General features: G+C 53.7%; 15 protein-coding genes across 15 annotated transcripts; 7 read left to right on the top strand and 8 right to left on the bottom strand.

The window, feature by feature from the left end:
- Positions 1-1,666: 1,666 nt before the first annotated feature.
- Positions 1,667-3,266, bottom strand: COL26b_011549 (uncharacterized protein; the record flags this gene model as incomplete). Its single annotated transcript, XM_053184215.1, has 4 exons — positions 1,667-1,678; positions 1,735-1,876; positions 1,934-2,341; positions 2,404-3,266. 4 exons carry the CDS (start codon positions 3,264-3,266, stop codon positions 1,667-1,669), a joined length of 1,425 nt encoding a protein of 474 aa, XP_053031836.1.
- A 4,628-nt stretch (positions 3,267-7,894) lies between these two features.
- COL26b_011548 (uncharacterized protein) lies at positions 7,895-8,594 on the top strand (the record flags this gene model as incomplete). Its single annotated transcript, XM_053184214.1, has 2 exons — positions 7,895-8,373; positions 8,423-8,594. 2 exons carry the CDS (start codon positions 7,895-7,897, stop codon positions 8,592-8,594), a joined length of 651 nt encoding a protein of 216 aa, XP_053031835.1.
- Positions 8,595-12,108: 3,514 nt separating this feature from the next.
- COL26b_011547 (uncharacterized protein) lies at positions 12,109-13,115 on the top strand (the record flags this gene model as incomplete). The annotated part of the gene is made up of 2 exons (XM_053184213.1): positions 12,109-12,304; positions 12,403-13,115. The coding sequence occupies 2 exons, from the start codon at positions 12,109-12,111 to the stop codon at positions 13,113-13,115; spliced, it is 909 nt and encodes a 302-aa protein (XP_053031834.1).
- A 7,143-nt stretch (positions 13,116-20,258) lies between these two features.
- COL26b_011546 (uncharacterized protein) lies at positions 20,259-20,954 on the bottom strand (the record flags this gene model as incomplete). Its single annotated transcript, XM_053184212.1, has 1 exon — positions 20,259-20,954. One exon carries the CDS (start codon positions 20,952-20,954, stop codon positions 20,259-20,261), a length of 696 nt encoding a protein of 231 aa, XP_053031833.1.
- A 6,934-nt stretch (positions 20,955-27,888) lies between these two features.
- On the top strand, positions 27,889-29,810 carry COL26b_011545 (uncharacterized protein; the record flags this gene model as incomplete). The annotated part of the gene is made up of 4 exons (XM_053184211.1): positions 27,889-28,103; positions 28,157-28,444; positions 28,498-29,345; positions 29,395-29,810. The coding sequence occupies 4 exons, from the start codon at positions 27,889-27,891 to the stop codon at positions 29,808-29,810; spliced, it is 1,767 nt and encodes a 588-aa protein (XP_053031832.1).
- A 913-nt stretch (positions 29,811-30,723) lies between these two features.
- On the top strand, positions 30,724-33,147 carry COL26b_011544 (uncharacterized protein; the record flags this gene model as incomplete). Its single annotated transcript, XM_053184210.1, has 3 exons — positions 30,724-31,776; positions 32,706-33,067; positions 33,120-33,147. The coding sequence occupies 3 exons, from the start codon at positions 30,724-30,726 to the stop codon at positions 33,145-33,147; spliced, it is 1,443 nt and encodes a 480-aa protein (XP_053031831.1).
- Positions 33,148-33,383: 236 nt separating this feature from the next.
- On the bottom strand, positions 33,384-33,872 carry COL26b_011543 (uncharacterized protein; the record flags this gene model as incomplete). Its single annotated transcript, XM_053184209.1, has 1 exon — positions 33,384-33,872. The coding sequence occupies one exon, from the start codon at positions 33,870-33,872 to the stop codon at positions 33,384-33,386; it is 489 nt and encodes a 162-aa protein (XP_053031830.1).
- A 2,701-nt stretch (positions 33,873-36,573) lies between these two features.
- COL26b_011542 (uncharacterized protein) lies at positions 36,574-37,840 on the bottom strand (the record flags this gene model as incomplete). The annotated part of the gene is made up of 2 exons (XM_053184208.1): positions 36,574-36,997; positions 37,056-37,840. The coding sequence occupies 2 exons, from the start codon at positions 37,838-37,840 to the stop codon at positions 36,574-36,576; spliced, it is 1,209 nt and encodes a 402-aa protein (XP_053031829.1).
- A 2,115-nt stretch (positions 37,841-39,955) lies between these two features.
- Positions 39,956-41,193, bottom strand: COL26b_011541 (uncharacterized protein; the record flags this gene model as incomplete). The annotated part of the gene is made up of 2 exons (XM_053184207.1): positions 39,956-40,869; positions 41,082-41,193. 2 exons carry the CDS (start codon positions 41,191-41,193, stop codon positions 39,956-39,958), a joined length of 1,026 nt encoding a protein of 341 aa, XP_053031828.1.
- Positions 41,194-42,324: 1,131 nt separating this feature from the next.
- GH51 (Endoglucanase gh5-1) lies at positions 42,325-43,585 on the bottom strand (the record flags this gene model as incomplete). The annotated part of the gene is made up of 3 exons (XM_053184206.1): positions 42,325-42,440; positions 42,491-43,178; positions 43,235-43,585. The coding sequence occupies 3 exons, from the start codon at positions 43,583-43,585 to the stop codon at positions 42,325-42,327; spliced, it is 1,155 nt and encodes a 384-aa protein (XP_053031827.1).
- A 1,447-nt stretch (positions 43,586-45,032) lies between these two features.
- On the bottom strand, positions 45,033-46,871 carry COL26b_011539 (uncharacterized protein; the record flags this gene model as incomplete). The annotated part of the gene is made up of 2 exons (XM_053184205.1): positions 45,033-45,582; positions 45,637-46,871. The coding sequence occupies 2 exons, from the start codon at positions 46,869-46,871 to the stop codon at positions 45,033-45,035; spliced, it is 1,785 nt and encodes a 594-aa protein (XP_053031826.1).
- Positions 46,872-47,626: 755 nt separating this feature from the next.
- On the top strand, positions 47,627-49,638 carry COL26b_011538 (uncharacterized protein; the record flags this gene model as incomplete). Its single annotated transcript, XM_053184204.1, has 3 exons — positions 47,627-49,084; positions 49,531-49,563; positions 49,621-49,638. 3 exons carry the CDS (start codon positions 47,627-47,629, stop codon positions 49,636-49,638), a joined length of 1,509 nt encoding a protein of 502 aa, XP_053031825.1.
- A 2,356-nt stretch (positions 49,639-51,994) lies between these two features.
- COL26b_011537 (uncharacterized protein) lies at positions 51,995-53,760 on the top strand (the record flags this gene model as incomplete). The annotated part of the gene is made up of 2 exons (XM_053184203.1): positions 51,995-52,921; positions 53,044-53,760. 2 exons carry the CDS (start codon positions 51,995-51,997, stop codon positions 53,758-53,760), a joined length of 1,644 nt encoding a protein of 547 aa, XP_053031824.1.
- An 8,633-nt stretch (positions 53,761-62,393) lies between these two features.
- COL26b_011536 (uncharacterized protein) lies at positions 62,394-64,007 on the bottom strand (the record flags this gene model as incomplete). Its single annotated transcript, XM_053184202.1, has 1 exon — positions 62,394-64,007. The coding sequence occupies one exon, from the start codon at positions 64,005-64,007 to the stop codon at positions 62,394-62,396; it is 1,614 nt and encodes a 537-aa protein (XP_053031823.1).
- A 2,377-nt stretch (positions 64,008-66,384) lies between these two features.
- Positions 66,385-67,993, top strand: COL26b_011535 (uncharacterized protein; the record flags this gene model as incomplete). Its single annotated transcript, XM_053184201.1, has 3 exons — positions 66,385-66,635; positions 66,689-66,896; positions 66,992-67,993. The coding sequence occupies 3 exons, from the start codon at positions 66,385-66,387 to the stop codon at positions 67,991-67,993; spliced, it is 1,461 nt and encodes a 486-aa protein (XP_053031822.1).
- Between the last annotated feature and the right edge of the window lie 791 nt (positions 67,994-68,784).

The raw sequence follows: 68,784 nt of genomic DNA, 5'->3' as shown, positions 1-68,784 counted from the left end.
TCGATGTTTATAGGCGCTGCGCGACCGTATCTGGGCCTGAAAAGGGTCGAGGATGTAAGCTTACTCTTGGCAGGGAACAATCATGTCTATCCGTACTTCTATGACAATCAGTTGACCAAGAGTCCCTGGGTCGTGCCCGCGTCTCACATACACGCCATGAAGCCTTATCGGCGCCATGGCCTGGTCGCGATGGCTATCGAGCACCGCATGTCACAATTATCTCCGACCAGAAATGATCCTTATGCGGCCGAAGTGAGAGCCAGAGCCTACCATCACCGACATACGGCTATTCAAGCCTTAAACGAGGAGATAGCGAATGAGACTACCCGGTTATCCGACGCCACTTTGGCCGGCGTTGTCACGTTCATCTTTGGCGATGTATTTAGCCCCCCAGTATCGTCAAAAAAACTTCGAAGAGCTTCATACTAATTCCTTTCAGCTGATGGGTGGTGCCACAGCACCTAATTGGCGTATTCATCTAAGAGGCTTTGCAGCATTGGTAGCTTTGCGTGGTGGATGGGAAGAGTTCTGCCTCAAGTCGCCGCATCTAAAGACTCTGGTTCTGTTCTGCAAAATGTCAGTGTTCACAAATTCGATCCATTCTTTCGTCTCTTCTGTGTATTTCAAGAGCCGATATTTAGCAACTTACTAACTCACTCGCGGATAGTATCGAAAATCTTGCCAACACTACGAGCCCAGCTGACGACCAAGTATCTCCACTGGATAATTACCGAATACGAGACGTGATAAGAGATGTGTTCTCGATCGGCTACTATCCGCAATTACCATGCCCAATCGATTTGCTCATTCACATCGTCCACATCAATCGTCTCCGCTTCTTGGCCACACTCGAGAACACGGGAAGCTCTGTCGGTCCGACACAAAATGAAGCAGAAGACGTATTGGATAGAATTCAGGAATTCTCTCCAGAGTCGTGGTCCAATGGGATGGAGTCGCCGTCTGATGGCTTCCTGCTCATGGGTCAGATCTATCAGTCGGCCGCACTACTCTTCGGAATCTCATCCTTGCAGAGTGCTGGTGCAATACCTTCGTCACGAGAGTGGGTATCTCTCAAGAAAACCCACCGCGACAGACTGTTCGCTCTTCTCGACGAGACCACTACCTCTAGAGCACTCAAAATATGCACGACATGGCCAATGATTGTGGCTGGATTCGAGGCGAAAGGTGGGAGTCCTTGGATGCGAAGTTTCATTCTGGACCGTCTTGGAGAGGACAGCCGACAACTGGGAATTTATCTCCCAGTTGCAGCAAAAGAGGTACTGGAGAAGTTTTATGCGTCCGCTGGAAAGCATTGGGATGAGTGTTTTGATAGTCCTCGCGCACTTTTCACGTAGAGTCATGGCTACGTCAAACCAAGTGCGGTAACCTCTTCAGATAAGCGGACACAAAATCATACGCATGCCCAGCCGTATAAAAGTGCAAACTGGCTTTCTATTGCTACGGGTAAAACGCCCCTTCAATGGACAGATTAGACGCCTTTGGCCCTAGTCGAGCACAAGTTGCTGCAGCGCCTGAGCGCTGTCGAATCGGCGTGACACACCTTCTCACAGCCTTAGATGCTCACAACCTGAGGAGCCTAGCCTCCAGTCCCCGTGACATCTGAGCCCGTGACTTTCTAGACTAAGAAGACAGCTCTGTGGCCTTCTCAAATGAGGTACTGTGGTTTTCGTCAGTTATGATCGGCAACGCACTAGATTTGCTCTTGTCACTTACGGGGATGAACAGGTACGGGACCTCCTCTTCATAACGCTTCCACGCCTCTCCATACTTCCTGCGACATCTTCCAACATCGCGCTTGGTGCGATGGGTGATCATAACCATGAAAAAGACGAAGTAAAACCAGGGAAAGAAACTCCTGGTAATATGGTCAGTGACGCGATACCATAGCAGACGAGGCTAGGGGTGTACGTACTTGAATCCAGTGATGAGTCCCCAAGAGAACGAGAAAAACATGTCAGGAACGTAGTTAGGCTTTCTGATGATAGCGAACCAGCCATCAACCATGATACGGTCGCCCACATCGGTCTCGATGACTTTGGGGTTCTCGACAGCTTGCCATGGAACTTGAGGGAAGGTTTTTCGCTTCACAAGCTGGCCTCTTTCTGTATGGCGGAAGGCGTTCTTCTGGCCATTCGCACTATCCCACATCCAATAAAAGAAGAGGTAGGCGATGCTAAGAGCTGCCAGGGCGTAGGGGTTCCACTTGTAATCAGACGGATCATGGTTGGCCAGGTAGATGGCGCAGTGGCAATACGAGAAAGGAACGCCGGCCATATTCCAGAATGTAAGAAGAAAGCCCAATTTCTCGAAGTACATGTCCCTGTATCAAACGTCAGCTGGACTAGAAGCCCTATACTAAGAAGAACAGGCTCGGCCACTTACCAACTGCAAATGATCATCTGCTCCGCCTTCGCGCAAGCATTGGCATAGAGATAGTGAGCAGCAGTGAGGAAAACGACTTCTTTCGAGACATAGCCATAGGTCTCATACTGGCGGGCTGCAACTGAGCTAGTTGTGAGAAACAGAATGAACCACGGAATTCTGACTTCATAAAACATCTTGAAGTCTAAGATACCGATTCGCGGGTTCAGCTCAGCTCCCATGAAGAAGTCGTAAATAGGGAACCCCGTCAATCTGTGAGTCCTTCCTCGAATGATGGCCTGAACATAAACGACGAAACTGTTGATGAAGCCGGACAAGATGGCAACAGTCATGATAGAGCCGAAGTCATCAATGATCGTATATAAGGGGAAGACCTTAGTGATATGAAGTGTACCGGCAATGACGATGGTTGCGTAGAAGCTGGTGTAAGCAGAGCAGTAATACGGAAGTCTCTTGCCTCCCTCATGGCGCAGCGGCCTGCCGTAACTGAGCACGCCAGGCATGTAGCAGTACATCAGAGCCTCGCCAATGAAGAAGACCCAGTAAGCTATCCAGGCCTTTGTGGTTGGATAAGCTCCTTCATAAACAAGGTGGGCTAGGTGATGAATAAAATCGGACCAGGACTGGTTGTTTTCTGGGAGGGGAATCTGGCCATCGTAGTATGTGGCGCCGATCCACATGTACCACATCAACAGCGGAAAGCCGATCATAAGCCCCAAAGTCCCAAAGGAACCACCAAAGTCGAACTCGTCAGATGAGCCATCGCGATAAGTGGTGGCAGAAACCGTTGGCTGTTGCTTTTCTTTTGTCGTTGTATTGATAGCAGGAGCGGAGGAGCCGCCGTTTCGCTGTGTGACAGCCATGAGTTTGGTGGTAGGCGTCTGATGAAAAAGGGGGAAAAGGCTTATGGTGAAACTGAAATTTTGAACTTGGTATCGCTGCATTCCACGAATCTCGTGAAGCTTTATATACAACACGATCAGAAGCTCGTATGCAGGTCTAGTGTAGCTCAATAAACAGCCCGATACATCGGGGAGGTATCTCCACGTGGTGGGCTGAAGCTGGGCCAATACCCACGCTTGGCTTCCATACGAACTATGCATATCGGTAAGTCAGATAGGATCGTATGGAAACTTTGGGTTCAGGGGAAATGCTTGGATCTTCTGATGCAGGACTCGTCTAGCAGATTGAATCCTCGCCCAAGCTTCAACGTGTAAGCCAGTGGAGCCGATCTGGGGCAGAGTTGGGGCGCTAATGCACGTCTCGTGTAGCACTCGTCTGTGCTTCTTGTCCAAAGCCTGGGGGAGACTTTGTCCCGCGATGCACTAAATGCAAGCGAAATTACGGATGAGTGGCCCCAAATCATTGGCTAAGTCAACGGAACCCTCAGCTTAATTCCCCAATACCTATTCCTGGGCGAAGCGGTTCTTCAAGCTTGGTCAGAGGAACGGAATCACCTGTGGGGCGGACGTTTCACTGGCTTTGTGTCCAACGAGGGTTACTTCAGGGAACTAAGCATCGTGAGTTGATGACCTCAATACATCCTTAAAACACCTTCCGGGATATCCTCAACATCTCCCATTCCCTGTGTGATGGAGAAAAACTCTTCCGAAGAGATACCAACACTGTCGAGAAGATCGAGAAAATCAGCATTCCCTGAGTCTGAAGGTGGCACGAGCGGGAAAAGGTCCACTGCTCCGGTGATCATCGCCGCGGCGTTCGCGTCTGCTACCATATTTGACGCGTTTTGTCTGTCTTCCTCAATATTCGGGCCCAGATCCATGGCACTCGGAAGCCTGAGACTGTAATGACCGCGGCTTTTCAGTTGCTCTTCAAGCTTTTTGAATAGCAGTTCCACATGCAGCAGCTCAGTCCTTCTCACACCTGCCACGCGGTTCCCTCTCGTGACCATGTCTGATAGAATCTCATGTGCAGCTTGATTACTTGTGTGATCTTCAGAGACGTCCGGAAATATTGCGCCTGCCATGGCAAGATGAAGTGCTGCGCCGTATGTAAACTCTAGATCATAAGGAAGAAATACTTCTGTACGCATGTTAGCCCTCTTGGCCACTCGGTGTTATTCTGGTGAGTTACCGAGAAGGCTGTACTCGCTTGATAGTACCTGCAGCGTTTTTGAAGCTGACTTGATCCCCGAAGATATGATGCCGGCTGTATGGTTCAGAATGCTTTCCCAGTCTATATCGGCGACTTTATCGACCATATCCAGTCGTTCCTTCAATATAGAGAGGAGTAGGGGTCTGGTGGCAACAATGACGCACTGATGGTACAACAGGGTGATGTGGCGCATGCCTCTGGGAACCGTATCGACCGAAGTTTGAAATTTGATGCTCATGATGTTTTCCAGCTCTTGCGCGTACTGGGCCAAAGTGTGCAACGTTGACTTGGTCTGTTCGACATAAGTTGCCAGGGATGTTTTTGTTGGTTTGTAGACGGCTGATCATCAATGTTAGTGGACTCCCTGAAATCCCTGTCCCCTGAGACCTACTTCTAAGTATCATTGACATTAAATGAGAAAGTTTGACTTGAAGACTTCGTAGGCTGTCTGCGTGAGAACCGTGGTCTGGTGGGTTAATGGGTGTTGTTATTTCGCTGTCATGAACTGACATTGGTAATCCAACCGAGGCAGAGAAATGGCGGTCCATAATGTAAAGTGTCCACCACAGGTCGCGACACCATGTGACAGTTTCGGCTCCTATCTCGTCTTCTGGTAGTTGGGTGTGCAGCCCTTCCATCTCTGCTATGTGGATCGCTTGACCAAGCTGACAAGTCAGGCTAACGTCTTCGTAGCGTTTTTCAGGCGGACAAAACTCACATAGACGTGTGCCGACTCTCTCTCATCAATAGAAAAAAGATATAGCCCCATCATCGCCAAGACCTCGGTTGCCATCAGGCTATCTCTCCAGAGGGACATATTGTCTGGAAGTATAGACATTGCCTGCACAAAGAACTTTCCGCCCGGTGGATCTCTTGATTCGGCTGACCCCGGCCGTGAATGGAAAGCAGTCCCAAATGCTAGAACTAATAAGAACTTTGTGAACCAGAGTCTGGATTCAGAGGCCTTTTGAGCAACATGGCCTGAATAGAACTCGCGTATCTGGGCCTCAAGTTCGGCATCGTCGAAAAAGCGATACGTCTGTCCAAGATGAAACTTGACTGTATTAAAGAGGTAAAGCGCATGATCTAAGGAAGGCAGATACCTAGTGTCAGGAAACTGAGTTGATGTAGATTTCGAAGGCAGATCGTAAATATCACCCTCGAGCATTTGCTTTGGAAGAGCAGGCGCGGAAGACTTCAAACTCTCTCCTAGTATGAGCATCAGCCGCAGAGTATTAAACGACCAAGTTGACCACGGGGCAAGCCAGACTGATGCAACTTATTAGTTATGAAATTGTGGCTTGGTCTTCTCTTTCAACTTACTCCATTTGCGACGATTGTTTCTGGTGTTCTTGATAGTTTGAGAAGCCATCTTGAACGCGCTAGGCCAGATGCTCAATGGACCTTCAGGCTGTTGTCCAGGTAAGAAGGCCGGTTGATCCGCAATATCCCTGTCAGCAGGCATTGTACTATTTGGTGAACCATCAAGAGTCAACAATGAGTTATTGGTGGCTGGCCCAGTGATGTCTTCGTCCATGGTGACATTGAAACCGAAGTCATGGTCATCCGCTTGTTCAACTGTCATTGGTGACACATTGACGACTGACCGCCTTCTGGAAGGTGTACCAATGTCGTAGGTGTTTGGCGTTGGCAGGGTTTGAACTTCAATTACCGATGGGCGCCTGTCATCATGATGTGATTCGTCCTCAAAGGGCAGAGGTGACGGCTCCGCGTTTATGTTTTGCTGTGATGCTCCATTTTGAGGCGACTTTGGACGCTTCTCTGCTTTCTTCCGTAGCTCCTCGAGGTATCTGACATTTAGATATTAATTACGGACATGCTTTTGGCTGAGATAGCACTTTGCATACGTTTCTGATACCAGAATCTTTTGATCATTGTCGTTGAAGCGGCACCTAACCAAGCGTCTCTCGCAACTTGCGCATGGGTCTTCTCCGTTGCACTTGATCTTACTTCGCCGGCATGGAAGGCACCTGGAATGATCTTTAGTGTTGCTCTTGCGCCAGTGATGGGAGCGAATGTCTTACGCATTTGAAGTTCTTTTCCCTCTCCGACGCCGTGGTTGAGAAGACTCTACCATGGCTGCGCGTGAGTAGTAGTACAGTCGTGATGCCCTCAAACCTCAGTGCCGGTTGCGACAGACAGAGCAGAATGCTCTTCACTGGGAGGGAATCGTGAGCATCTCAGCATAGTTCAGTGGTCCGCCCTCTGTAGTGCGGGGAAATGTCTGTTATCTGATGTGGCAGGGAAGGTCCAGATTAGCGGCTATCTACCCCGCGTTTTCAGATGTGGTGTCTCTCAACCCTCGCTGCACGATTTGGTAATTTCTACGTAAAGCATCAGAGCTTCAGTGGATCTCATGTTTGATACTAGACCGTGAACAGGTCCTTAGAGGGCGAGGTGACACATGCCGTATCTTGTTCGGGCTTCGGCGACTTATCATGCTTTGGCATTTGTGCCGCCGTCAATTCACACTAGGTGCTCTTCAATTTCGATGCCCAGAAGCGGTAATTGCCATGAGAGCCTTTGCTTATCTGGCGAACCCCAGCATGCGCTAGCAGGGATCGGAAACAGAACCGCGAGGAAGGACTAGGTTCGGATTGAGAAGCCGACACCAGCCGACGGAATATACGGAGGATGGCTGGGCAGCACTCTGTATCAAAGAAAGAAGGATGGCACCCGCTGCGCGATCCCCCAACAACATGGACTCCACATAGATAACCAGCAGGCTAGTGATCTCCGTCGGTAGTGTGCTTAAGATGTGTTGATGATCCGGCCCCCAATCAACCCCTGCAAGGCGCGATAACGCTTCAAGTCCGACGGCCGTAATGCGCGCAGGATTATCAGAGTTCCTGTGTAGATAGGGGGATTTTCGATCGGAGTAATACTTCACTATGATGACAGCGTAGCCGTACTTTGTGTTGAGAAAATATCGAGTCAAGCATGGAAGATTGTGACAGATTGATGCATAGGTATCAAGGAAAAGAGCAAACCCTCCAGGTTCGGTAACCAAGATCATCACCGACCAACATCGGTTTCTAATCCGAAGTGAACCATTGCATATAGCACAGGACCTATCATCCTTATTTTGATATCCACGTAGATAAGGAACTGTCTGGGGTAATCCGGGGTAGTTCTTTCGGAAACCTGATTTGACATGGCTGGAGTTAGTGCCACATTGCCCCTGAGCAACTTGGATGATTGTAAAGCGAATGCGAGAGCTTCTTAGATAAATAGCCATTATCAAAGCTCATGTTTCTAGAAAATCTTCAGACTGGCCTGTTAGTTCATTCATCACATCCTCGGCATAATCTTTCGCCTTTTCACAGCTACAGCCATGGCAGAGACTCACCTAGCAATGTCTCAACCAATGTCGAAGGTCCCAGAAAAGCTCGACGAGCAACAGACGGACATTGCCAATGGTGACTTCGGCTCCGAGAACGAAGCTTTGAAGAGACATCTCAGTCCTCGCCAGGTGCAGTTCTTTGCCATCGGCGGGTCCATCGGCACTGCTCTCTTCATCAGCATTGGCTTTGGATTGCTTCATGGAGGAGCCGGAAGTCTTCTGCTTGCCTTCATCATCCAAGGAATTATGATGACGTTTGTCACTAATGCCATCGCCGAGATGACGATCTTTATGCCGGTTAGCGCCGCCTTCATTCAGCACGGTGGTGCTTGGGTTGACCAAGCCTGGGGCTTCATGCTCGGCTGGAACTTCTTCGTGTTCGAAGCCTTTCTGCCTGCGTTTGAGATCACTGCGGTGGATCTTGTCTTGACCTTCTGGCGAGACGACATTCCTTCAGCAGCTGTCATCACAGTCTGCATTGCTACTTATGGGTTCGTCTGAAGTTTGGAAAACCCTCTGCCCAACTGACCCAGTATTTAGACTTACCAATGCCTTTGGCGTCAAGTACTTCGGCGAGGCCGAGTTTTGGCTGTCTGGAGGAAAGTTGATATTGATCTTGCTGTTGTACTGCTTCACATTTGTGACAATGTGCGGAGGAAACCCACAAAAGGATGCCTATGGTTTCCGAAATTGGACTAAGCCTGTGCGGTGAGCCTGTTCTTGATCTACATTCAACCTCTGACATGAAGAAATCAGGAGCCATTCCTGGAGTATCTCTCCACTGGAACTTCCGGGCGATTTCAGGGGTTCCTGGCCGCACTTTGGCAAGCCAATTTCATTATGGTTGGGCCAGAGTACCTAGCCACCTGCGCAGGTGAAGTTCAACGCCCGCGAACGTCACTCAAAACCGCATTTCGAAGCGTGTATGTTCGCTTTGTCTTATTCTTCATTCTCGGTGCTATTTGCGTTGGTATTGTGCTGTCGGCCAGAGACCCCACTCTCGTCAAGGTCCTCGGTTCCGGAGAGACTGGCACAAGTGCATCATCGGTCTACGTAATCGCCATGAGGAATATGGGCGTCGATGCCCTGCCTCAAGCTGTCAACGCACTTCTCTTGACAAGCATTTACTCAGCTGGCGACTGCTACATGTTCACCGCTATACGGAGCCTGTACGCACTTGCTCAAGGTGGTCATGCGCCGAAGATCCTCTTAAAGACGACGAAGAATGGTGTGCCCATCTACTGTTTCGCAGTCTCAATCGGATTCTCATGTCTGGCATACCTAAAGCTCAGCTCGAGCACGGTCACGGTGCTGAACTGGTAGGTTCGATTCCGGGCACATCCATTAAAGTACGTACGCTAATGTCCTAGGTTCATCAACCTGGCTACCGGTGGACAACTGGTGACCTACATCGCCTGCTGTGTCAACTATCTGTTCTTTTACAGGGCACTGAGAGCACAAAATTACAATCGCAAAGACCTTCCATACTGTGGCTGGTTCCAACCATATGGTACCTGGATCGCGCTCATCTGGCTTGGCCTAATTGAGATCTTTTGGGGCTATGCTGTGTTCCTGCCAGGAAGTTGGGATGTTGGAACGTTCTTCAGCAAGCACGGAATGATTCTGCTTTCGATTGTAACCTTCAGTGGCTGGAAGTTGTTCAAACGCACAAGCTTCGTGAATCCTTACGAGGCGGACCTAATTTGGGCTCGCCCAGCTGTTGACTTGCATGAACGGTTGATGGCTGAGGTCCCAGTCCTGGGGTTCAGAAGATCTGTGATGGAGTTTTTCAGCGCCAGGTTTGGAAAGAAAATTCCTGCTGCTGGTTCAATGGCTTGAAGAGTAAGATGTTGGTCTTAATTGGGTTGCTTTGCTTTCTCATGAAGGATAAGATCGCCAAGAATTCTGTTTTCCTCTCAAGCCCTGAGTTGCAACTATAACAAGGCCAAAGATTTCTATTCGCGAGAATTAGGAAATATCCACCCTATTTCCGCTGCTGGTCTGTAAATCCAGTGTTTGTGGTCATGATCCAGCTGCTGATACACCCCTGACATGATCTGAACTGCCCAGCCCTGTAGCCACCACTGATTCTCGCACCTCTTGAATATCACAGCAAAATGTGCAAGTACGCTGAGTGCCTCTTGTGTCCTAAGCTCAAGTAGTGGGATGAAGTCTTCCAAGGATCTGTATATCCAGACCAAGGCATCAGCCCCCTCCCATAAGTGGACCCATTGCGTCGCATCTCGCAGCATGTCGATTACTCTGGCATACACTACCAGCTCGGTCACATCCGCTACCTCTGCGTTCAGGCGAGCTGCTAGCTCATCCAGGGAGCTATCTGGTGATAGATAGCCCATATCGGCTTGGCTGAGTTGTTGTTGAAACACCCATCTTTCGGCGCCATGGTTTAGTAAAGGGGCCAGAGGGCTGTCGGAAAGACTGCTCCAAGAATGTCTGAGGATTCCATTCATCCCCTTGAGCACAGCAAGTAAGTCGTGGAAGCTAGCATCTTCGTCTAATATCGACCCGTCTAAGGATCTTTGCGGCGTGGCCAGCACTAGAACCCTTTTCTTAGCTTTCATACTGCTTCTTACTCGTACAACAACACATACCAATAATGACGTTCAATGCAGAGAAAAGGAACAGAGGCACACCATCCTGGTCACCCGAGAACCTCTCAAGCATGTCTCTTGCAGTTTCCGAGGAAATCCTGTGATACTCCAGGGCAGCTGACACATAGTGACTGCGGTCACCCGGTCTCGTTTGAGCCATATGAAGGGCTGGGATTGCGAGCAGAGACCGCATCAAGTATGTATGTCTGAGTGCCAGGCTTGGTACAGTGACCCTCCAAAAGTCTCTGAGTGCTGGCGACCATGAAAGCGTGGTATAGGTGAAGGTTGAATAAGTGTGAAGAAGTTCGAGTTGCAAGAAATCTAGGTCGCCGCCATAAGATTGTGTAGATGGGCTGTGCGTTAGACTTGGTTCTTGATCTGGCGGACCTGTCGGATATTCGCATTGCAACTGTAACCTTTCGCATCTTGAGCATGATGGCCGATGCTCATCGCACTGTTTACAGGGACGTGAGCTTCAACGACGCGTAAACGTGATGACGGTGTTGCAAAAGAGCTCACCTTGACTTTCCTTCCTTTGCAAGTCCTACAACCTGTCCTTGACTTCTTATGCGATACCCTTTTCCCCGTACTCCTGTTCCTGTGTTTCTTCGGCTCCAAGGTGGCACATGGGGTTGATGTTGTAGAGTACCCAGAATCCTCTGGGATGGCGAGGCTAAGTTCACCAACCATGTTTACGTGTTGGATGGTGATTGAGAAAGCAAGAGAATCTATGACGGAAAGATCGGTAATGAACTTTCTGCATGCCAATACGCGTTTTAAAAAGGTCCGGCTTTCAGTATGGCTTCTACGACTAGACAGACTCAACGTAACTGGCTGGCATAACATAGTGACTGATCTGATGTCGCGTCATTTGTTGAATCATGCGTTTATGAGGGAGGGTCTAGCCTGGCCAGTAGTTAATCGCGTAGCGAAGATAGTAGGAATGAAAAGAAAGGGGCCCACTACAATAAGCTTAATGGAAAAGCGCCGGCAGCTCGGATGAACAGCGAGAAGTACGACAAACGCGAGGGAGTTTACAACGCCGCGATCCCCAGATTCTTGTACCGAGGAAAATTATTGCCCCAGACTTCCGGCCTGTGGAGGTGGTTGAACTTCGTTGGAGCGGGTGGCCGCGGACTCGGTGGCTCAGATACCTCGTTCATGAACGAGGCTGGACTGACCCACCTCGTTCTTCGTTCATACGCGCGAGCTCGGACTACTCCCCTTCGTTTACACCCCACGTTCTCGCTTCGTTTAAAATCGTTCACTGCATGTGGGTTCATTCCTTTTTGACATCCTCTTCGGCCCACTGCGACATACCTATACGAGGCTACGAGTTTGGCGGTCTTGGAAAGTCTTCAGGCAATTCAACATGTCATTTGGCCTGTTGCACAGCCAGGATTTGCTGGGTAATGTGAGTTCACATAGGTTGTCGGGCACACTGCGAAAGCAACGTAAATAAGACGCGTATGGACAAGTCAATAAAATCCCACTCTTAAGCGCCCAGGTGACATTCGTTAAACATCTCATGCTTTCCTTTAAGTCAACGTCAACTCCAGGTATTTTTCACTTCTTTGCCACAGCTCGTCTCAGAAACCCAGCAATCCGGATAAGATGGATGGGTCAAGTGCTCAGGATACCGCAGCAGCTGCCGCGGCAGCCTTTGACTTCAAGCTTTATCGCTACACGCCGTCCCTCCCAGCTGCCATTGTCAGTGTTGCGATTTTCGCCGCCCTGACCGCATTACATACCTGGCGCATCCTCAGAGCAAGAGCTTTCTATTTTACTGCATTCACCATCGGTGGTTTGTGTAAGTTACCATAATCATCATCTCAACAACGCTCGGCGAGTCCGCCACGAGCTTTCAAAGTCATTCTCAAGAGCGATCAACTAACGAAGCACTTATAGTTCAAACAATCGGATACTGTGGTCGTATTTGGAGTCACTTTGACACACTATCCATCGGCGGCTTCGTTATCCAAGCCATCCTAATCCTCGTCGCGCCGGCGCTGTACGCCGCTTCGATTTACATGATCCTGGGTCGACTCATCCGAACTGTTAAGGCCGAACATTTGTCGCTGATCCCGGTCAACTGGGTGACTCGGATATTCGTCGCAGGTGATGTTGTGGCATTTACTTTGCAAGCTGGAGGCGGTGGTGTCCAAGCTGCAGGCACACTGGTCTTGTACGAAGCAGGAGAGAAGATCATTATCGCTGGTCTTTTTGTCCAGATTGTCGTCTTCGGGTTCTTCGTCGTCACATCTCTGCTCTTCCACGTCCGATTGAGCCGCAACCCGACCGTCACTGCACTGAAGGGAGGCACACCATGGAGGCGCTATCTTTATGTGCTGTATGCAACGAGCGCCATCATCCTCATTAGAAGCGTCTTTAGAGTGGTCGAGTATCTGCAAGGAAACAAGGGATATCTCATTTCACACGAGATCTTCTTGTACATCTTCGACACCTTGCTCATGGTGATTGTCATGACAATCTTCCTTGTTTGGTACGTGCAGGAGTTGGAACCGAAGGAACGGGCGCGATCTGTGGATGGTCGTGAGACCTCGGGATCTAGCGACTACGTATTGGATGAGAGGCGCAAATCTACGCCACTGAATGCTTGAGGGATGGTCTGGTGCCAAATACTGAGAATCTTGCGGTTCATGGAAACGTCATTAGAAGACGCGTTAGATAGCATAGAATGTTGATACCCAGGATGTTCCCAAAACCATATGCGATCATCAGCACACTACCAGTGGAGACATTGGTTCGTTGGAAAGCGAGCGAGGTGGGCGAGAAGCCAAAAACACCCGGCAAATGTACGAGGGCCTCGGACTATCGCATTCGGCATTAGTCCGAACATTACTCGGCAGGTCTCACATTACCCACTGTTAGACCACTCACAGATCAGGGTGGCGCTTTGAGCACACGATTAGCCGCCATCCGTGGTTCTTTCATCCTCGTTTATGTTAGCTAGCCTTCGTTCCTCGTTCATTAACCTTTTCGTTCCCCAACATCCTCTTCCACCACTTCGCCTCCATTCGCCTCCGTTCCTCGTTCACCCGCTTCCAGCGCGACGTGCTATCCGTTCCGCAACGATTATGCCTCTATCGGACGGTAATGGCCGAACGTAACACAGGTCGCCGTTATTCGCGCAAACCGCACTCCAAGACGACGACTGGCTGTTTACAATGTCGGCACCGCCGAGTCAAGGTACGACGACCTCCAAGCTCAAACTTGCCCATTACTTTCTGACACTGATTTTCTCAGTGCACCGAGGAAAGACCGGCGTGCAGAGCTTGCGTTCGGCGGAATGCTGTTTGCGAGTATGTCGAGGACAGGAGACGCCCAGGACGTGCGGCAACAAGCTCCTCCTCGGCTTCAGCGCGTAACATAAGACCTACAGACTTATCCGGACTAGAGGCGAGCGTGGATGTCATTTCTTCTAGGCGCCGTCAACCTCATACCGAAGATACGCCGATAGCTACTTCCGACCCAATTCCATCTGCCGACAAGTCTCTCGGCGCAGGAGTTTCTCCATCTAGAATACCGGCTGTCCTCACACCAGCTTCTCATACATCGGGGGCCCCTGATCTATCCCGCCTTCAAAGCTCTTCCAATCATGATCCAGCCACTCCCCACTCAGAACATCTTTCATCATCAGCTGCCACCCCGGCTACTGTTTCCAGTCTAATACGGGCGCCCATTGCCAATGCACCTTCATTTGGAATCAACGATCTTGCACTCCTGCACCATTGGACAGTTTCAACCAGCATCGACATCTTCAAAAGCGCTCCGGTTGACTCTCTGTGGCAAGTGACTTTCCCACGGATAGGTTTCGAACACCCATTCGTAGCCCATGCCATCTTAAGCCTGGCTGCGTTGCACCTTGCATACATTAGTGCGACAAAGAACAGCCCTTACGTTGTCGAGGCAACTAAACATCACGAGCAAGCTATCAAAGGGTTTCAGGATGCCTCCAACAATATTAACAATGAAAATAGCGAGGCATTACTCGCGTGGTCGCTTCTGAATATCATCTACGTCTTCAGTATCTCGAAGCAGCTGCCAGATCAAGATAAGCGAACCGCCGCTCGTCTGCGGAGAGACCGAGTCCTTGGCATGGAGTGGATACCCATGGCGCGAGGTATCAACGCCGTGTTGATTCCAACATATCAATATTTAAAGGATGGCCCAATTAGCAGCCTCATTACTCTCGGAAACTGGAACGAGCTGGATCCTGCTGTCTCATTGCCTGAGCCAGTGGATGCCCAGCTTTGTAGACTCAAAGAGACGTGGACAACTAATAATGATGCGAAGACTTATGATGAGGCGCTGCACATCCTCAGGAAGTGCCGCATGTACGTCCTCCAGTTTAAGTCTATGAACCCTCAAACCCTTGCTCAATGGGGGTTCAATAGGGACTGGGCAGGACCTTTGACATTCATCCACTTTGTACCTCAGGAGTATGTCTCTCTTCTGCACCAACGACAACCACCGGCGCTGGTACTGTTTGCCTATTTTGGGGCTTTTATGCACGCTCTCGACGACTATTGGTTCTTCGAGGGCTGGGGAAAAGACATTGTAGAAGTGGTCGATGACCTTCTCGGAAGTTACTGGAGGTCGTGGATCACCTGGCCGATAGAGTATGTTGGTTTGAGCTGAAATAGTTTAATACCTGAAATGAGCAAAGCTACCACAAAGGCATAGTGACACACAAGTCCCAACTGTATCCGCCTAACTCAATACAGTTATCACCCCCTTTGCCACCTCCGAGTACATATGCATTCTTTCTTGACGCGGTTACTGAGAATCACAAAATTCAGACCTTAGCTTCCCTTAAAGACGCTGGTGGTGGTGGTGATGTTGAGGCAAGCTATCCATCTTCCAATGCTGGCCACCACCACCTCCAGCCAGGATGGCTCCAATCTCAGCTGGGTGGATCCAGTTAAACAAAACCATGACCAAGAACATCAACAAGGCGTCAAATATGTAGAGATATGCCTCATGCTTGAGCAGGTAGCCGTCGAACCCCTGGAGATACTCGGCCGCACGGAAGACGGAGCGGACCATAATCAAGAAGCTTCCCACGTACAATGCAGTCATATGCTTCCTCCATGGAATGCTGCTGTTGGAACGTCCGGTTGGTGCGTTGTTGATGGCGCGATGGAAGGCTACAGCAACCACCACGAAAAGCCCAAAGCAGATGAGCTGCACGAATAGACCGACGATAATGACCTTCGCGCCGGCCTTGAGGGCGTCAAGAGTCCCCGAGGCTTGGTATCCACCACCTGAGATTCTGAGTTACCGCTGTGGCGTAATTTTGGAAAAGCTTTGATTAACTTACCTCCGCCTTGGAGGAAGAAGGACAATACGTCGCCCGCGACGAAAAGCTTGGTGAGCCATTCCTTTCGGATTAGACAATGCCCTTCTCCATCGAGAACAGTGATTATTCTGCCAAGCTCCATGTACACTGTTGCTGCATACAAAGCAGGGGCTACAAGGAGAAGAATCGACTGGATGATGTAAGGACCAAGGGACCAGTTTGGACTCTCCTGGCCGGACTTGGCTCTGGCTGCATAGCCAATGACTTGCACTAGTCATAGAATATCAGTACATTATTCGGAGAGCTTGGGACTTTCGTAGCTTAAGGGCAGCAGTTTGGACTTACAAACACCTCCAACTGTAAGAGGAATCAAAAACCAACAACGCGACCGTACTAGTTGCCAGAAGTGAAGGATAGTGGTTGCGAGAAAGAGGAAAACGAAAACAACGGCGCCGGCTACCGTCGGATCATAGTGGTAGAGTTTGAAAACCGCTGCCTCTGACATGTCGGCGGCTGAAGTATCGCGAACAATCAGACCCATAGTGCGCCGGGTCGACGCCTGTTCTGGGTGTTGTGATAAGTAGCGAGTGATGGTTATCAGGCAGTCTGAAGAGAATAAAAACCAAATCCGATGACTGAAGATATCAATGAAAGACAGAAATGAAGAATCTGCAAGTAGAAAGATCGACGATGAGTAAGTTGGTCCGATCACATTGACGGCGACCTGAGGGCTTTTGAACATACAGTTCGAGTGCTGGAAAGGAGTTTCATTGCCGACCTCTGCAGCAGAAAGGGGTCACTCATGCCAGCAGAATATCAAACACAGCCCCGAAGGAAATACATCGCAAGGCATACCACGACTACGACCGTCAGGTTCTGGGCTGCGCCGGACAGCGAAGCGGGTCTCGGGCATCCGGCTCGGGGTCAAACACGCGTTTTCGGCCCCACATGTCGGGTTTCTCGTATTCGTCCCTCGTTCCTCGCTCTTTTTGAAAATTTGGCGCGTTCGCTCCGTCGTTCTACAGTGTTGAGGCATGTCCAGATGTGTCAACCCGAGTATTGACAGGTAGTCGCTAAGAGTTTTAGTGCGCGGCGTCCCGTACTCCACGATGATAGCTTTCGTCTGGGGCTCGGACTATTGTCCTCGTCTGTCACTTTCTGTTAGTAGGGGGAAACCTACACCCCCTTTAATTCAGCTACGCCTCGTTTTTGAGCCTGTTGCAGTATCAAAAACTTCATGCTTGTCTCTGCTGCGAGGGCGCCCAACAACCAACCCTGCGACGTTTTCTCAAATCTGCGCCCGATTTCACCATCAGGCCACGAACTGGAGACCTCGTCGCAGTAAGAAAGCAACTGTAGATCAATGAGCAAGCTATCAAGAAGGTCGATATTCATCTGATACTGGCACTAGTCACCGTGGACGTACATTGAACAGGGGATATCCGAGATCCTTTTAACCGTCTACTGTTTGAGCGAATTGATGAACATATACGTAGTACGTTAAGTAATAATGATCATTATAGCCTAGTGTATTAGGTCAGATATCTTCCACGGCCGTGCTCATGCTTGTTCAGCGAGGCACCACGACATACGGTCAACGAGACTTGAGTGTGACGCTTCCCCCGGGCGTGACATCGTTCAGTGCGTATTAAGTTTCAGTTTGGTACAAGGGACCAATCGTGATCGCTATGATATAGCAAAGCCTACTCTCATTAAAGCGTGATAACGGCTGGCCCTATACTTCATCGTAGCCAGGCGATGATATTGTCTTAACAGCTTAGATACACCGTAAAGTTACAAGAATAATGGAAGCAGGAGATAGTAACTCCTACGCGTGCAGCGCGGCACTGTGAATATAGAGAAAGGCAGTGCTGGCCTGCCTCATTGGCAATGTCAAGGACGCATCGGAGCGCATGCTCATGAGCTAGGTCTTACTCCATACCTTCACACCTATTAGGGGTCGAAAGTGTCCTTAGAGTTTGGAATACGCGTGGTGATAGAATGATATGTAGGTAACCGGTTGATGCAATAGAGAGCAGCTGATGTTTTCAAAACCCATCTACCTAGTGCAACATTTGTACTAGTCGAAATATTAGCCTTCGACCTCGTTATACGTGGCATCACACTTACCTCCAGCGTTTGCTCGCAAATCGGTACTGAGTCTGCGGGGAATGTCGTTTTCTCGTTGAAGCTGACAACACCCCCGTAAGATTGGCCGGCTTGGCACGACACAGGTCTTTGCTTCTGACATGCGATGCCCCAATAGGTCACTTCGGTAAGGACTCGGCAATCCCCTCGAGAGACAATAGTTCCGAGGGGACTGCCCTCGACGGCAGAAAGCCAATGGAATGCCAAAGAAAGAATGAAACTAAGCGATGTCGAATGCATGGCGATGGCGGATGAATTGGTGTTGTAGGTTGAACGGGCCTGAGACAGTGAAGAAGAAAAGCTTATTACAATGACAATTAAGGTAGGTTGGGAAACTCATTTACTTATTAGACTGACTGTGTTGCTCTAAGTAATACTACCGAGGACCCTGTCCTGGGGCATTCGACCGCCGTATTGGCACGCTCCATGCGCAACTAGGACTTGCCCCTTAACCCAGGATGTACTAATGAAGTTGGAGGGGCCCCCATTATCAATCCAATCTGTGATTTCTTGACAACTTTCGACTTTGAACAATCTCGTGCCTGACACAAGCCACCCTTATGGGAGGGTCATGACTGCCTATCGTCATTAACACGCTCGGTGACTGCGAAGGCCCCGACGGTTGCTAAACCCAGTAAACGACTGTTACGAGTCACGAATCGTGGCCCTGGCGACCATGCGCATCCACTCATGACAAGCCTATCGTTCGGTTTCGCAAAGCGGCGAGTCGTAAGCAGACATGCTCATTTGGGAAGACACGGAAAACGCGATCATTCAATTGCGCTGGCGAGGCACGTCCGGACTCTCCGACGTCCTGGATGCTCAACCACCTGGGACTCACGGATGTCTTTCGCGATACTTCAGGGCACCTTCAGCCACTAAGATAGAGACTTCGAAGTATTTCTCTGCATAATAGACTCCCGCCTTGAGTTTATTCCCCGGTGCCGGTTAAATAAGACTTGGGGTAGGGCGCCAGCAAGGACTAGGAAGAAACACCATCGACAGTGGGTACTGACCCGCAGCCAACGGCTCTTCACGCCTCGCGCAATTCAACTTGGTAGAACTTCTACTAAGACTGCAATAAAACTCTCCCGACATTAAGCTTATTAGAGAGGACTTTTTCGTTATATGTAAGCCAACAAAAATGTCATCTTCCCGTAATCACAGAATTTGCGTATCAGTGGCACATTTCCGGTCTTCATAAATCTAGCTGTCGTCGTTAATTCACTCTGGGCAGCGTCTTCATCACTCTCACACGAGATATTGCGCGGAATCGGGAAAGCAGTTGTAGGCTTTCGGTGCATGTGCGCCTTGGCGAAGTTGTCCAAGCTGGAGTTATCGTTTCAGATCCCAAGACAGGAGCTCAATGAGGACAAAGCAGCAGGATGTATCCGTAATTTCCAGGGCCCGGCCCGGAAATGTATCCGGCTCGCTTAGTGTAAACTTTCTCTTTGCCCATCAGGCGATGGAAGGTAAGGGCAACCAACTGGAACAGACAAAAACCTCAGGGATGCCCTTGACCTCGTATGCCCGGGCTGTTCCGCACTTTATACATAATGTGCGGAACAGCCCGGGCAGGGAAGAGCTGAGGCAGTTGTAAGACGAATGTGAACTCCATCCCTAATTTCGAAATGTTGCTCATTGACATGAAAGGCGATTACTCGCCTCGCGCAATAATAGTGCAGCTGAGCTTCGGACTGAACCCAGCCTTATCTATAGGGGGGAGTTGGCTTATTACAGAAACAACAAGGAGAATGAACGGATCATTGATGACCACTACGTAGCGAACAAAGTCGATCTTGATGGGGAAAACCCCTCTTGTATGTGAATCCGTTAGGCGGAGTGCAAAAAGCTGGACGCTTTAGGATCCGTAAGGACATGATCACCGGGGGTCCTTGCAACGTGCTTCTAAGCAAATCGAGAAGGTATTCTTTTGCGACCTGTGTTACTATACACAATCTTCTACCCAGGTGTGACTGGTTGAATGTTGCTTCTACTACTTTCTAAGGATCTTGAGTTAGGCTTGAGGCTGGGGAGTATACTTGACAGTGATGGATAGCTACCTCTTAGAACTATTCTTCCAGGCCTTTTTGCAAACAAAGAGACAGAGGGGTCAGCTCATACAGGTGACACTAAGCTACAACTCGGAACCTAGGTACTTGAGTGTCTACAAAAATGTGCAGTGAGTGACAGAACATCGATTTTCCTTCAATTCCATCAGTCTTGCGCGTTGGCTGAAATTTTGCGGCGCAAAGCTAAGCTCTCATATACCAAGCTCATCAAGCCCTGTATTTCAATGAGTGATACACTTGGAATAGTCCTTATTTGCCGGGCAAGACTTGACATGGTGGCCTCCTCCCGTGCCCGGTGTGCCTGGCTGCACAGGCTGCCCCTTCTGCCTGGTAACTGGGTAATGGCCCCAAGTGTAGTTCCACTTCTCAACGCGAGATGCGTGGAAGGCCTTCCGGTCGTTGATAGCCTCCACGTTGGCGGCGTGTTGTTTCGGGTCTCTTCTTGGAGCTAGGGGTAGGACTCGTCGACGTCTCAGGGGCGGTGGATTGACTTCGTTGTTTGGGCCAGGATAGCTCGCGACATCGGGGTAGTTGGCGGTGTCAGGATAGCTCACAGCATCGGGATGATTCGCGGCGTCGGGGTAGTTTGCGGCGTCGGGGTAGTTCGCACCGTTGGGATAGTTCGCGACTTCGGGGGTAGGGTTATGATATGGCAGAGGATCGATGGTATAAGGAGCATCGAAGTTATCAGGAGCTTCGGGGGCCTCGGGGGCCTTGGGGGCCTCGGAGATATTGGGCTCCTGCTCCTGCTGCGGTTTTGACGTTACAGCTACGGCCGGGACCTTTCCAGTCATCCCTTTTGGAGGCGGTGGAGGTGTGCCTGCTGTAACCAGCCTTGCCTCATCCCGCAAGCGGGTTACTGGCGCCGCCATGGCCGGACCAACGATGATGAGAAAGAAGACATTCGAAACCAGCATCTTGATGAAGGCTGTCTTGTGTTACCTCTTGAGGATCTTCGTACCAGTTTCAAGAAACCTCGAGGGCTGATGATAGCCCCAGTTATTCTGAAAGCTGCTTAGAAGATGCTTAGAACATTTAACACAGATGCTGTCGGTCTGTTAGCCCTTCGGCGCTCTGCCGCGGCCACTCATCTGCTACTTACCTCTTTACAATCAGCCCGCATAGCCAGCCAAAGGCTAGAAGGTCAAGGACAAATCCCACGACTCACGCTCTTTGGGTTTCTCTTCAATGTTGTTTTGTTTTTGTGTTATTCCCGTCTACATACCATGAAATTGGGTTTGTCTTCAGTGAAGACATGAGGATCATTCCCCGAAACGGATCGACGTCGAGAGTTATGTCTAGACATGCCAAATTCTCCAGAAATGGAGAAGAGGATGCCATCCGAATTCCTATCCACGCAGACGAAGCTTTACGCGTATCCCACCTGAACACAAGCTAGCGATGCCTCGGCGAACTGTTAGATCAGCACTACTATCGTGTTACCCCTCATAGGGCGAGTAGGGCGGAACAGAATGCAAGGTAAGAAGACTTGCCTAGCTTACTGAAAATTGATAATATCTCGAAAGGCAATTTGGAAGTGCGGATTTAGAGTTGCGCACAAAAGCACCTGGGCTGAACTCCTCGAAAACCACGATATTTTAGCTTTGGGTCTCAGTAAGCACCTTTCAGGCCGAACTCTGAATACTCAAAGTGTCGTATATTCTGCTCTTCAAATTGAGGTTTTATGCTATAGGACATTGTATAATAATGAACCAGGTGGATTGCATGACCTAAGGACGTATACGTCAATAGTACGAATTGACTTCCGATGTCCTCTGCGGGCACCAATAGTCAGTTGCGCTCACGGTTCACCAAAACCTTTCACATCTCGGAAGTATCGCCGATAACCTCGCTCTCGGACTACTCTTCCATAGTCAGGTGCTCGAACAAGAGGGAGAGCGGTCGTATTACTCGGATCTCGGCCCTTTGTCGTCATCGCGGGGTTCAAGATCATCCGTTTGACGAAGTCCGTGGGGTTGTTCTTCTTTACCAGCTTACCAGTCGCGGCAATTATGTCTGGATGTGGAAGTCTTTTCCACTTCACACCATTCAGATTAGTACTACACAGCACACGGAGTAATCCGTATATTCTAACTGAAAGGCAAAAGGAGTAAGTTGCGAAAGAGTATGTCCAAAGTTCTTTGGGGACGACGAGGGCTTTTTCTCTTATCGAGGTTTCGCCCGAACAGAATTCATGCTGGATTCACCTCATGGCCCAAAAGTCCAACCTTTAATGTTGGTGGATGAGTGAAATCGCTGTGACGTACTCCGCAAGGTCCAGACGTCCTCAGCGACCGAGACATAGGAGTCTCAGGAGGCCCCAGATTCTTTTACAACGCCTGTAATATTGTAGACAGTGATACAAAGACTCAGAGATAACCCTCACAATTTCTCGAGAACTTGGCTACTTCTTGTCTCCGGCCTATTTTATCCTCTTGGGCGCTCTCGAGCCCTCTCGCCAGTGCTCCTTCCTCACTGAATACCTTAGGAGTTCTGTACTATAGATGCCCAGAGCACCCCCCTCCAGGCTGTACCTGACGGTTTTCAAAACTCCTATGCCTAGTTCTGTCGCAATGGATATCGAGGGTTCAAGCTTAGAGCATAATTTGAGCCAGACTTTCACGTTGTCATGGATCCTTCTGCGTTCATCGCGACATGATGGTGGTGATGCATGAGTCGATGTGAACGATGGACAATGGACTTTCCAAAAACCCCGCCACCTTCGGCGTGACCAACAGTTCCGTCACCGAAGATTGCCCGGGTCTGGAGCGGAGCGATCCAGGATGTCCAGTCGCGTCAAGATAGGGGTTGAGCGCGATGCGAACCGCGCCCTCCTACTCGTCTGCAGCCCAGCTCCTCCGGAGCAGAGCACAGGAAGGTTCATGTGAAGAAGTTTGTGAGGAAGTTTCCCTCGCGCAAGGAGGAAGTCAAGAGGTATCACCGCTTGCGCAGTACATTAAACCCGCGCATGGCCTGAGAGAAGCGAAGAACCTGCTGAGGCGTCCGTGTTGGACGCGGAGGTGGACGCAGGAAAATGAGCGTTTTGGGTCGTAAGATCGACTGCATTTGCGGGTCTAAATCGCCACATCATGCTTTTCAAAGTTCTTCGCGTCAGTTCTGCACTCGGGCAAGTCCAATGTTTGGCATGGCCCCTGCCTCGACGCGTCCATCGCGCTGCGGCTGGGCCCCGTGTATTGGCCTTTTGCAGAGCCACGATGGAGGCGAGAGGCGTCATCATCTCCCTGTGGGCGGTGATCACATCTTGGGATAGGTTATCTTCTAATTCAAAGCTGAAGATCATGGGTGTATCAGGTCTTGTTGACGGGACCTCAGACGCTGTGCCTGAATACCGTTTGACTGCCGAGAAGATCCATTAGACCCGCATCCCTCAAGTTTCTTGTATTGACGAAGACCCTCGGGCCTCTTGAGTAAATATCGGATAAGCCGGAGGATAGAAATCCGTGAGTTGCCGAACTGGGTACCGGATTTCCAGCCGAAGTCAAGCAGCGGACGCGAATATTCGGCATTTCTCTCCGAAGACCAGAGAGCTTACCAAGCGGCTTTTGTTATCGCTGGATGATGGAGTGTCTGCAGCCGTGGAGCAAGATGAGGTGGTACTGGTGATCAATGGAATCGAGTTCAACGATGTACAGGCCATTGGGGAGAAGGCTCCTGTCTGGGCTAACCAAAGTATGGGGACGAGGACGAGATTTGCAAGCAGGTGGTGCGAGAGAGGCTGGCCTGATGGACGCATACAGCAGCTTCGCATTCAACAGGAGAAAGCCGTGCTTTACCATTTCGGAGAACTGTGCTGGTGGACTTGAAGTAACAGGCCCGTTGCAATGAGAGTCTCATAGCCATTCCGATGGCGTTGCGAATGCCCGAATCAGAGTCAACACTTGACTCGGAGAAGGCTCTGCATGAGCTGTTATTCTTGTGGGAGTCTGTATATGCAAGATACGATTTCGCCCGGCGAGCCTAGCTGGGGTTTAGGATGATCGTGGGAAGCTGCGGGACGCCATTGTCTCCTCTCCATTACGCTTACAAAATCGCGATGTCCCTCAGTTCACGTCTAGCCAGAGGGTATCATCATAAAACAGGCCCGGCCGAGCACCGGGAGCTGACCATGGTCCGGGACCCTCATATCGAGTGCCGGACGGCCGGCCATCATGACCATTTTCAGGCCCAACGGTATTCTCTTTCATATTCTCGTTCATATTCTCGTTCATTAGGTCAAGACCTCGATCACTTCATCGCTCGAAAGCGTGGATTGAGTGTCCAGACATGCCGCAAATTACTGTATTGTGGAGCTCGGGCCGATAGATAGCATAGATAGCACTCCCTCAGTGGCAGTGGGTGTGAACCGGTCCAGGCTCTGGAAGTAGTAAACATTCCATTGATGGGCCAACACAACTCGAAGAAAACCATGACAAATTCTTTCGTGTTGGGTGAGATGTACGGCTGTCTTGGGGGCAGGTGAACGCGAGGTTGGCCACACTCTCGCGTAAAATAGCATATGTTTCGACAAACGTCCAGCGTAGCGCTTAGCTTCCACGGGCGGCCGCCACTAACACGGGTCTATGGACGGCTGGATGCTGGAGTTTATACAAATGAGGGGAAAGCCCGTCTCAAACAACGCGTGATGTGGGCGCGACTCCGGGCATATTATAGTCTTTAGTTGTCTGGAAATATCTTTGGTATTCGCGTGCCACCTTGCGCGGAAAGAGGTGTCGTTAAAAGATGCTCTTTCTGCGGATGGGGCCGCAAATGCTCCGCGCGCTGGCCTGGGCAGCCTACAGGACGCATTGTCTGCTGTCAGATTATTTCCAGCGTGGTAAGCTGGGTTGGACGCCCCCACGACACCCTTGATGGTGGGCCGATGTCGGTGGAGGTAGTCTTGCATTCAGTGGTTTCCTGTTGGGGCAAGAATTTCCTGAGGCGAGGTTGACACGGGAAATGGGACAGTCTTGGGTTATTTGGCATTCAAAACCACTTGAAGGATTTGTGCTGTGACTCCTGTCATTTGAATGGTCGCATCGGTCTTGTTGGTGGACCGTCTCCGTTGCTCGGTGGCCATCATCTCCGGCGATGGGTACGGGTTGGCCTCAAAGCTGAAGGCTGCAGGTTACGTAGCCTGAAGAAAAGTCGCAAAAGGCCTTGCGATAGGATCCGGGGCTCCGTGGCGCCACTTTGAAAGACTGCTTTGACTTCGGGTTGGCAAGCTGCCAACCTCTTGGCATCGCCAGCTTGGGTCATTGCGGGTTGACGATCCGCGCATCATCGCGTGGCACTGCGGTGGTCTGACTCCCAATACGGTCCGCGCTGGAGTCTGCAATCAAGCTGTCGGGAATTGAGTCCCGAGACACTGTCAAGTCCCCGGGTAGCGCTCCTGCTGGATCGGCAATCGCGCTTCATGGAAGGGCCTTTTCCATCGTAGGTCCAGCGGCAACTTGATCGACTTCGAAAGCCCGCTTGCGCTTGGCCCAGTGATCTGGATTAGTGCTCTCTCGCCGGTGGGAGGAGGCGTCTAGATCGGCAAGGGACGCTGACGTGACGGCTAAACGGCATGACTCCCTTCTTCTGGTTCCAGTACGCATGACTTCCGAGACATCGCCACGATCTAAGGTGAAGACAGGGCATGAGAATATCCTCAAAAGGCTGAGAGACGCTTTCTGTAAGGCACCGACGCCGGTGCATGAACCTTGCTCCGACTGCCGCCCGACTAGAATGGTATGCAGGGCTCACGAGACATCCGTGGATGGTCTTGCGGCACAGCACAGCAAGCGCGTATGAAGGGCTGAAATCGGGTGAGGTTTCGACCAAGCCCGGTTTTCGGCCTTATTGGCATGTTGGCGCCGTGGCATGCGGAACTAATCGGAGTCAGTACGGCTGTCGAATGGTCTTTCCATTATCAATGCCAAAAGCTGCGACGTTGTCATTGAGTCCATGATGTCCACGATTCTCTGGTAGCAGTGACTTCGTATGCAGATATACTGTACTTGGCGCCAGTGTAACGCTGCTCGGCACGCGGAAGACACTCGTAGAAAAGCGGTCTTCGTGGGGACCTTTCCTGGGTCTGGGGATCGGGATGGATGAACGATTGAGATGGGAGATGGAATCACGGAGAGGCGAGATGGAAGTGGCGGATGTTGTCGGCCAGTCAGCGAGCCTGATGATCTGATAAGATTGCTAAAGGCGGGGCCGAATCAGATAAAAATTTTGCATCGGCGCCATTGGAACGGCCCCACCGCCTAAAATGACACTAAAGGCGATGGACCAACCAATGGCCGCCGTTGGGGGACCTCCTTCCCTGCAACAGTGGGTGGGGTGCGTTCACCACTGATCGCTCCTTCCAGTTTTCCAGTTCGATCCTTCCTTCCCGATGTTCTGCTTGTTCTGGGAAGGCAGGTTCCATTTTCCAAATGGCAAGCACGACCTGCCCCCCACCTCACCTGCCAATTGGCAGTCGCCATGAACTGTGGCCTCTCGTGCCCGGCCAAGTTCACGTCGCATTTTCCTCCTCCACTAAACCCTGGTCAACCTTGAAGTCAAGCTTTTTTCTGTCTTTATTTGGTGCCTCGGCTGGGGTACTATCGGGCTCCGGATCCTCGCAAAGACCCGCAACTCGAAAGAGCTTCTGTCCAGCAAGCTCCGCCGTTGAGGGCGATGGCTCCGTCCGGTCGGCCGCCTCTGCTAGGTACATTTGAGCGAGGCTTGACGATTTCGAGACTACTCGAATGGCTTCGGCTGCGTCAGGAATGCAAACATCTTGCGACCAGAGGGCGTCAACACCCGGTCATCCTCCGTCTCTCGCCACAGAATCATCGTCCATAGCTTAAGGCTGGGAAAGGGTAGCCAAGGCCACATGAACCGGCGATCCCCTGAGCTCGAATCAGGCCAGCTTCTTACAGCAATCCACTCGCCAACGCCCGAGACAAGTGGCAGCGAGCTCTTTTCTGACCAATCTGACATGTGAGGCCACGGATCGATGCCACCAACGAGTGACCCGACACTGGTAACCGAGCTGCAGCTAGGGCTTCTTTCGGCGCATCGGCTCCTAACGGCAGGCTTCCACCCTTTACGCATCTGCACGCACGATTCACCATTGCAATGCCAAGCAACTAGAACCTCTTTCCACTCTTCAGCTGTCCATCCAAAGCATCCTCCAAGAATCTCATGCTCTCGGAGGGCTTCCTTGTACATCGACTGCCGCCTGCGACATGTCTCTCCACTCCGTCGGAACGCGCCCAACGACCTGGACCGGTCAAGTCCATCTCCCTTGACTTGATTTCGTAATGCTGCGGCCGTCCGTACCAGAAGACAATGAATGGCACCACTGCAGCCCGAGTCGTCAGAGTGGAACACCGGCGTGGTCTGGCTTGCTTACCACAACCCAGAACCGTCCGTCTGCCACCGCTGATCCTAGCCATCCCGTGGACCCTTCCCCACCACCCAAAACCGCCAGACGGTTCTTTTGCGCGGGCGAGAGCTGGACATCCAGGCACACGAGCCTGTTGGTGCTAGTCCTGGGCGTGGTGGAGGTGTGGGTGGCTCTCGCCTCTGCCTTAGCGTTGACATCCGTCAGAATCAACCTTCAACATCGCATCGCCGAGCCGATGTCCTTGCATGGGCTTGCCGGAGGGTCCCGTACCATGCTGTATATAAGCAGCTTGCCGCGCTGCCCTCCATCGGGCAGCCTGTGTCTCTCTCAGCTGCATCCCTTCCCACGACAGCAAGAAACGGGGCTCCTTGTTGCTCTACTGCGCCGCTGAGCCTGGTCCTCGCACATTTTAGCATCAAACGAAGCCGGCTTCCGATTAGACAACCAATCGATTAGACAACACAGCGATAATGGGCTTGTTCTCCAAGAAGGCTCCCGCCGAGGAGCAGGTGGCCGTTGAGCCAGCCGAGCCCCTGCCGGCCGGCGATGAAAAGTCGCTGAGAAACACAGCCGAGAAGTCCAGCGAGGAGGACCTCGTGGGCAAAGATGTTCAAGCTGGTGTTGCCAAGGTTGAGGGTATGACGGCCGTCTGGACGAAGCGTGACCTGATCATTGCCTACGTCTTGTGAGTAGCTCGAGTGGAGGCTCTTGGTAACCTATTACTAACAATCCATTCAGCATCTGGCTCTTCTACGTCGTCACCGCCATCCAGGAAGTTTCCATCCGTGTGTTGACGCCTTTCGTCACCAGCAGCTTCTCGCTGCACTCTCTGACAGCAGCAACGAGCATCATGTCAACTCTGATCGCTGGCCTCATCAAGCTGCCCTTGGCCAAGATCCTCGACACCTGGGGCCGTCCTCAAGGTCTCTCCTTGATGCTTGTATGCTGGATGCTCGGTTTCATCATGATGGCGGCATGCAACAATGTCCAGACTTATGCCGCCGCACAGGTCTTCTACTCCACAGGGTAAGATACCATCTTTCCATCAGCCGAATCAGCGGCTAACTTGCACATCACAGAGCCCAGGGCCTTAGCTACTGCATCACCATTTTCATCGCCGATACCTCAACGCTGAAGAGCAGAGCCCTTATGCTGTCATTTGCCACGTCGCCTTACATCTTCCTGACTTGGGCCGCTGGGCCGATTACCGAGAGTCTTCTCAAGGAGGGCGGTATTGGCTGGCGCTGGGGTCTGGGCATCTGGTCCATCGTTGCACCCGTCGTGATTTGCCCTCTGGTCGGTCTCTTTCTCTGGAACCAACGCAAGGCTATCAAGCAGGGCGTCATTCAGGACCGCGGCGCCATCAAAAACATCTCTCTTGCCAAAGTCAAGGCGTTCCTCATTGAGGTGGATGCTTTGGGCATCCTCATTCTTGCTACCGGCATGGCTCTTTTCCTCCTGCCATTCAGCTTGTACTCCTACCAAGCCGACGGCTGGCGCTCCCCCATGATCATCTCTTTCATCATCATCGGTTTCCTCCTGATCATTCTCTTTGCTGTCTACGAGAAGTTCTGGGCCCCAGTCACCTTCATTCCTTTCTCCCTGCTGATGGACCGAACCGTCTTCTTCGGCGGGTTGATGTTTGTCTTCCTGTTCTTCAACTCGGCCGTTTGGGGTTCTTACTTCACCTCCATGCTTATGGTCGTCTGGAACACCTCTGTCTCACAGTCTACCTACATCGGCAACATCTACCGCACCGGATCCTGCGGTTTCTCCCTGATCATTTCTGGCTTGATCTACAAGACCGGTCGTTTCAAGCCATTCGCTCTCTTCTTCTGCATCCCTCTTATGATGCTTGGTGTTGGCCTCATGATCTATTTCCGTCAGCCGGACAAGGACATTGGATACGTTATCATGACCCAGATCTGTAAGTTGCCCGTTGTGTCGCAAGCATCTTATCTTACTAACTTATTCAGTTGTTGCTTTTGCGGGTGGCCCTTCCGTCATTTGCGGAGAGATGGCCATGCTTTCTCCCTCCGACCATCAGCATGTGGCAGTCATCTTCGCCGTTCTCGATCTGTTTGGCAGCATTGGCTCCACGGTTGGATACACCGTCGCATCAGCCATTTGGACCGGAACCTTCAAGAAGAATATTGCGAAGTACACGCCCGCAGGAACTCCTGTCGACCAGATCTACGGAGATATCTACTCGCAGCTCGGCTATCCTGTCGGATCTCCTGAGCGCATCGGAATCCAGCGTGCTTACGGTGACTCGCAGCGCATCATGCTCATCACCAGTGTGTGCCTGTTGGTTGGTGCACTTGGCTCCGTTGCCATGTGGAGAGACATCAACGTCAAGAAGGTGAAGCAGGTGCGCGGAAACGTTGTTTAAGTGGAATGGTGCGGCATATGATACCCCTTTTGCATGGCGGAAGCCGTTCGCATCACGAAGAAAACAAGTCCCTAAGTTGAGACTACATATCTCAATGGACTTCCATACTATATATCTTATTTAATTGATGGGATGTGGATGACAGTTTACCGAAAACTACTCTAGTGCTCGCTTGTCCCGGTGTCTTCGCCTATGATGTCTCCCTGACAGAAATCTTCCACCATGAGGGCAGTCGACGATTCTTTTGGAAGATCGGCCGCGTGGGCTGCATTCATCCAGCGAGCCGGTGCTACCGGGGTATCTCTTCCGGCCACGCGGCGACTGGCTTGGCGAACAAGGGGTTGGCACATGGCGACAGCGTGAGGATCCAAGTTGATCAAAGGCGTTCTGCCTGTCCTTCACGTCTACGTCTTTACCTCAACGGATGAGATAGAATTCTCGCATGGCGCGAAGCCATTTTTCCAATGCCGTCACTTTTCGAGCGAGAGGGACAATTTCGGCACGAACGTCGACCATCTTTACCCCAAACAGGACCAATGCTACCTAGGCCCTATTTCACCGTCTTGGCACGCGCTCAATCCCCCGCGATTACCAGCATCCAGCGCATGCAATTCTGCAAGAGAAAGAATTTCCTCCATTGACATGGCGAATTGGGAGTGGATCGATTACGCCTTCATTATTGATATGTAGTTGCACACAACAACAGCACGGCTTTGGAGTAGGCTATGCCATTCCAGCCCATGAACCCGGCCAAATGGCGGCTCACCGAGGGTAAGATAACGAGGGCATTGCCACGGTATTAATATGTGACTTCCATTCTCCTTCTCCGCCGTCTTTGGCTTGATTTTCAGCGGCGGCTTGTCTACTCTCTCCCGTTAACCCATTCCCGGAGTTGGTCCTCACCTCTCACACGATGCGTACCTCCCTCCCCATCCTCGCTCTCACGAGCAGCCTCGCCCTCACCAACGCAGCCCGCGCCTACTCGGAATGGCTCGCCTCCTCCTTCATCGACCGCCAAACCCCCATCGACGCAGGCTATGGCCCCGCCGTCCTCTGGGAAGGCATCGCCCGCGCGGGCGCCCACATCTCCCCGACCTCGCCCCTTCTCAAAGCCGCCGAGGCCAAGGTCTCGTCGCTCGTCAGCGCGGACGGCACGCTCGACGGCTGGGACCCGGAGTGGTACTCCCTCGACGACATCCGTATTGGCAACAACCTGCTGTACTTCTACCAGCGCTCCGGCGACGCGAAGCTCAAGACTGCGGCAGACGGGCTGCGGCAGCAGCTCAATCGCTGGCCGCGCACGCCGAGCGGCGGGTTCTGGCACCGCGCGCCCATCTACGAGGACCAGATGTGGCTGGACGGGATATACATGGCGGACACCTTCTACGCGACGTACGTCAGCCTGTTTGAGAGGGAGAATGTCACCGCGTGGGAGGAGATTGCGCTGCAGTTTGACCTGATTGAGGAGCACTGCCGCAACCACACTAGTAACCTCCTCGTGCACGGGTACGACGAAGCCAGGGACGCGGTGTGGGCGGATCCCGTCACCGGCGCGAGCCCGCTGGTGTGGAACCGCGCGGTGGGATGGTACTTCATGGCGCTCATCGACACGCTGCAGGTGTACCCTTCGGACCTGCCCGGGTATGCGCGGCTGCTGGGGTACTTCGTCACGTTGGCGGACGGGCTGGAGCGCAGCCAGGACGCCGGGGGCGGGTGGTGGTTGATCATGAACGAGGGGTACGAGACGCGGAAGGGGAATTACATTGAGGCGAGCGCGACGGCCATGTTTTCGTACGGGCTGTTGCGGGGCGTGAGGGCCGGGTTTCTGGAGGAGAAGTATAAAGCGGTAGGGCTGAAGGCGTATGAGCTGTTGGTGGATGAGTTCGTGAGGGAGGACGGGAACGGGACGATTAGCTTCTTGGGGACGGTACAGGTTGGGAGTTTGAACTCGAATGCGAGCTTTGAGGTAAGTTGTTCGCTTTTTGCTTCTGTGCCTGACTTGGCTGTTGGGAATGTTGCTAATGAGTGTTCGCGTAGTACTACACGAGTATCCGGCTTGTCGAGAATGATGCTAGAGGGTCTGGGGCGTTTTTGTTTGCTGCTATCGAGGAGGAGCTTCTTTAGACCAGGCGCGAGGCCCGACTGCTGGATGACGCCAATATGTGCTCGAATGAGGCGTAACTAGAGAACCTGCTCTGAGAGGACAGTATGTGAGCTTGTATTGTATTCTGTAGATATCTAGAAAGATTACAGTATCATTTTGGACCTTATTGGCCTCATTCAGCAGCTTCAAAGATAACAACACAACAATGGAAGTCTATAGAGAGGCCCTGATTTCACCAACCTGCAAAATAATTCATCCGCAACTGAGTTCATCCCAAATCTTACCCTTCGGACTCCGCATCATCTTTTAAACGATCTTAGTCATTCCTGTTGATTCTTTTTCGAGCGTTCTCGGTTGCGACTTATCGATGTTTCGTGGGTCAAACCACCCCGCTGCGGGATCAGAGGAGGGCGGCGGATGATGTCATCCCGACATGATCCTCACTCGATCCCGAAAGGGAGCAAGACACGGTTCTCCACGCGGCGGCTGGAACATCAGCATGATTCGCATCGCTACGTCATCCGGGCACGTTCTAGAACTTTGAATTGAGGCGTTTTATTTTCGGTTCTGTGGCGCGCGTGGAAAAACGCACAAGTCCCTGCAGCATTGCATCTGAAGCAGTTCTGTTTTTATCGATACCAACGCCAACGTCAACAACCTAATGATTATCGTGTCGCACCTAATAAGAGATACTCCATTGTTCAACGTCGCACGATCTACCGCGCATACGATTTAGCAAAACTTTAAACATACACCTAATGGCGTCGCACGCGGAAGAGCGCGCAACGCAGCCAACGGCGCCGCCGGCTGCGAACCCCGCAATGACGGCGCAGGAGCCCGGACCCTCGAAGAACCCCGCTGCACCCACCGAGAGCTCTGCCTCCGAGACGGAAAGCAGCTCCCAAGACTCGAGGAACCAGATCGCAGCGGAGGAACAACAGCAAGGCGTTCGTCGTCGGGAGGGGCGGCAGCGGCAGGTGTACGAGTACCAGCAGGGCGAGGACGGGTCCACCGCGCAGCAGGTTGCGCCGCAGAACGGGCAGCAAGTGCAGAGTAAAAGCAAGGGGGCGCCTTCGGTGCGGCTTGATATGGATCTTGATGTGGATATTGAGTTGAAGGCTAAGATCCAGGGCGACTTGACGTTATCGATACTGTGAGTGCTGGATCCGTTGAGATGAGGTGAGTTGACACTGACGATGTCGTAGGGGAGGAAACCAGGAGAGGAAGAAATGAGTGGATGGATGAGAATGGGTTATGATGGGATGAGATTAATGTAATCATGTATTTTTATGAGTTGCATGTGCAAGTGTAATTGTGGTAAGGCGACGCTTAGCAAAGGGCACTGTATATAATAAGAAGGGCAGGTTGAAAGTCATCATCAAATTGGACACAACACATCGGTCTCTGCGTTGCACATGATTCTTCATGTAAAAGTGAGGTCGAATCTCATTACACCAACGCAACTGCCCTCATTCCTGATGCAGATCCTTCCTCATAACCCCCTTCAAACTCTCCTCCGAAATCGTAATATACTTCTCCGGCGCCACGCTATCCTCAAACGGCACCCTTAACCACTCGTCCGCCTGCACGATCTTGCCCTCCCGCAGCTTCAGATCGATCACGCCCGAGTACTGGAACGGCAGCCCCGTCGCCTTGCGCCGCCCGAGGTCGTTGACGAAAACGCCCTTGTTGACCGTCCGGAAGCTGCAGTACCCGTTGCCCTGGTCGTCGAGCTGCGCCCAATACACGGGGTACTGCGGGTCGAGCCACACCGCGAAGTCGTCGTGCGCGCCGTTCCAGTGCTTGTGGTGCCGCTCGAGGAAGGCGAAGGGCACGTGGATCTGGGCGCCGTGGTCGGTCATGACGGAGTCGGGCGCGAAGAGGGCGAGGAGAGGGGCTGGGTCGCGCGAGGCCCAGGCGCGGCAGTATATCTCGGGGAGGTTTTTGAGGTCGGTCATTTTGTGATGGGGGAGGTTTGGCACGTGAGATTGGTGGTTTGGCGTCGAGTTTGTGGTGTCGTGGGCAGTAGGTTTTTGACTTGAGGGCTGCAGAGCTGAGAACCGCAGACACCGGGAGACGTTCATCTAGCAGCTGCATCCATCCTTTAAGTTCACGTTGATGATTGTGTATTAGCTCGGATGGGGGTTTGGGGAAGATCCGGCATCCAGTGGTGAGTGAAACCGGAGATGTGGATCAGATGAAGGTGCGGTTGCGGTGTTGCGACTATGCACTGTCCCGGGTTAACGAAACGGGTCTTCCGGGGCGTCTCGGGGGCCGGAATGGTGGCTGGGGAATGTCGGCCGGAGGACGGGGATGTGTAGAGCGAGTGTGGCACCGAGTCGCGGCATGTTGGGGGTAGGTCGGTGATAACCTCCAAATTGAGATTCACGATCTGAGGTGTGGTCGAGAATGCCGTATCAAACCGGTTTGTAAGCGGATTCGCGCCCGAAACTCCGAGATTCGATGTGTAGATGTGAGAACAGGCCAGGGACACGCACGGCTTATCTTGCCGTGCTACATGCACAAGTTCCCTGTTGGTAAGGTTGCGTACATCGGACGACGCGAGGCACTTACCTCATCACTAACGACAACTTCAATCATCTGTCAGAGAGCGAATTACCTCTTGAGCGAACCGGATCTCTGGAGGATAATTGTAGGCAAATGCTATTAGACGCCAAAAACAATTGACACATGTACTGTCCCGTTGCTGGCGCCTTACTTATCATCAACATCCACTATTGCATTATTCTATGTTTCGGAAATGCCGGCTGTGAGGGAAGATAGAAGGCGCAGCTACGAGGTATTTACCCTAGAATTCCCAGCCCAACACTAGTAGGCGCAGAAAGACTGACTTTTTGAAGGATGCCATCAATATGTTGAACTCGACACAGTCAGGTCACAAGGCCCTGGAAGAAAGGCGGCGTCACGGTCAGAAGCTAGATGGAGGCGCGTTGAAGCAGATGAAGCACTGGCTTGGATGCCTTGGCTATACTGTGATCATCCCAGAGCCCCGTCGATGAATCCTGACTGACTATTGAGCCTCGCGATCTGAACCGCATGAACATCGTCCACGTGGCCGGCACAAAAGGCAAAGGGACTACGTGCGCATACACGAATTCCATACTTCAAAGCTTGCACAACGAGTCAAGCGCACCACGAAAGATTGGTCTGTACACATCTCCGCATCTCGTATCAGTACGAGAGCGAATAAGAATCAACTCAGAGCCTATCTCAGAGGAGCTCTTCAACCAATACTTTTTCGAAGTATGGGATGCTCTATCTGCAAAACAGGAACTGGGTTATGAAGAAAAGCCGACTTACTTCCGATTCTTGACTCTAATGTCGTTCCACGTCTTCATGCAAGAGAATGTCGACGCAGCCATCTACGAGGTCGGGGTTGGCGGTGAGCTTGACTCGACAAATATCATCGATCAGCCGGTGGCAGTTGCCATCACAACGCTGGGAATAGATCATGTACAGACTCTTGGCAACACGATTGAGCAAATTGCATGGCATAAGGCGGGGATAATGAAAAGGGGGTGCCCTGCTTTCACCGTAGGTCAAGACGCTGCAGCGATGAAGGTTTTGAGTGACAGAGCAATCGAGAAAGGGGCAAACCTGATGAAGATAAACCCGGTACCGGCTCTTGGAGAGATCAGCATTTACCCAGACGAATCTTTCCAAAAGGGGAATGCCTCCCTTGCTATTCACCTAGCAGGGGCCATTCTTGAGAGATGGGGGGCACCTATTTCATGGGGTGGTGATTATCTTCCAAGCCAGGTTAAACGTGGATTGGAGACCATGGTCTGGAGGGGCAGATGCGAAAGAAAGATTACGGGAGATATTCGCTGGCATCTAGATGGGGCTCATAATGAGCAAAGCCTCCAAGTCGCTTGTCGGTGGTTTGACACGGCCACCCGGTACTCGTGAGTTGCTCTGTTCCTCTTTCATCTCCCGCCAATTTTAATCATTTGCTGTAGGAACCTTCCGTGTGCACTAATCTTCAACCAACAGTCCACGAGAGACGCCCATGCTCTGCTGAAAGTGGTGCACGAGAGCCTGTATCAAACCAACAAGACTAGGTTCCGATACGTTGTGTTCTGCACCAACGTCACCTTCAAAACCCGACAGTCCAAATTTGGTACGTAACCCCCGTTTAATAATTCTTTGATCTTTGCCGCCGACACTGATGATGAAGATCTCACCAACTTCAACGTCAACCCCGCAGAGCTCAAAACTCTCCAGGCGCAGAAGGAGATGGCAGAAACTTGGAGACGCCTTGATCCTGTCGCTAGGGTGCTTGTGGTTCCTACCATTGAGGATACTACCGACTTCATACACAACATTGGCGGCGGGGGTTCAGAGATGAACGTCTTGGTTACTGGGAGCTTTTACCTTGTCGGAGGTTTACTGTCACTGCTCGAGGATACTGTCTCTTGAGACGACATTCTAAACCCCACACTCCTAAGATATTCGAAGAAACATATGTGCTTGATTGGACAATATACAGAGCAGTCGCCCAAGTATGTACAGCTAGAAGAACCCTGACCCAAGAAACCCAGTCTACATCCAGCGAGCCAGTGCCCTCCCTATATACCATGTACCCAATACATAACCGAACCTAGCAGATGCGTTCTGCTACTTCATGGAGCGAGCTGATTAACAGCCAGAAGTCTTGACATTGGTCTCGGAGCAGACTTTGGGGTCATTAGGCGCATCTCCAGGCTCGCCGCCGCCAGTCACACCCTTGGAGTTCTTGCACACAGTAGCGCCGCCCAGAATGCAGGCCCCGTTGACAGTCGCCTTGTCGCCCAGGTTTCCGTTGACGTGGACGATGGTCTTGGCCCCGTCGACGTAGATGTTGGTGAAGGTGGACGTGCGCGCCGTCTGCTCCTTGCAGTTGCCGCAGGAGCGGTACAGCTGGCCGATGTTCTGGGCGTAGAAGTCGATGACCTCGACCTCGCCGCCGCCGTTGTGCTGGAAGACCTTGTCCGAGCCGCCGCGCGCGCCGCCGCCGCGGACCGTCGACTTGCCGCCCGTCTGTCGGAAGGTGGCTGCGTCTTCGCAGACCTTGTCCCACCAGCTGCAGGATCATGTCAGTCTACTAGGTCAGGGTGATGGGGGTGACATGGATTACTTACACGTTCTCGAGCGTGCAGCTACCGACGCACTGAACACCTTCGCCGGCACCGCCTCCGATAATGGCATTGCTCAAGGTCGCGCCGTCCTCGAGGATGAAAGCGGCGTCGTTGCGGTTTCCTTCGCCGCCGGTGCAGGTGCTCGGGACGCGGTCGTACAGCTTCATGCCTCCGTCAAAAGCGCCGGTGATCTTCTTGACTGCAGAGAGGTTCTCGGTGCCGGCGGGTGTGGGGAAGGTCTTTTGGAGTCCGCCGCCACCGCCGCTGCTGCCGCCACCACCTCCTGGAGTTGTGCCGTTGTTCGCCGAAGATCCGCCTCCTCCAAGGTAAGCGCCGCCGCCGCCGCCGGAGCTAGAACCACCACCACCGGAGCCGCCGCCGGACTTGCTGCCCCCAGATCCAGATCCAGATCCAGACCCGGAACCGCTGCCCTTGTCCTTGTTCTTATCCTTGCTCTTGTCTTTGCTCTTGTCCTTGCTCTTGTCCTTCGTCTTGTCCTTCGTCTTGTCCTTGGACTTATCCTTGGACTTATCCGTGGAGGGATCGGCTTTGGAGCCGACGTCGCTGCCGTCGTCCTCGCAAGAGCCGTTGTTGCCCGGGCCGCCCCCGCCGGGCCCGGCGAAGCGGACCTCGACCTTGGCCTGCTGGGGCGCCATCACGGCGCGGGCGAGGTGTCCGACGCCGCCGATGTGTCTGCGGGCCGGCCGCTCGGCGTCACGACCACCAGGGTTGATGGGGTTCGCAGCAGCCAGTGCGGCAAGGGTGAAAAGGACCAGCCTGGATGCCATTGTGAAGATTGTTTTGAATGACGGTAATAGTAACTGGAACTGGTGAACCTAAGGTTGGTGAAAGAAAGGGGGGAAATGTGGAAAAAGAGAAGAGGGAAAAGATGTTGAAGATGGAATGAAAGAAACTGTTTGGCGATGAGGCCTGCCGAAAAGAAACATGGCCAGATAGAGGGTGATGAAGCAGGCTTATATATAACCATGATTTCTTGTAGTCTACTGAGATTAGAGTAGTGCTATCCGTTCATCGCATCTGAGAGTCCCCTGCAAGAGGTGGACTTCCCATCTACGAAACCCCCAGCGGCATCCCACCGAACACGGGTTAGTATATCGATGACTGCCCAGCCTCTCCACTATCTGGTGTATATGATGGATCAACGGCCTGCGAAATTGGCCTCGTTAGAATCTGCGGGATATCCACCGCCGACATGTGTTCCAGCGTCAGATTCATTGGCCCAAGGGGAAACAAGACTTCTTCGGGGGCATGGTAGCAACTACTCTAAACCCAATTGCGAGTGTCACGCTGGGCTAACCCGCGTTCGACGGTGGAACTGCCCCGAAGAAGCACCTCCAGTCGCCCATATGGGGCAGTCTGGTATATGTTGGTCCTCCCCAGGATGACAGCTCGAGCGGGAGCGCCATCCGACGACATGGACCAAAAGGCCCACCCAGTTCATCCCGCCTGCCGGATGGGCATAAGATGATTTTCATATAAGGGATGCCGTGCGGCTTCTGCACATCATAAGTCAAACCAGCTAATGGCCTGGGCACGACAGACTTTCGAGTCGTACGTTCTTGGCAGTCCCTCAATCTCTATCACCGTACTGGCGGGTTTTCTGGGAGAGGAAGAAGAAAAAAAGCTTGGAGCAGCCCGTTCATCTACCCGGGAATTCGGGACAGGGTTGTTGTTGGTCCTCGGATCCCGGAGTTCTCGGGTCGCACGGGGTTGGGGGCTGACCGTGCGGCGCTCTCGCCGTTCTTTTCGCTACAGACGAGGCGGGCGGGCGTGGAGTTGATGGATCTGATGGATCTGATGGATCCGGGGCTCCGGACTGGAGACTTCTACAGGCGGCCTTCGTCCTGTCTCCGTCCGACTAAAAGACACCTTATTTTAAGCTAAAAACGAACAAGAAATAAGTCTGGTCAAACGACAGGTTGGAGGGTCGTTGATATCTCTGTCGAAAGTTGCGGTTAACTCCCGTGAACTCTGAGCAAGGAGATTTTGAGTCCTGTTTGTTTAACCCCTATTAGAGTTTTCGGGCAGCCAAAAGTCTGACTCTCAAACCATCAGTTGACCGATGCTCATCATCTCAGGGGGGCCGCACAGCAACGCTGACTGATCTTCATAGAGTTCAGTGCCAAGAATTGCTGTGCACGCCAAGAATCGTCAGTCTTCATGCAGCCGACTCAGGATTGACTCGCGAAGGCGCTCAATTACTACGAGACGCTCCTCGCACCAAGAGCGCACATGTCTTGACAACGATTCAGACCCCAAGGTTTGGCGCCAAAGATGCTGTCAAACCTCTTCATACGAACGTCGCTTGGCCTTTCGTGACAGCTGCCACAGACCTCAGACTAGAACGGCAACTTGACGTGCTGGGTCTGTTGTTTCGACGTTTCTTGGGCGAAAGCCATGCGGGCAGCGTGTTTGAGATATAGCTATAGCTATTTTTAAACTTTCATAATGGACTTTTTCACACACAAGGCAGTGCTGGATGTGGAGTGCAGTGACCCATCGGGCATGAGACCGAAAGTCGACGACGAAGCGACTCTTCACTTCGGAAGCCGAAGGCACCGTATTCCATAGCATCTCGCGCATATGATAGCAGCACATTCTATGAGCGTGCGCCGAAAGCCAATGTCCTGTACCTGAAGCTTAGGTCTCGAGCCAAGAGAAACTCATCAGAGTTTGACGATCAGGACTCGCGACTGCCGGCGGTCAACGCTTTGAATAAAACATATTTCGAATAACATTAATTGAGCAAGTATTAAGTAAGATTGAGACAAGTCCCGAGCTCTTTCGTTTTCGTTCGCGACATATGGTATCCAATGAAAACATGCTGTAACTTCGTACGGGTATCGCAGCTGTGTCGACCAAAACTCCATACTTCAGGCCCATTATACCATCTCACCGGCTGAAGGACGACGATTTGCCCTATTATGATGCGATGTCACCGTCTTACGGGGAACACCGACTCCACGACCGTCCCTGCTAGTGCTGTACCGGGTCCTAACCGTCTTGTCGGTACCATAGGGCTTTCCTCCCCATTCTTTGCCCCAGCCTGCCTTACGGGTGGCGACCAGACCGTCGCCGAAAGAGTCGACATCGTATTCGAGGGGCATCTTACGGTGGAGAGGAATATGGTTGAAACGCCAGTCCCAGATCGAGGCATACACCATTCGGTATGACGAGAAACCGAACATCGTACCGATCAAGCCGCCGGCCAAGATGTCGTACCAGTTGTGGGACTGGTCGACGGTCAAGGAGCCTCCCACAAGTGTGGCGCCGAGGATGGGGGCGTAGGTAAGGATCAGCTTCCACATGGATGGGTGGTAGTTGGACCACACCTTGAGCTTGGCATTGAGGTAGAGGTACAGATACACCATGCCGGCAAACATGGATGTTGTGTGCCCCGATGGAAATGATTCCAATGCGTTAGAAAGGGAACCTCCCATCTCGGTGGTGCAAATGTCGTAAGTATACATGATACCACCATAGCCTGTGCCGTCGAGACCAGTCGCATTGCCACCTGGTTGGGAGGCTTTGCTGATGTCGGGTTTGCAAACCTCGAGGAAATTTGGGCGGAGACCACCAATCAACCATTTAATCATGACCTGGAACACGGCCGATCCCAGTTGAGCATAGAGCACACCGATGATACCGTTGTTGATGTCCCAGAACGAGCGGATACGAATCTGGCAGAGGAGTATGACCAGTATTGGGACGCCGACGCCAAGCGCAGTTGCAGCATGGCTGGGGATATATTGCGGAATGGCAGGGTAGCCGAACTGAGGATACACGACTTCGCCGTCTTCGAAAGTGACAGGGAACAGCCGGTGCGCAGGCGGATGGGCTCGAAATACCTGCAATTCACATGTCAGCCGTCATTGGAGATGTTGGGGTCGCGTGAGGTACGGACACCTAAAGCGATCGCGCCCATAGCTATCATCGTCAAGATATCGAGCCATGTCACTTTGAGCCATAGCATGAAAGGAGGTCGGTGAGCCATGGTATATGGCTCACCGCGGTGCCAGCGCTCGTTGATCTTGGTCTCGTCACTGCTTCGGCGGTGATGGGTGGGAAGAGGGGTCTCAGGGTCGTGTCGCCGACGACCAAACAAGTTGAAGCCCGCCATCTTGTTGGATATGGAGATCCTCGGGCAGTCAATCAGAATCGCTGACGCGCCTGGCGATGTTCGGGGGAGAGTGCTGCAGGCAGCTTCTAGGAAGTGAGAATGCGCAGGTCGACAGAGTGGTTTGGGATACCGATAGGAGCATGCAGCAAGAAGGCAGAGACAGATGATAAAGGCCGAAGCCTTTGATCATGTCCTCATTCCCAGGCCGTCGCTCAAGTCTTGGCAATCACAGTCATCCTGTTCATTCTGCCTAGGTAAGGTCGTACCTGACGACAAAAGACAGTCGCGACTACACGCGCTATGCCAAGTGTTGGTGCTGTGACGTCAGTCACGATCGGCCGGTGCAACTGTCGACAGACACGCAACGCTTGTCTCTGCTCGCTTACGGGATGCCAAGAAATGTCCTTGACGAGTTGAAGCCACTGGAGGCCAGCAAAAAAGGCTTGGCTGATGCGATTCGGTTCAGCCACATCATTCAATGGCGCATGCCCTGCCTTGAATCTGTGTTTATTGATATACGGAATGGAACTGTAGCCGTTCATAAGTAATTACTCAGTGGGTGACCATGTGATTGGTGAGTATGCTGCGCTGTTACTCTACTGAGCGGACCTTGCTTGTTCGCGGTCAAACTTAGAGCCTGGCCATCGCTGGAAATTTTCACGATTCCGAAGTCCTTATGCCCGGCCGTATAGTCCTTTCCTGCATCGGTTGTTGGATGATGGCTGGCGTGCAGGTGCACCTACCCGATGCCCCATCATCCTCCCGGTGCCGGCTCCGGAATAAGTGGATCATCTCCGATCAACCGGGCGCACCTCCGGTGACTCCGACTCGATCACTTATGCCTACATCCAACGCTTAATTTGTTTGTTCTGTAACCCAAAAAGCTCTCCCTTCCCAATCCAACCAAGCCTGCAAAGCTTTCGTGCCTGCGTAATCGATGGTAATAATCACAATGTTTACGGACGAGAGATCCTCCATGAAAGCAAGTTGAGTATATACGGGTTGAATATGTACACTGAAGTATTGAATTGAATATCCATGAAGCTGAAACTTCTTTTCCTTATCTCTTGCATCCCTGAGACTACGGTATTGGCCAGAGCCTCACCAATACCCGCCCCCACCGCTAACCTCTCAAGGAGCGTACGTCTTGAGCAAGCTGTTGTAGTACTTGTATCCCGTGCCGCTGGGAGGCTCGAAAGAATAGATGTAGTCGCCCCACCAAGGGCCAGCACTCCACCAGAGGGCACCTGCTTCGTTAGTCTCGCGTTCAAAAGTGTCCGAAAGAGTCCAGACTCACCAGTCCACACGTCGCTGTTAGCCTTGAGGTAATCCAGCATGCCCTTCACAGCAGTCTGGCACTGCGTGTTCGCGCCACCAGCAAACTCTCCCAGGATACCAATCTTTCCGTTCTGCCTCAGCCAGGTCGTCGCCGCAGTGACTCTCTCAACACCAATCGTGGTCGACACACAAGCATCCGACGTCCCAGAGCTATCCGAATCAAGATACTGATGCATCTCGTACACGATCTTATTCTGCGGATCCGTCAGGGCCTTCATGTTATCGTTGACAGTCGTCCACGACCACGCCCCGGACCACTGGTTTCCCTCGACAAAGATGTACTGCGTCGCCCCCGCGGCGCGGATGCCGTTGATCGCCGCCTGGTTGAGGTTGAGCACCAGCGTCTGGTCCATCGTGTTGTACTCGTTGTTCGTGTCGAAGATCACGTGGTCGTTGCCCTTGAACTGCGTCGCGAAGTTCTTCCACCACGTCTGGAAGCCCGCCGTGTCGGTGATGATGGCGTCGTTGAAGCGCCCGTAGTTGTGCGGGTCCAGCACGGCCCAGCCACCGCTGGAAGTGATGTGGTTGATCACGGCGGTGTAGTTCGCGAGGTAGGCGGTGTTGAAGGCGCCGGTCAGGCCGGATGGGGTCAGGCGTTCCATCTTGAACTGCACGCGGAAGGTGTTGTAGCCCTGCCCGCGGAGGGTCTACTCGCTTTGTCAGTATACGGGTGTGGCTGGTCTGGAAGGTGGAGACTTCTTACGGTAATGGTGGCAGGGTCAGGGAAGATGAACTCCTTGCCCCATGTGCCGGGCAGCGTCTTCTCGCCAAACTCGCCGCCGGCCTCGTTGGTGCCGAACCACCTCCAGCTGCCGGCACCGGGGGCCGCAGTGGAAGTGGGCTTGACGGAGGTCGCCAAGGTCGTCGAGGCCGGCGGGTTGCTGGAGCCGGAGCCGGGAAGGCACTGGCTGTACCACTGGTTGGAGACGGTGCAGGTGTACCCGGAGACGCAGGTGGTTGCGCCGGTCCAGCCAGAGCCGCCGCACTGAGCGTAAGCGCCGGCTTGCGCCGCCGCTCCGCTGACGAGAGCGCCAAGGGCGATGAGGGACCTCATGTTGGGCTTGGTTTCGTGGTTGGAACTTGACGGATGCAGAGAGGGCAGTGTCTCGGCAGCTAGCCTTGGCTATGGTTGTTTATATATATCTGGGGTACGTCGCCAAGATCCTCCTTCCCCTCTGGCCGCGCAGTCTCATGGAACCCTCCATTCCGTTGCGCCATTCCTATTCTACCATCATCTTCTCTGAAGCCCCGTGGGGTCGCAGATGCCTTCCGGTTGGCCGCCGGTTCGGCAAGAACCGTCCAAATATGAACTTCTCAGGGGTATGTTCTCCATCCTGTCGGCTGTTGAAGCCGTCAAACCACGGTCACGATCAGGGATCACCCCCCGGTATAACTTCTCTTTCGAGTCCCGGGATATCTGGAGCCGCAGTTGTCAGTGCTGGCTTGGATGAGCGAACAGGCAACGTCGGACCGGTTCGCTGGGATTAGCCCATGTGCCGGGGCCGGCAGGCAGGTGACTGCTGGCGGATGCGACCAATGGGCGGGGAGGTCATTTCCGAGAGCGGTCGAACGGGGCAGCTTTTGGGGTGAAGAACTTGAGAAGGGCAGTTTTAAGGATGTTGGTGCGTGCCGGAGTGTGAGCCTCCGAGGTTGCATCGGGCCATCGGACGGCACGTCGGGGGACACATGACCACGAATCGAGCATCACTCGGTACCGAAGATTTTTTGATTGGGCTTTGTTGGCATTTCCACCAGTTACGTGTATGGGCGAAATGAAATCGCAGTGTTGTCAGGAAGGGCAATTTTCGGCATCAAGGGCCTTTGTTTCCTGGCGCGATTCTGCTCGGATGGAGCATGAGTGAGCAGAGGCGAGGTGAATGTCACGAGACTCACCCAAAGATCACAGACTGAACCGCTGGGACTAACATGATTTGGCTTCATGGTGACTTGACGTTGAAAATGCAAGCCATCGGAGACTTCATTTCTTGGCGCCTGGGGCTGCAGTTGATGGGCGCGTCTGGTGCTACCACCCTGAAAGCAGATGCCGGAAACAGTCTCCCCGAGGTGCAGCAAAGCAGAATTTGAGGCTGTGAGCGTTGGGCCTGGTTAACGTCTTCAAAGCGTGGCGACCCAGCTCACAGAGGCTGCTGTGGCGGTGTCTGGATAGTCGCTTGTGGCAACGCCTCCCAAGTTTGGCAACAGGTCAATCGACCAAGTTGCGGATATTTGAAGACCCTGGGACAGATGTCAGATGGTTCTGACAGTGACTCACTGTCTACCATGTGGTCGAACGAGTCGGACATGAAGGCTCCACTCGACGAATGACTTTGAGTTCAAAGAGGCCCAGTTATTGAGCCTACAAAACGCAGGTCATGTTTCCCGTAACTGGAGATATGAGCCTCATTCCGCAGAAGCAGTTGCATTCTTGTCCTGATGCCTGCCAGCTGTTGCAAGTAATAGTACAGATGTAGACACGTAATGAAGTCCCGTGGGCCTGTATTCTACAAGTCGTCTCTATCCAGCCCGCGCTTGTAAGCTGATAACGCCCGCTCGCGACACCCCTTGTGCTCTACCATCTGCTCAGGGTAACCGGCCTTCTTCGCCTGCGCCCCAGCGCCGCGACCGTACGGATCGTGGATAGCTTTTCCTTTGACCCCCTTGAGCTCAGGCACCCACTTCCGGATGTAGTCTCCGTTAGGGTCAAACTTCTCGCTCTGTAGTAGTGGGTTGAAGATGCGGAAGTACGGCTGCGGGTCGACGCCCACGCTCGCGGAGAAGCCCCAGCCGCCGTTGTTCGAGGCAAAGTCGCCGTCAATCAGGTTCTCCATGAAGTGGCGCTCGCCCATGCGCCAGTCGATGAGCAGGTCTTTTGCGAGAAAGCAGGCGACGATCATGCGACATCGGTTATGCATCCAGCCCATCTCGTGCATCTGGCGCATCGCGGCGTCGACGATGGGGAAGCCCGTCTTGCCATCGCGCCATGCCTTGAAGTCATCCATGTCGTAAGACCACTCGATGTTTGCGTACTCGGGCTTGAAGGGCTTGTTCATGCTGAGGGAACCGGTCAGCGATCATGGCGTCTCTGTTCAAAGGGAGAATACGTACCACACGAAGGGCCAGTTCACCAGGACGTGCTTGTAAAAGTCTCGCCACGCCACTTCGCTGATCCACACTCGAATGCCCTCGTTGCCCGCGTCCAGCTTTTTGGTCTTGTTCCGGTCTCGCGCGTAGCGCACACACGTCCTCGAACTGATGGTTCCACTGGCCAGGTGCACTGAGAGAGTCGAGGTCCCGGCGTCGTAGGGGATGTTGCGCTTGTTGTGATACTGGCCAACCTTTTCCTCACAGAACTTCTCCAGACGGCTCCGTGCCTCGTGCTCCCCTGGCGGGAAGAAAGCTCTAAACCGTTTCTTGTCATCGTCTTTCAAGGTCCTGCCCTCCACCTCTTCCGGGATCTCCGTATCGAACAGCTCTCCAAACTTCTTTCGCGCGCTGACTGGGTTCTTCGCGGGGGGGTCGTAGAGCTCTAAAAGGTCCAAGTTCTCGTGGACGTGGCGCACCCAGGCGCGGAACCAGGGAGAGTAGACGGCGTACTGTTTGCCGGATCCGCTCGTCAACTGCCCTGGCGGGACTACGCACGTATCGTGCAAAACCTCGTATGAGAGGCCCTTGTCCGCAAACATGCGGACCATCTTTGCCTCCCGCCTGAGCTCGTCCACTTCGTACTCCATGTTGGCAAACAAGTGGCTGGCTCCCCATTGGCCCATAAGCTCGGCGATTCTGTCGGGGATTCTCTTTCTCTTTTCAACGGTCTCGACGTAGAGTGGGATGTCGAGTTTGGTAAGATCCTCCCTCAGAACATGCAGGGTCCTCAGCATGAAGTCGACGCGGATGGGGGCTGTGAGGTGAGCCTCGAAGTCTTGCGGGCTGATGATGTACATGGCGATCAGCGGGACCCCGGCCTCCTTGGCTTTCTCGCTGGCAAGGGACAGTGACCGGTTGTCCGTCGTGCGGAGATCCATCTTGAACCAGTGTACCACGGCATCCTTTGGCTTGACGGCTTTGCGCGCCTTGGACGTCTCCTCGAGGGCGGCGGTTAGCTCCTCGATAGGCCGTGGGATCTCGTCGTTGACGTAGGCCCGGGCCCGGTCGTTGCTCATCTCGTGGGGATAGAACTTTCGAAGAACGATTCCATGCTTCTCGGCGTCCTTGTGGAAAGGATGCGGCTGGCGTAACGGGTCGGAAGATGCGCTGCCGTTCTGCTCCGTCTTTGTCCTCTTGCGTCCCGAGTCGCTGGGCTCGGCCGTAGCCGCGGACTTGCGCTTCTGTTTGGGCGGCATTGTCGTGAAAAAATGCCTGTATCTAATAGTAACACAGGTAGCCAATAGTGTAGAGTAAAGGCGAGAAGTAATAGAAGCAGAAAATGCAGTGGTTGTCAGACGCGTGTTGCTGGGCAGCAAGACGCGACAGAGGAGCATGGAGGTGGAATGACGAGGGACAGCAAGTGGGTGAAACGCGATCAATTCTACCTAAGGTCAGGCAAGTGTGTTCGTTACATTGCAATAAACTTCCCTGAGCTCGCTGGGAGCTCCACGAGAGGGCGATGCCATTAAGCTGGGGAAGAGCTTGCGATCGGCCGATGTCTTGTGCGTCATCATGTTCCTGAAATCGGCACATCTGGACGTGCATCTGCGATCCCGTCGAGCTTTAGCGTCCCGGGGCCCTGGACTAGTGGGGCTTTGGGACCAGATTCCGATCTTTTAGCGGGGCATCGTCGGAAACAGCGCTGTGACTGGTTCGGCAGCGGGCGTCTGGGGGGCTGCTCGGTGAGGAATCTCATATTCTCGGTAAGGTCCGGTTTGGGTGACAAGAAGCCAAGCGGTCCCGGTCAGTCTCGGTGAGAATCACGTGCTGATAAGCCGCGCTGACGTTTGTGGGCATCTGCGATAAGCTTCTTTCGCGGCCAAGCAGGCGCCGACGATGTGATGCTGCTTCCATTCATCTCATCTTTTCCCATTTTCAACTTTAACGACAACGAACATCCTCCTTACTTGACAACCCGCTTCAACGCCTAAACCTTACGATCGACACAAACATGGACCCGGGCCGCAGAGCTATGATTAACTCTGGGCGCAGATCCCCCAGTCGCAGAGACCGCGAACGCGAACGAAGCATCACCTCCCCCCGGCGCGACTCCAACAATCGCATCTCAAAGCCCTCCAATCCTCCCCCGTCTTCGAGGTCACGTCAGAACAACAACAACACGAGCTCGAGCTACATGACCCAGGACGAGCAGTCCCGCCAGTTTGTAGCCGACGAAGACAAGTTCGTCTTGAAACAGGCCAAGAAGAAGGCAGACATTCGGGTTCGGGAAGGCCGTGCCAAGCCCATTGATCTCCTCGCATTCAATCTGCGCTTTATCGATACCGATCGCGACGTATTCGACGACGACGATGCCGACCTGTATCTCAGCGTCCCCTCTCCAGAGGACGTCTTGCAGGGCCTCGACGAATCACAGCTGAAAGAGCTGGATTCTGACATCACGTCCTACCACACCCTCGAGACCAACGGCCGTAACCGCGAATATTGGAAGTCGTTGCAAACAATCTGTGCAGACAGGCGGCAGAAACTGAAACCCCAGGGCCCAGACGCTCGGGTCGTCAGCACAGTGTCAGACGACGTCGACAAGATCCTGCGCCCCAAGACCTACGAGCAGCTTGAGGCACTCGAGTCCCAGATCAAGGCCAAGCTTCGCTCCAACGACGACATCGATGTCGACTACTGGGAGCAGCTTCTGCGCAGCCTGCTTGTCTGGAAGGCCAAGGCGAAGCTCAGGAAGGTGTGCGAAGCAATCAGCGAGAGCAAGGCCGACATGCTCAAGCTGCAGGATCCTGACAAGGCAAAGGCTCTGGGGCAGCAGGCCCTGCAAGCCGAGTCTATTTCCGGACCTGCAGCAGTCAGAAACATGTCATCTGAGCCTGTTAGGGCCGAAACAAAGGCAGTGTCTGTTTCATCAGGACTCCAGGGTGGCGCGCCACCAGGAACGGCTCGCTTTGCGCAGACCGGCAACGAAGACTTCTCCCAGGCTACTAAGGCTCTCTATGACCGCGAGGTCGCTCGTGGCATCGGCGAAGACGAAGAGATTTTCACGGCCGAGGAGACTGTGCCGAGTGGCTCGAAGCCCCAGTGGGCAGACAAGCACCGGCCGAGAAAGCCCAAGTACTTCAACCGTGTTCAGATGGGCTACGAATGGAACAAGTACAACCAGACTCATTACGACCACGACAACCCACCGCCCAAGGTCGTCCAGGGCTACAAGTTCAACATCTTCTACCCTGAGCTGATCGACAAGACCAAGGCACCCACCTTCAAGATTATTCGAGAACACGGCCGGAAAAGGGGAGAGTCCTTTGCAGCTGCAGGGGAGGAGGACACGTGCCTCATTCGTTTCATTGCGGGACCTCCGTACGAAGACATTGCATTCCGAATCGTGGACAGAGAGTGGGATTACAGTGCAAAGAAGGATCGCGGCTTCAAGAGCTCTTTCGACAAGGTGAGTGTTGTGGCGTTCCTACACTGTCTACACGTGGTGTCCCAGGCGCCCTTTCACTCGTGGCGGAGTCGTCTTGCATATGCGAGAGAGCCACAAGGGGGGATGAGAAAGGGGAGAAGGGGGAGGGGATGCTGCCAAAGAGCGCCCGCAGGACGGCGTTTCTTTTTCCAACTCCTCTTCTTTCCCTTCTGGCCCCCAACCTCCATGCAGTTGGAGGAACCGACCCTCCTTGAGCGTCCTCCTCCAATGTCGGGAGGCGCGAGGAGCGACAGTTTTCCGCCAGACCGCCATCTCCGCCCAGTGTCAACACCACCACAACAACACCATACCAGCCGCGACTATCTGACGCGCGCCTCTTTGCGCCCCTGTCCCCATTCCATTATTCCATCACATTGCAACCCCATCCACCCCATTCTTGGCCTGAGCTAATCTTATCCTCCCTACAGGGCATCTTGCAGCTTCACTTTCAATTCAAGAAGGTAAGGGACAGGTCCCACTCCATTTGCGATTGTCATGTACTAACAGGCTTCGCGCAGATCTTCTATCGGAAGTAGACGCCCTCAAACGCGGGCTGCTGCTCCTGCCATCAGGCCGCATATCAGATATCATCAGAGTCATCCGGGCTGGTGCTCTGGAAAAGCGTTTGGACCGGGGCTCTTGGCCGGCCGGAAGGAAAGAGATCTATCTGGCATCAGGAGAAAACATCCGCCTCACCTTTCACGTATCCGTTGGCGCTCCCACTCTCGCTGGTACCATGTACTCCCGCCGCACGCGCTGCCTTACATACTCACGCCGACGACCGCGACTGACCGCTGCGGGCCGACCTCTGGAAAACACACAATGACGCACAAACGTCCAGGCGACCATAGCTCTCGCCTTCAACTAATCAATTATCTGCTTCTCACCTCCTCGTGTTACCTCCGGAACTGGGGCATCATGCTGCCCCGGTCAAGCTTGCTGTGCCCGTCTCCTGGCCTGACTGCTGGGCCCCCCCACGATACTAAGTGCTGACATCCTGGACGACCTGATAGAATCTGAAGCACGCTGATATGGGGCATACCCGGTCTGAAGTCGGAGTACAATGGCTGCAGCAGCTGCTGATCTCCACACCATCGCAGATGAATCCACCGTCACCCTGTCACGCCTGCCCTCTCATCAGAGTTGGTGGCTCAACCCCCTTCACCGACTAGTGGAAGGGCTGAGGTTGGGGTATCATGACGAACAGCATGGCCAACATGGCGTTGGCTACACGTCCGTAAGTGCCTGCAACGATCGGTCAACCCTGTGATGCACAATGTGAAGGCAAGAAAACTCGAAACAAATCTCACAGCACGAGCGGCGGCATCTCGGCCCACGCGGGATTGGCGTCCACGGCTTCATATCGTCTGTTCTAAATCTGTTTCGATTCCGCTCTCCCCGCGGACTTCTAGAATGTGTGAATGATCTACAGGATGCGAGTAGGTGTCAGAGGAGTGATCTTGCGGTCGCCTTGCAACCCCTTCTGGGCTGGCACGCTCACCATTGTGAGGCATCGCTCATGGCACAATGGCAGTGATTGGCCGTCTCGCCAAAGACCATGCACGCTTCCGAAGGGGAAATGCTGCCTTCCGGCCTACTGCCCTTCTCCTGGATGCTCACATTTGGCTGGCTAGTTGGCTGGCCTCACTCCAGTTTTGGCAATGACATGCATCGTCTGGTCAAACTGTACCGGTGTACAATGCTTTTGTCATCTTCTGGTAGCTACTCACATCGGCCTAGGGTGGATGTGTGCAACAATCTCTCTGACGGCCCTCGCCTGGTGTTAGCCAGAGCCAGAGCCCGCGGCATGTCAGTGACTTGCCGTTGGTCTTTCGCGGCATTCTCCACTCGCACCCAAGTTGCGTGCGAAGGCCAAATGCTCTGCCCGCCGTGTGCATCATTGTGGTCACTGGAGTAGACCTCCGCTCCTGCTATCAAATCTGGCGTTGCACGCAGACGCCCTGGATCATGGGTCGACAAGCTAACGAATGGGCTTACACTTGGTGGCGTTGTTAGCCCCAACGGCCGGAGGAGACCCTCGCGGGAGAGGATAAGCCACAACCAAGCCCCGATTCTCCGTTTGTATCAGTCACAGAGACGCAGATTTGCTGCGGCGGATCAGTGCAGCTCGCAGACCTTGATGGCGCCTCTCGTCTAGTTGACACACATACAGCCATACACACACTAGAGCAAGCAGACATGAGCAGCAAGAAGAGCACACACTTCATCAACATCGACGCACACAAGCATACAGGCACCACACACATAGACACACACACATGGCCGCGGCAACGGGAAGGGACGCTAATCCAGACCAAGCCATGAGCTGGCAGGCGGGCTGCTATCCCCCCGATATCCACATGGCTGTTGGATGCTGGCACCCCTGTCCAACCCCTGTTCTTATTCCTCCACGCCCCCTCTACTTCGGTACCTCTATCGTGTACCTAGCTTTGTCCTTGTACCTGGTCGACATTGCCAAAAGAGCAACCTACATTTGTCTGCACAACACGACCGTGGGCATTTGGACGAACATCTCCCTCTAGGCTCAGGTTTTATCAAGAAGGGTCAGCGACCCGTGTCGAGGCCCTCTCTCATCAACTGTCAATGCCTACACCTCCAAGATCAACATCACTGGTCTCATAGCATTAATACCTCTCGTCGCCTCCCTCTACATCGGCACCGCAACCTCGACAGCATTCTTTATCTGATATCATACCTCAGCACCTCGTTGCATGCCCTCGTCATTGTGATTAGACACCTCGACCTCGCTCCTTCACCAGTACAACAACGACCTGTTTCTGCAACGTCTTTTACCCTTCCGTTCACTCCTTGAAACTCCATCGCGGCAAACAACCCTTCTCGTTTCAGTTCATCGCTCTCACCGTCTCTGCAATGACGGCGACGAACGCTCCCACCGCGCAGATGGAAGCCATGTCCGTTCACGAGGGCCTCAACCACCCCGGCCAGTCTCCAGAGCCTCTGTCTATCAGGACAGACATCGCTGGGAATTATTACCCCATGATTCCCAAGCCCACAATCAACGGTCCTCCACAATCATACTACCCCCAACCGCAGCTCTCAGCCCTCAACCAGCCCTTTCACTCACCAGCCATGAGCCAACCTACGATGTGGGCTTCTCCTCGTTCCTCCGTGGACGACTTTGACAACTACTCCTACCGCGCTCCGGCTCCTACATCCAACTACCAGGCCGCCTCTCTCTCGCCGCGCACCTGGCCCGACTCCGTGCAGACGCCTCCTCCTCAGTACGAGGTTCCCTTCCACCACCAGGAGCAATATGACGGCCTCCCCAACGGCCACATGGGCATGTCCCCTGAGGCACTTCGCGACTCCTCCCTCAACATTGCCGTTGATTACGGGAACAACAGCTGCTTCCAACAGACCCTCACAGGACCCCACGACATCACACCGATGAAGTACGGCTCACCTCCCCCGATGACCACGACCTGCGCTCCCTTTGTTGCGTCCCCGGCTTCCCTCCAGGACCAGTTCAAGACAGAAAACCACCCGAGCATGAGTCCGAGCCCAACGCCTTCGGTCTCTGGTCAAAGAACCCAAGCTGCGAGAACCCCTCCCAACAGCGGCTGCGGCGATGTTGACAGCGACGCAAAGCTGAACGAAAAGCGCGAGACCAACGAGCCCTATGCCCAGCTCATCTGGAAGGCTCTCAAGTCCCAGCCCGATCGCTGCATGACTCTTCAACAGCTCTACCAGTGGTTCCTCAAGAACACCGACAAGCCAGAGAAGGCCGGCGGCGACGGCTGGCACAACAGCATTCGGCACAACCTCAGCATGAACTTTGTAAGTTCTCTCCTTCTCTCTCATCTGCATGCAGGGGTGTTCTCCAAGTAGCGCTGCATCAAGGCCCACCTTATCGATCCTTTGCAAAAAATGACCACTGCATAGACTAACACGTCATCCAGGCCTTTGAGAGAATGGAAGAGCTGCCCACGCACGAAATCACAGGCTCCTCAAGCGAACGCATCCCTTCAAAGTGGCATCTCAAGCCCGACTTTGAAAACGGCGTCAGGCCAACCACGCACTACCGCGAGCACCCCCGCAACCCCAACGGCGGTGCCAGGCGCCGCAACACCGACCCCAATCGCCGCCGCGTCGCCAGGACCGCCACCTACCACTCCTCCCCGGAATTCCCAAACCGCACGATGCCCGGCCGCGCCCTCTCAGGACGCCGCGGTGGCCGCGCGACGACCAGCGCCCGCGCCGCCGCCAGGGACCTCCGCATCAACACCAGGCTCGCAGAGCACGCTCAGGGCCCCTGGGTTCCCGGTCACAGCTTCGCCGCCGCGCAGATTGAGATTGTGAACCAACAGGCGGAAGAGAAGAGACGGCGCAACCGCGACGCCTCGGCCCGGTTCCACATGCACGCCGCTGAGCGCGAGGCCGAGCTGGCAGCGCAGCAGCAACACCAACACCACCAGCACCAGTACCAGCAACACCAGCCGCCTTACAACTTCGCAGCCGCGCACTACGCCATGAACAACATTGCCGGCGTCTACCAGCACCCCCAACACGCCGCCGCCCCGCAGCACTCTTCCCAGCCCCAGCAGCAATCCCAGCCGGGGCAGAGCGACAACGTCCTCTACGGCTGGGGAGGCAGCAACGCCAACCAGGGGATGTGAGCGAGCACTTACCTCCCCTCGTTGCTTCTTCCAACATGCATGAGCTCGACCGCGCAAGGTGAAGCAGGGTCCTTTGGCCCGTCACTGTTTCTACCGCTGCGCTCGTTTCCCTCATTCATGGTTTCTTTTTCCTTCTTGATGTCACTACGGCGGTTGGGACCCTGCGGACTGCTACCACTTCCTCTTTGGGCGGCGTTTGGGGGACAACAGGGGTGTTTGGGTTGGGTGGGTGTTGCTTTTTTTTTCCATGTATGGGTGTGTGTGTGTGTTTCCCTCTTCTCTCTCCATGGGCGGGCATGGGTATTTTTCTGGACAAATCACAATCACAAATCTCGTCTTCACATTTTCTCCTGCGGCACGGACGAGGACAGACGTTGAGAGAGATGGCGGTCTGGGATGAGTGTGTGTGTGGGCAAGATGCGGACGGCGCAGCCGATCCCGGATCGGCCGTACCCTCCGCTGGCAACTTTCTCAGAAACGCAACAGCAGCAAGTATCTCTGCTCTGCTCGTTCTGTATCGTTTGTACCACGACGAACAACGTACGTCGGTCCTGTTTGTCGGGTTGCAGCTCCCAGTCGACGTTCCATTCGTCGGACCTACCTACCTACCACCCATCCATTCAACCCACTCCACACACACATCCTCTCTTCTTCTCCTGCCCTGCTGCCCTGAGGAAAAGAAAAGTGCGAACGAACACCTCCCGCCAAGATCGGACCCGGAGCGTTTGGGGGGAAGGGGGAAGAAGATGGAGGGGGGGGCGTGTGGTTGGGGCCTCGCACTTCCTTTCTCCACACAGCCATGTCCAGGAGCGGGAGGGGAGGGGGGGCACAGTGTCCGCGTTTTGACACCTGCAGGGATTCGCGGGTGTGGTGTCTGTCTGTCCTCGAGAGAGAGAAAGAGAGAGCAGATGGAGCTGTTGGGACTAACAAGGCAATGTTGATCGCACATACAAGTGTGCCATTCCATGCTAGAACGCGAGAAGAGAGGAGAGAGATGGGAGGGGAGGGGAGAGAGGGAACGAGGGAAGGGGTGGCGAAAAAACACAACCGGTACATGCTTTTCATTTTCTGTTTCTTTTCTGCGACGATGAAAAAAAGATGACAAGATGATGGTGGTCTTCTTCTTTCCGATCTCTTTCTTTCATCACACACACCCCGCAAAAGATTCTGTGTTTCACGACTTGGCTTTTTCTGTTTTTCTTCCGTGGGGGGGCATCAGTCGAACGAAAAAAAACACATCACACACACACTTCACCATCCATAGAGCGCGTGCAGCCGCTGCTGCAGAAATACCCCCTCCCATCTCCTCTTCTCATGTTATTCTTTTTGGTTCGGTTTGCTCTGCTTTTTCAAATGTTTCATAGTCCATCACAGCCTCCACGACGTCTGTACTGATATGGGATGAGAGGCACGTCTGTATTTCTTCCGAAAAAGAATCTAATGAATGACCAAAAATGATCTGCTACCAATGCTTGCTAAAACTTGCCTGTGAATGTCAATCGTGCGTGGGTGACGCAGTCAACTCCTGCCTGCCTGCCCCGTGTCTACAGCGCGCCGTTCATGTTAGTCACTCCCATCGTAGCAGTCTCCTCACCGCGTTGCAAGGACCACGATGGTACAAACGGTAAAATCATGGCTAGGCGTTGACGTCTGTCTGGTGATGGGTGTGCCAGCGGGCAGCGGGCGCGCATCTTCGCCGGTTCTAGCCCATACGACATCTGCTGTTGCATCACCTCGAGCGGTGCCCTCCAAGGCCAGGTCTCCGATCCTGTTCTCTTCGCGCCATTCAAACCCTAGATGGACCCAGTATAATTTACCGACAGTACGGAACCGAAGTATTTGGCAAAGGGCCCTAGAGGCCAGAGGAGGCCTTAGTGCTATCGTGACGGCCGCAAGTCGAGTGCCCCCCGGCATGGGTGTTGCCGTACGTACGGTTGGGGGGCGTGGGCTGGAAGTATCAGCAGGGCAGGGCAAGGGCAAGGGCTCCTGTACAAGGCAGAGGAGGTGATCAGAACCACCAGTTGGTGTCGTGGGTTGCTGGTTAGGCTTTGCCAGATCCGATACCCGCCACAAGGGTTGATGGGGCTTTGGGAGCACTCGGAGGGTGAGTGATCTGGGAAGATGAGGGCCGGGGTAGAGAAGACGGGGTGGACCAGGGGAGGAGGCAGGAACAAAGGGCAACGGGTGGTGAGGTACAGACACGCCTGTCATCTCCCACGGGCAGCGTGGGAGGGGTGGGGAGCTGCATCGGGGTGTGGGTGTACAAGATGCTGGAGGACTTGGAGGATCGGCAAGGGACGATAGGAACATACATGAATGACCTTGGTCAGTCCGCGACGCCTTCGGCTGGCGGTGTCAATGTATATGAGAAAGACCGCCCGTTGGAGGTTGAGATGAGATCAGCCCAACCGAGGGTAGGTAATCTTGCAGGAGTGGACGCATGAGGCACTCAACCAGTCGGTGAGATGTCGACCAGACCACTGGTTCTCGCCTCAGGTCCCCGAGTTCGGGCTCTACGCCGCAGGGCTGGAGAGAATTGGAAAGGATTTCCTATCGAAAGAGGTAAGGACGTCGACAGTGGGGCCCAGACCAGAGGGGGTAGGAGTCCAGAGGAAGCTTTTCTCGATGTTCCGAGAGAATTGCTGCTCCCTCGTGGCCTGTCAGGGTCTTGGCATGCCTCCTTGGGAGCTGAGACCCAAAACCATGTATGCGGGGCGGCCTGGTGGTGACAAGATTTGAGATTGCGCAGAATGGAGATGAACCTTCGCGACGAGTGCCGGGGTCTTTGCTGGAGGTGGCACAGACATTGAGGGCAGTGGAGGATGAAGAACATTGCGCGTGAGGAAGCTTGCCGCCCAGTAGCCGTATCGTCTATTCGCACTCCGTTGAGACGTACACCCCAGCTGCGAGGTGAAGGTACCTTGACGTGGGAAGCGATGGGAGCATTTGAGTGCTTACGAGCTGAAAGTCAAGACGAGGATCCGCTGGGGTTGAGTGAAGGACGAGAAAGAGGATCGTCTGATGGCGAAGTTACAAAGCCTGGGCAGCGAGGCTGGGCGAGAGGGAGCCGGTAAGTCAGAGAGGATATCCGAGCGGTGAATGAGGTCCACCTGCACCAACAGACACCTCCTCGGGTCGAGTATCAGCGTCAGATGTGCAGCTTTCTTTTTCCTGGCGCATTGAGTATGTAGGCCGTTTGAGTGCGGGGAGTCTTCGACAAGCTCGCAAGTGTTCCTTTGACGTGCAAGCGGCACCAACTGCAAGCCATGTCTCTTTGCAGTCGGGTGCGTGCGGTTGGGTCTGATGGAGCGAAAGGTAGGATTGCAAACAGCATCCCGTGACCCAGATCCGACTTCCGCGAGGACTGCAGATGACCTTGCCGAGAATTTTTGCCATGCAGGCATGGAGAACCATCATTGCACTTCCGTGGTTGGAGACATCTCCCTTGCTCATCGCCCATTCAGGGTGATAAGGCGCCCCATATTCTCTCCAACCTACGTGGTCTGCCATTGGGTGCCAGACTGTCGGGACAGACCAGGGAGGGTCATCTTTCTCCTGGCATTGCGTATCCCAACTTAGTTCGCAGCCCGTTGGCGTTGGGCGGAGGTTGCGGTAGTAGTAGGCCAAGTAGGTGGGGGCTAGCCAGGTCGCCAGGCTCCTACGTGCGCTTGAGGTTGGAGGCGCGCCGTCTCCCCTGGCTTTCAGAGTCCGAGGAAGGCCCAACAATGTGAGTTGTGGGAGGAATCTAGCCTCAAACAGACGATAGATGCGACTGCCCTTCCGCATCGGTGCTCATATACCGACACAAGGACTAGCTCAAACGGGCGCCGCAAGTCTCTGTAGGCGGCACTGTTGGACAGTTAACGACATCTCGGTGCGCGATTCTTGGTACGGTAATGCAGAGAACTGTTTCTGATGCCAACCTGGTCCTGACCCGAGTCCGGGTTTGACCCGGGTTTGGCCAAGAGCCACGGCGGTAAGTGGGATAGTCAGTAAACGCGAGGGGCACAGCACAGATGCAGAGCGTCTGTGAGTACATCCGTACGTATGCTATCTGTCCCCAGCCTTGTCGTACCCGCGGGCTTTCGCTGAGCCAAGAGGCCGCGTATGTTACGAGAACTTGCCGCTGAGTGGTGTGCCGGATGAGATCCTGGCCTCCGGAGGGGATGTGAGGCTGTGATTGGACCTGGCGATGACAAAGGAGAGCGGAGCCCGCACTGTCAGGGATCTCCAAGTCCGAGGAGGCTGCAGTACCCAGGCTGTATTGCCAGCGGGGAAGGTACATGGCACAGTGGCACAAACGAGTGTCTGCGATGAGGCGGCTGGGAGCGGTTGGCAAGAAAATGAAGCTCGAGATTGGCCATCATTTGGGATGAGGAGGGCGGGCGTGGGTAGCGGGCTCGATTTGGCCGGGGTTGATGGAGGTCCCATCTTTGGTACGGATACCATCTTGTACAACGCGATATGCCGCAGATATGTCGTAAATGACAATTGTCAATCGGTCTGTCTGCCGGCAACATAGTGGTGGGAAGCGCGCAATTCGTGCGGGCTGCGTTCGTTTGTTGATGGCCGTTATGACAGCCGACTCCTCACAAGTCAGTTCGGGCGCATCAGCACTCGACGTCGAAAAAGACTTGATCTCGCACTTGCTGGGGGTCCTTTTCCCTTCCCTCCTGGCGCCGTGCGGAGCCGGGCCCGTACGCCGATGGCGTCCCACTCTTGCGGCAGGGGCCCCTGTCTGACGGCCCAGGCCGTCCTCTCAGAGCCTGGCAATGACGCTGCGGCCAATCTACTCTCAGCCGTATTGGTGACTCCGAGGCCCCTTCTCTCTTCTCCTCCTCTTTGAATGAAACCCTCTTGGCCTTCGGCTTGCGCGTGCCTCTATCCGCTGTTGCACTGCTCTCAGCGTTGGCTGTCAACCCTCGTCCGGTCCGCCTTTTGCAATCGCTCAGTTCAGCGCATCGTGTGTTTTGGGCCTTTAGACTTCGATCGTACAGCCGGCCGTTGACGTATTTTCCGAAGCCGTTGGAGCGAGACAACTAGCCTAGCCTAGGGCCAAAGGTGCAAGATCCCTCGACTCGATCCCGCTTGCAGGGGAGCTCTCCTCTTAGTCAGGCATCTACCAGCGACCACCCTTGTTGGTGCCTTGGAGGCTCCGAGTCCTCGCGGAACCTGCTCAAAGCAACAAATGAGGCAGTGGTCTCGACGAGGCAGTGGCCCAAAAAAAGACCCGACGCCCATAGGTTCCAGAAAAGACAGATTACGGATCAGAGGAAGCTCATGGGCTGATCAAGGGCACCAAAGGAGCACGTTTGAAACGGCAACCCCAGCCAAAGGCGTTTTTCTGTCAATCTCATTCGCGGAAGCTCCACTTAAAAGCGGGAAGGATATATGCGGCAGAAATTGCGGTGTTGGCATTGACACTTTGCCAGCGGCCGTAGAGCAGTCATGTCAAGGCAGAGTGTGCCATCCAACTCACCTTTGCCCGGAGTAGCTCTAACGGCCGCTGCTACTCTGTTCTGTGCGCCTTGGATTGTTCATCGAACAATATGTAGCAGCCCAAAAAGGGGTTTAGCCTCCTTTCTGACGACGCCTGCGCCTGTTGGAAGCTGGCATGTCATTGCCGTGAGAATACAGGCCCAACGAGCGTTCGTTCCTTGGTCCGAATGCAGGATGCCATATTCAGACATCAAGTTGGAGACAGCCACACTATTCAGTAGACATGGCGGCCGGCAATTTGGCCTACGGCTGTGCCCTCGTCACATCAGCTGTGCCTTCGCTGCTTCTCGATGGCGATAATTTGTGATAGAGTTTGGATCGCTGGTTATCGAGATTTTCTCTGTCGTTGGGGGCCGTGTCTCCACCGTCTCCCCATATCCGTATGGACAAATGCCAGTACAGGTTGGTTGCACAACGCTCGGCACTGTCTAGGCTGAGAGTGGCTGGCGTCCGTCAGCCGTGCCCACCGCCTTTTGCTCTCTCTGTCCTCCCTCTCCAGTGTTTATGGGAGGTAATCGAACAACTTGCTGTAGACAATACGACTTCGACGTTGCTAGCCGTTAATCGCCTTCTCAAGTCGAGGACTCTCCCGCTTGATCGACCCAGGCCGCATATCCTGTCAGGCGAAACGCAACCCCCTGAATGTTACGACGGTCACGGTTGTGAGCTCAAAGCACACTATGGACGAGCCTGTATACTGCTCCTCATTATGCCTAATCGTGTAGCACGGCATGAGATCGAGGGACGACGTAGGTAAGCCACAGTCGGGTCTCGTATCGTCGATGAAGGTATGCATCATTAATATCGAATCAAGAGGAAGGGTGTTAACGCCATTTGATCACATAACAGATCTCTCCGTTGAAGTAGCCACAAATACCTTGATTGCGATGTCTCGAAGCTGGTGGCCGGCCAAGAACGCATCACCACAGGCGAGGAAGTCGGATGGGGGCAGTGCTCGGCGCACCCATAGATGTATTCGCTCCGCCCGGCATTGTGACAAAATGACGAGATGTCATTGTGAGAATTGAGAGATTCGAGAAGATACCCACGAGCCCAGGACCCAATACACATTGCAGATGATGGAGGGGCCGATGGTCGTCCACCGTTTGCAATAGAAGACTTGAAGCGCGAGCATACGACTGGGCTCGGTTACCGAAAATGCGCGAACGCAGAGCCCGTGCATGAGAACCTCAGAAAGCCGATGGCATCGGTCCTTGATGTTGGCAGAAGTCTGAGAGCCTTTCGCTATTGCTGTTGCCTTTCCCTCGCCTACAAGCACGCAATGGGACACGTCCTGAACAGCCTCTCAATCATGCCTGATTTGAAACATTCTCTAACTTTCGCGGTCAGATTGCAAAGACAGCATCCCACTGCCCTGCCGTATTTCTGGTAGCTGAGGTTGCTGGACCATCCTATGACTTGATACTGGTCCTTTCATGCATGCACTATTGCGTAGGGGACGCCATCTCTCGCCCGTTCGCGCCGTAGGCAATGGGAATGCATCCGCTGACCCGAGAAAGATTGGTGTTTCGTTGCCAATTGTTTCCTTAGATCAGGTGCGGGCTGAGCTGGACAGCTTTCTTCGTTGGAGCAGCTATTCACCTGCGGAAAGGGTGTTCTGTGACATGTATGCATGCCGGTGTCGTGCAGGGTAGACAAGACAAGACGACGCCGAAAGTCAACGGGATGACATCCGGTGCAGGATGAAGTCGACATCATCACAGTATTTGAAAGACCGGAGTGGCTTGGCCCGCCGGCTGTATCCTTTTCTGCGTATGCAATGTTGCGTTGTCAAGGCTCTAGATGACAATGTACAGACCGGATTGCTCCCCGTTGCATCGGGATGCGAGTCATTTCTTTTCCCAGCGCAATGCTGCATGCTTCCATCGCGGGCCGGCGCCTGGAAACAAGGCGGGATGCGGGTTGTGCGTTTGACTTCTTCTCCGGTCAAAATTCTGGCCGATGACACGCCGTAGATCCTTGAGCGTATCCTACGTCGTCTGCAAAAGCAATATGTGCTGCAGGCAACGAAGATGACGAATAGACGCGAGTTTCAACGCTGCGCGGTGCTGTTAGACGAGACAAACGAGCGCTTCTTTGCCGTGCGAGACACTGTCTCCGAGGTCCCTCCAAATGGGTCGTCCCGTAAGGACACGACAGGGAACACGGGTTTTCCGAGCGAGATCTGATAGTCCCAGTCGCCATCTTGATGCAGATGTAGGAATTGCGCGACATAGCTAGAGTTTGACAGGTGTACCTAGAGCGCTCGCGTCCAGAGGTCCTCGAACTTACGCAAGGCGATCAAGGAGCTATGTCGCATCTGGAGTTGTGATGACCGTCCATTTCTTCGCAGAATATGCCTCAAAGGTTCCTAGGCAGCAACGAGCTTTTCCTACAAAGGCGTGGTTGCGGAAGACCGTAGGAAGGCTCGCGAATCGGCGACATCGCATCGAGTTACGGCATGCTTCCGCCATTGCGGTGACGCGAAGCCGATGAGTGATTTTGAATTCGGAGTATTGGTCTAGTCCCTACTCCAGCTTTCGGTAACACTGCATAATGCACAGCCAAGTGCGATTCGAGAACTGGAAGCCCCAGAAAGGCAAGTAGCTGCTTCGTGTTCGACGTCGGGGGTTCGGACGACAGCATCCAGTGTTGGACAAGCGGGATGTCAACGTGAAGAGCGTGTCGGGCCGTTAGGAGAAACCCCTGGTGAAGAATGTTGCTGTGGTGCTTCCAGACATCTTGCACTACATGAAGACGACCCTTTAGTATCGGCCAAATCGGGTTAATTTGGGTAAGAGCCGCATCTGAGACCGCATCATGGAGCGGTCGATGTCGGTTTCATGCCGGTGATTCCATGCGCGGCCCGTCCGATTCGATTCCGGACCCCTTTGATCCTTGGATCTGCGATGTCTGAGTGACCGACCTCCAGGTTCGGGAAGTCGCGTCTCTGGGGTATCTGGGGGAGTACAAGGAAGAAGCTTGGTGCACAATGAGCAGACTGATACTGTGGCTCTCGGTCTTTGTATTCGCCGTCACGCATGTCGGCCGAGAAAAGGCTGAACAGATGGAGTATGTTACGCTTGTATTGAGAAAACAGTGGTTCGATTTTGGGTATCTGCAACTCGAGTCGATCAAAACTTTCGCTTCTTCCGTGCTGGTCCTGCGGCGGCCTTCCGCTGTAGCTCCTGCTGCAGCTCGTCTCGCTTCCTATTTGCTCTCTCCTGCGAGGTTTCTCGAGTCCTCGCCTGCGGCTTGCATTCGGTCCGATCACGACCTCTATCTTCTGCCTCGGTAGCAGAAGTCTCAGGGTCCTTTGACGCAGGAGCTCTGCCGCCGATGCGACCAAGCCCAGGCTTTTTCAGTGGCTCGGGGGACTTTGAGCGATTCGCGGACCCGCCGATGCGACCGAGTACCCCTTTCTTTGGTGAATCGGTATCCTTGGAAGGTTCGGGGGTATTTGAACGTCGCTTTACACCGCCGATCCGTCCGAGTCCAACCTTGGTAGGTTTCGTGTCCTCTGGCTCGGGTTGACGAGGTGGAGAAGAGGGTTCTGCCACTGATGCGGTAGCATCGTCATCAGACTCTGTTTCGGTTTCCGAGCCATCTGGCTTGGGCTCTTCAGGGGCGGGCGGTGGTGAAGGGGTGGGTTGTTGCTTCCTCCCAATCGTTCCTAGGTGAACAGGGTGTCTCTTTGGTTCTTGTGGAGGCACGGGTACACTGTCTGGTATTTGCGAGGTATCCCCATCTTCAGTGCTGTCATCATCGTTTGCCACGTTTGTCGCACGAACGGACCGGTTGCGGTTGGACATGAGATGTGGCGGTGTTGACTGAACCTGGAAATCATCATCATCCACTGGGTCTCTTCCAGTCTCTTTGTCGTCACGTCGAGACTCGTCGGGTTCGGGAGAGTTCCTCTGCTGGCGCTGGCTGGAGTTCGGTCCTACAATTGGGAAAGTCGACGACTCGTTCGTGGTCCACCAGTCATCCAATGATAGGTCCAATGAGGCATCTTGATGTTGGTACTCGAGACCATTTGAACCGAAGACGTGCCGGATCAGGTTGGCGATGTCAGCGTCGTCACCGCCAAGCTGAGCCTTCCAGTCATCGTGGCTGAATGGCGCCAGTCCTTTGACCTTTTCCTCGGCCATCTTCCTCGTTGGCTTCTGCTTGGCCGACAGAACGGTGAAGACGTTCTCTAGGCGGGTTCCAGTGGCCTCGAGCTTGTCGAGAAGTTTCATTATGACAGTGTCCTTTTGCTTCATGATTGTGAGGAGCGAATCAATCTGACGGGTCTTGGCGGAGTTGGCCTGGGTCAACGGTATCGTCAACTCGGTTGCAAGCGTCGACTGGGGACACTTTTGGAGGTACATGGGCCACACCAAAGGCTTCATGTTGTCCAACTCGCAGGAAATGTGCATGGTCAAGCCGCCTTCCCCAGCATCTTTCTGGGGGGCGGTTGACAAGTTCAGAGTCGCCTTGTCATGGTCTGGATGGGTGGGGTCAAAGACGGATCTGATTTTGGACAAGAACGCCCGCATATTCCTGGTGCTCTCCGTGGGATCGATCGTGGTCGAATTGGCGAGGCTGCGCATCAAGATGCCTCTGCGGTCCAGTGATTCGACCCAGATATTGGCCAAGTCGGTTACATGGACGGTGTATTCCGCGGTGGAGAAGGCCGTTGAGACTAGGAGGTTGGGCAGGCCAGCTGCCGGAGGCAGTGGTCTCCATACCGGTGGTGTTGCCATGGTGCCGCCGCCGGTCTGACGGGCCGAAGGAGGGGCTGTGTATGGGTGACACGCTGGGAATAGACCGAGCGAAGCTTCTGAGGGAATGTCTTTGGAGCAACGTTGGGTTTCCTGGAGAGGGTCGCTGCAGACGAAAGGAGTCAAGAGGGATGAAAACGATCTGTTGCAGCGAGTTGAAGCGTGAACGAGGCTGACGGTACGACTCTGCGGTGTCGTGTGTGACGAATAGGTGCTATTCTTGGCCGTTTCAAAGATTGTAGCTCAAGGAAAGGTGTGGGATGCTGTGTTCAATGACCAGACGGGCTGGGCGATAGAGGTGAGGTGAAGTTGGGAAAATGTGGCCAGTAGACCATGTGGCACTCTTTCCCGCCTCGTGGAATCGCGTTGAGGACGGTGATGACACGCAGGCGACTGTTATGACAGGAATTCTCCTAGTGTAAGGTGACTAAAGGTTGGCAAGTGCAAAACGCGAGTCGGGGAGGTATCACGAAGCGCTTGGCGCGATGTTGTTGCACGTCGAGATACCGCTTCAGGCAGCCACGTACAGTAGGAGGCAGGAGGGCACTGTGCCAGGCGAAAAAGAAAAGAAGGCAAGGGTGTGGGGGGACGTTATGGGCACTGTGAAAAGTCGCGACTGAGGGCTGCAATTGGTGAAATCATGGCTCTTACGCATACAAGTGGGGCTTTTGGTCAGCTCATACGGCTGTTCGTACTGTGCCGACCGCACCTGCGGTGCTCGACGGATGTCTGTAGAGCGTCTCAAGTGCATTACACACGCGCAGTGCAGAGAATCTTGCACCACGCCTCGTGCAGTACGGAAATATTCCGTACCACATTTTACCTATGCCACTGCCTCACGTTCAATTAAGCTGTGAGCCATGATCTGGCGTGTCTTACAAACCAGTGAACTGTCAGGGGCGGCGCGTAATGGTCGGTCACCTGACATACCTGGCGCTGATAGTTGAGATAGAGTTCTGAACACATGCCAGGTTGCCCATTCTTGTCATAAACAATTGAGTTTCGCATTCAGCCGGTGCTCATTCAGCCTCCGTCTGTCTCAGCTGATAGTTATTCAGCAACTTCATGTGAATACTGCTTGACTGCATCGTAAAGCTTGTAATGCGTTACTGCTCAGTGACGGCCGTCAAGGCCCTTGGAGGCGCGTGGCCCAAGCTCCTCGTCTTGGGGGCTAGGTAAGGAGGTACGTCCCGCCTAGATCCTTATCCAGGTCCAAGCTAGAGCTCTTGGGTAGGGCAGATTTGAAAGAAGGAGCAGGAGCCCTCCAGCTCAGCACTTCCAATTGTTGGCAAAGTCTAAGCCGCCGAAGCCATCAATTATCGCAATAACTGGTATCGATATTGAACGCCGTCATCCACTCGCCACCTCGAGAACCACAGCCAACATCGAAAAGTGAGACAAACCGTTGCAGAACTACCACCTGGCCGACGGGCTAGGCCCTGCCAGTCACCCGCCCAAGCCCCTGGAAACCCGCTGCTTCAGGCCTTGTGCTGGCTCCCATTGGCTGGAAGCTGCACCGCCATACCTCTGGATGCGTTGATGCGCCACTTCCCCCCCCCCCCCCCCCTCCTCGCACTTCCAACTGCACTTCCAGCACAGGTTTCCATGCTTCGCATGAGAGGCCCTCGACCTGCCAAGATCTCTCTTAGGCCTATTAACTTCATTTGGCATCTTGCAATACCACCCCACCCCCGCCAAACAAGCTTGTTTCTCGATTCTCGCCAACGACGTCCGGCTCCCTGACTGGCTGGCCGCTGGAGATGACTGTCACCATGCTTGCCAGGCACAGACAGCAGGGTGTCCCCCATGGCCCATGACGTCCATAATGAGGAGATTTCGACTTACCCCTTCCTGCTCGGTTCGACAAACCGGTGGCGATATGCCATGCCTCTTGGCGACTACCCATTGGACATGTTCAGAAAGCCCAGCGTGCCACGCAGCATCCTCGCCTCTCCCTTCCTTGGCCGTCAAGGTTAACCTAGTGCCCAGCGCAGCAGCGGTAAGCAGTCGGGGAACAGCCACAGCGAAATGGTGGCGCCGCCCACGTTCGATGGGATGATCAACATGGGAACCTACGGTGACGGAACCCGTGGCCCGCCGCTGCTACCCCAAACATCGGCGCCTGCTGGTCATGCCCAGCGGACCTGTCAACCCAGGGACATGAACCTTTCTTGACGACGATTCGCTGTTGGGAAAACTGGTTTGGCGGGATACCTGGGGCGACAGCCACATCTCGGATGTATAAACACGACCTATGCTGGAAATCCCACTCCCTACTTCTGTCGATCGATCCCATCTGGCCGTCTCTGTCTCTTTTCTTCGCATTGCCAGTCTTCGCATCTCGAAACCGGGCAACATCATGGGAAACAAGCCCAGCAGCCCGTTGGCAACCTGCCTCGACAAGGTCTGCGACGGCCGATCATCCTGTGTTGGATACCCAAACGACCCTCTCTACCAGATCAACTGGGTGAAGCCGTACAACCTGGACATCCCTGTGAAGCCTATCGCCGTCACCAAGCCCTCCACCAAGGAGGATGTCGCAGGTTTCGTCAAGTGTGCCGCAGACAATAACGTCAAGGTACAGCCAAAGTCAGGCGGACATTCATACGCGTGAGTTGACATACCCGTCGCTGTCTGGCTTCTCTCTGACACGTTCATCGCAGCAACTTTGGCCTGGGTGGCACTGACGGCGCCCTCGTCATCGACCTTGCCAACATGCAACACTTTTCCATGGACACAGATACATGGCAAGCGACCATCGGCGGAGGCCACAGGCTGCACGACGTCACCGAGAAGCTGCACGACAACGGCAAGCGTGCAATGTCCCACGGCACATGTCCTGGCGTGGGCATCGGCGGCCATGCAACAATCGTAAGAGACCCCCGCAGATGTCTGTCTGGCTGCATCAGGTGGCCATCAGTCTCACCTTTGCATCTGCGCTGTGCTAATGCAATATGCAACAACAGGGCGGTCTTGGACCCAGTTCACGAATGTGGGGAAGCTGCCTCGACCACGTTCTCGAGGTTGAAGTCGTCACCGCAGACGGCAAGATCCAGCGCGCAAGCGAAACCCAGAACTCGGATCTGTTCTTCGCTCTCAAGGGCGCCGGCGCCGGCTTCGGCGTCATCACCGAGTTCGTCGTCAAGACCCACCCCGAGCCCGGCGATGTCGTACAATACTCCTACGCCATCACCTTCACCCGCCACCGCGACCTCGCCCCGATTTTCAAGCAATGGCAGGACCTCATCACCGACCCAGATTTGGATCGCCGCTTCAGTAGCGAGTTTGTCATGCAGGAACTCGGAGTCATCATTTCGGCAACCTTTTACGGCACCGAGGACGAATTCAAGAAGACGGGCATCCCCGACCGCATTCCAGCTGGGAAGGTCTCTGTTGTGGTGAATGACTGGCTTGGGGACGTTGCGCAAAAGGCCCAGGACGCAGCTCTTTGGCTTAGCGAAGTTCAGTCACCATTTACGGCGAAGAGCTTGGCCTTTACCCGCGACGACCTTCTTCCCGAGGCGGGCATCCAGGACCTCATGAACTACATTGACGGCGCCGACCGCGGCACCCTGATCTGGTTCCTCATCTTCGACGTCACGGGCGGCGCCATCAACGACATTGCTATGAATGCGACTGCCTACCGCCATCGCGACAAGATCATGTTCTGCCAAGGCTACGGCGTTGGCCTGCCGACACTCAGCCAAAAGACCAAGGACTTCATGTCAGGCATCGCGTCAACGATCCGAAAGGCAAGCCCGAATGACCTGAGCACGTATGCAGGCTACGTCGACCCGACGCTGGAGGACGCGCAAGAGAAGTACTGGGGTTCCAATCTGCCTGCTCTCCAACGCATCAAGGCCGCGTGGGACCCCAAGGACCTCTTTTCAAATCCCCAGAGCGTGCGGCCCGATGCCAACGCCAAGGACGTCGCGCCTGCGAACAATTCTGAACCCTCATCACCCTAGGAAGAAAGCGGGAGTTTTCGGCGCACAGTTGATTTTTCGGGGCTTGCATTTTCGGTTTTCCTTACCTGGGTCATTGGCATTTCGGTGGTCTTTACGTGATACGCATTCAAGCCGTCCCAGTCGATCTGCGACGGCTTCTTTCTCTTCTCGGATACCCGTATCTTCCTCAATGCAGGCATCATTATATCCTTCCAAATAAATATTCGTGTTTTTGTACGCGTATGATTGCGTTAAAGCGCAGGCATCAATGTGTTTTTGTCAATGGGTCCGTCAGCCAACAACTCCCAGGCACCCATGGCCATAATCCTGGTCGACGTCCAGCGGCGCAGGGCTAAGACATGTCAAACCAACAAACGCCAACCTCATATCAACGCACTCTCACCCCATCCCAAAACCGCTCCCCAAACTCACCATCTTGAATCGAAACACCTATGAACAACTCCAAATTTTAAAGATGCCAACTATAATAAATGGCTACCTCGCCCCCCGCCGGCGCTACACCGCCCGCGAGTGCCTCACACGCGCCATCCACCCCCTCCTCCACCCCTCCATCCTCACGTTCCGCGACGTCGTCTGGGCCGCCTACATCATCTACATATCGCGCGTCACGTACTTCACCTTGCGCAGCATCGCGTACATTCTCTTCGAGGCCGAAGGGCGGCGGCGGTGGACGGAGCCAAGGCCGGAGTGGGGACCGTCGCCGGCGGGGTGGACGATGGGGTGGGCGCTGATGGGGAGGTTGTTGAGAGGATTGGTGTGGAGGAGGGTGATGGATTGGGGGGGGGGGGAGG

This window comes from Colletotrichum chrysophilum (assembly GCF_026319265.1).
Source record: "Colletotrichum chrysophilum strain AFK26 chromosome Unknown scaffold_143, whole genome shotgun sequence".
NCBI lineage: Eukaryota > Fungi > Ascomycota > Sordariomycetes > Glomerellales > Glomerellaceae > Colletotrichum > Colletotrichum chrysophilum.
This window is presented reverse-complemented; position numbering and strand designations above follow the sequence as displayed.